A 72,089-nucleotide genomic window follows, 5' to 3' on the forward strand; every position below is an offset into this window, starting at 1 on the left:
AGTCAGAACATGTTACAAAAAATATCATAGCCAAAGTTCAAAAATATTCTTATTCAAAATTTCCTTGGCACAGCATAACTGAAACATCATATTAGAACATAATTTCATGTTTAACCCCAGTGGTAGGGTTGTGCAAACCCCTGCGGCCAACCGAGCAGAAACAGAATGTGAATCTTCCCCTTATCATTCTTGAAGACTCGAGTGTGCATATAGGAAAGACCACGCAGAAAACCACTTTTTTTCCAAAGTGGTGCACCAAAAACATAAAAGTTGATACTAACCCAAACAGAGGCCACCGTTTTACACTCATGGTAAGGTCAGAACAGAACAGAAACATAATGCCAAGCCAGAGGTTTCAGAAATTGTATCATATTAAATCAGGGTATAGAACATTTTTAGAACAAAATAGAACATAATCAGATTACAAAAATTTGATTTATGCACAATTGATCATATTCGCTCTCTTTTACATATTTAAGAAACAGGATGCCAAAACTTTGCTTATTTCTACACCAGTCATGACTGAAAGTACTTTATTCTTATACATAATTTCATGAGTCATGCAGAACAAATAACTGAGGTCGTTTCAAATTTCTCTTCATAACAAAACATGCATATTTTTCCAACTAATCAACCTCAGCCCATTTTATTTACTTTTATACAAAGTTTAGCATAGGAACCCCGCTTACCTAGACTTCTTAGCTTTTCAAAATTTTTTTAAAAAATATTGAGTCGACTATCAATCGTCCCCTATAAAAATAATCACGTAATTTCCATAAGTTTCCAATCAATCACATATTTCAATATTTAAGCCTAACTTTCTACAATAACCTATTTTAATTCCTCAAAACTTAAAACCCTCATAATCCCAAAATATCATTACTTTCTAAAATCATCAATATCCACCATAACCAACGTCAAACTCAACACACCAATATTTAAACCCAAAACAGCCAACAAATCTCACAGCATAAACCAATCACACAAACAACTCCATCATCCAATCCAACCGACCCCTTTACTCCTCGGACTCAATTCTGGACAACCAACCAATTCACAATAAATAAAAATTAGCGCAAAAAAAATACATTTAAATCTCAAACTTCTTTGGAAAAATACTTATAACGCTATAATATAATTTTTGAATTATCACGGAGGTGCTAGAAGTGGCGACACAACAATGTAACAGTGAAAAATGGACAAAGGTTGTGGGTCTCAAAACTCAACTTTTGAATGGGGACAAACGAAGACTTGAGATTACTAGGGAACGGCTTAGGGATGTTGGTGAAGCTAATGGTGGTGGTGGTTGGCTGTGGGTGGCGGTTGAAGTCCAAAATGCTCAAATCGGAAAATGAGTTAGAGGGGCTTAAAGGGTGGTGGATCGGGGCTGAGGAAGGGTGGGTTAGGTAGTTGGGAGGTCGCTGGTGATGTGGTGAAGAGGTAGTGGCGCAACGGCGGCGCGCGAGCTCAATGGGTGTCGCAGCTTAGGAGACGTTTGGATTCGAAGATGACTTGAGATGACTTGAGATGAGCTGAGATGAGTTGAGATGGATTGTGAATAGTAATGAGATAAGTTGTGAATAGTAGTGAGATTTGTGAGTTAAAGTTGTTGAATAGTAATGAATAATAGTGAGATAAATTGAGATGACTTGAGATGACTTGCGAATCCAAACGTACTCTTAGAGCTACGCGTGGGGGCTGACAGCGGCGCGAGAGGAGCTGAAAACGGAGGGGTGAGGTCGCCGGCCAATGGGGAAGCAGTTGGGAGGGGCGGTGACTGCCATGGCGGCACTCGACTGCGTGCTAGGTGGGAAGAAAAAATGAACGGGGAAGGGGAAGGAAGACATCATGCGCAATAGGGAGAAGCAGGGGAAAAAGAAGAAGAAAAAGAAAGAGAAGAAGGAAAAGAAAAGAGGCAAAAAGAAAAAAAAAATTTGAGGGAAAGAAATGAGATCCAATCCTCACATCTCGGGTCACAAAATTGATCCAACAAAAAGAATTTCAAAACAATAAGTTGAATAAAATAATTTAAATGCAGAGACTAGTTATAATAAAAAATTCAACAATACATTAATTTTAAAGTCCAACATTAAACTAATTTAAAGTAAAGAGCAATTTAAATGCAAAACAATAATTAATACCAAGAAAGCACATCAAAGTAATTTTCACAACTTAAAAATTATAAAATAAATCCAACGAGAAATAAGATAAATTTAAAACAGGAGAACCAATATTTAAAATAGATAAAAAAATAATCATTCAATTAAAAAAAAATACACTAAAATACAGGATATCACACGGTTACCTCGAATCGATGACCTACAAGACCAACTGCAAGGATAATCAGTATTTTTAAGGATATATTTTCAACCAAGATACCATCAGCTGAAGCTGGGATGTACCAAAGACTGCCTTTAGGAAAAGGTACGATCACTACGAGTTTTTGATGATACCCTTTGGGTTAACCAATGCTCTAGCGGCATTGATGGATATGATGAATAGAATATTCATACATTATCTGGATAGTTTTGTTATCATGTTCATTAACAACATCCCCATCTACTCAAAGAGCAAAGAAGAACATCAAAGTCACCTTAGTATGGCTTTGACCATACTCAAAGATCAAGAGTTTTATGTCAAACTTAGTAAGTGTGAGTTCTGGCTTCGTGGGAGTTGCCTATTATTACAGGAGGTTCGTAGAGGGATTTCCCATATTGTTCGGACCAGTTACCGCCCTAATCAAGAAAAATGCAAAGTTCGTTTGGAGCGATAAGTGTGAGACTAGTTTTCTCATGCTGAAAAATAGATAGACAATGACACCAATAATAACACTCTCAGAGCCCCATAAGTCTTATGTGGTATATAGTGATGCATCCCAAGTAGAATTCGAATGTGTACTGATGCAGGAAGGATCATCAATTCGCATAATTTAAACTCATCATCTCAAAATCACAGCGTAAAGATAAATAATAAACATAATGAAGAAGATACAAAATTTTTTATTTATTTATTAATATTAAAAAGGCTAAATATTATAACACATTCATTTTTTATTGCAAATCACGAGAAAATGGAGATCAATATATAAAATCTAGGCCCCGTTTGGATGTTGAGATGGTCTCAACTCATCTTATCTTATCTCAACATTCAAATACAAATAAAAAATAAACATTTTTCAATTTCAAATTTTCAACTTTTTTTTCATTTAATCATTACAACTTTCTTAAACTTCCAAACAAAATACAAAAAATAATTTAACCTTTTCAAATCCCAAAACAAAAAATAATATAAAACTATTATATTCTAACATTAATATTTTAACTTAATAATTTTTCTATTTAATCTTTTATCTCTTCTTTTACAAAACCTCACAAACATCTTAACTCAAACAATTTCACTACTAATATTCTTAAATTTCTCATCACATCTCATCTTACCATGCCTAAGACTAAGTCAACGAATAATGTTTTACATAAATAAATTGATATTTGACTCCCAATATGTGAAGCAATCTAGTGATAAGAGATCAAAACTACCACAGACAACAAGTGATGCATAGTTTTTTTCGGCGACAGGAATTCGCCAAAAAAACTCTATATTTGCCTCAAATAGATGTTTCTAGCCATTTTTCCACCACTAGTGCGTCGTCGCTAACGTTAAGTCTAGAATATGAATTTCCAACGTTTTACAGTGCAGTTAGAAAATATTGAGTTTTTCTGGCAATATTATGTCACAAAAGCACATTATACCATGGTTAATCTTTGTGGGGAAAACCTTCTCTGGTGAATATTGTAACACCCGAGCCTAGCGCCAAGCCCTTTTCTTTTCTCTTTTTCGGGTTAAGTATATGAAAAGGCCAGTTGAAACTTTTCGAATATTATTTTATGGGAGGAGATAATTTTTTTAAAACAAGTTGGTTTTTTTTATTTGAGTCAGGGTTCAAAATTTAGGAAAGAGCGTTTTATAGGTTTCCTTCACTATTAAACCGTGGGCCAAATTTTTTTAAAAAAAATGTGACCTAGCCGATCACCCAAGGCCCAAACCTTGCACCAAAACCCATTTCCATGTGAATCAATTTCCAGACTCCCCACTTTGCACTTCTTCACCCCTGTCACCGTGCCATGCACGTCTCTCATGCACATCCCCCGTCCTTTTTGGTTCTCATCTAGGGTTTTTCCAATCAACTCTTTATATGCATGTATTTATCTCCTGACAAAGAAGTAGCCGTAGCCAATTGTTTTCAGTGAATCACCTCATTCATGTAACTGCTATTGTCTTCCTATTTCACGCCTCTTTCCACCGTAGAAATAAATCGCACCTGTACCTCCACAAGCCATCAGTCCACCCACGTCGAACCAATCTCTGCTACAGCAACCCACGCATAACTCCCTCTCGTTCACTTTCGTAAGCACATTCACATCCAATCGCCAGCCTTCAGCTGCCTAGCGTTGACCACCAAGCTGCCGCTCAACTCTAGGCTGCATCCTCCCACCACAGAAGCCCATCACGAGTCACCCCCTACCACTCGAAGTCATAGCCAGCAACTCCCCCTTGCAAACAGCGCACCACCCTCCAGCGCGTCCTCACTACCACGAAAAGCCAACCACTGTCGCCCAGCCGTTGAAGGAAAAACACCCACGAAACACTCTGTTTTTGACCCCCGAAATAGAGGAAGTAGTTGTCCCCATCATGTGCAACCAACCTGCCACCCAACGGCCACCAACCTCCTCCACGACATCACCGCACGAGAGCTTCGCCGGGCACTGCCCTCCATCTAGGTCCGTTACTCTCCTCTCGGTAAGCTTCCTCCGAACTCACCCACTCTCCTCTCCGTCTCTTTCCATCTCTCTCTTTTTCTACGTGAGGTTCCTCTCTCTCTCTCACCACGATCTCTCTCTTCCAGTGCACCACCGTAGTAACCACCGCTGCCCACCGCACCCAACTCCGTCGCAGCTCCACTCTTCACGGTGAACCTCCATCGCGTACATAGTTACTGCGTTATTAAAAGAATTTGGTTTTACATAAGTGTATTTCATGCTTCTAAGCTATACTTTACACTAAAATTATTAATTATTTTTTTACCCTTTGAACTGCAAGTTATGCTAAGGCATTTTAAAATTTTTATTATGTGTCAAGAAACTCTTATTTAATTATGATTAAACTCTTATTTAATTATGATTACAGAAAATCACTTAAGTATTTTAACATGTTATTAAGTAAAAGATTTATTTTAAGAGTAGACAATATTGGTGTAATGTTATTTTTACATTTTAGATATGTTTTAGTCTTTTAAAAAATAGTTATGGTTTATTTTAAAATATTTTGGGATAATTATATTATCTAGTATTAAACTTTATAGTTTGTTTTCAATAATAAATAGGTCAAACTTTTACATGTTTTAGTCAAAGTTATTAAATCAACATTGATGGTTTTAGAAAGTGATGATTTGTAATTTTAGGTTTTGAGGAATTAAATAGATTATTTTAAAAGCTTAGGCTTAAATATCAAAATACGTTATTAATTGGAAATTTACGAGGATTACGTGATTATTTTATAGGTGACGATTAATTATTTTTCAACATTTTTTAGGAAAATTCAGAAAAAGCTAAGAAGTCCAGGTTAGCGGAGTTCCTATGTTAGACTTTGCATAAAAAAAAATGAGCTGAGGTTGATTTTTGGAAAATATACATGCTTGGAAAATATACCTCAGTTATTTGTTCTGCATTACTCATGAGATTCTGTTTAAGAAGAAAATATTTTCTGTCATGACTGGTGTAGACATGAGTTTATTTTTAACATTTTGATTTCTAAACTTTGCAAAAGAGAGCGAATATGAAATTTTGTACATAAAATTATGTTTTGTGATCTGATTCTGTTCTATTATGAAGATGTTCAGTATTCTGATATGATATTATGTGTTTTCGGTTTCGAAAAACCTCTTGTGTAACCTTATGTTTCTATTTATGTTCCTTTCTAACCTTACCATGGGTGTAAAACTGTGGCCTCTGTTCGGGTTGGTACCTATTTTTCTGTTTCTGGTGCACCCACTTTGGAAACAAAGTGGTTTTCTACATGGTCTTTCCTATGCGCACACTCGGAGCTCTGAGAATGAATATGAGGAAGATTCACATTCTATTTCTACTCGGTTAGCTACCAGGGTTTGCACAACCCTACCACATGGGTTAAACATGGTATCGGTTCTGATATGATAAGATAAGATGTGATGTTTCAGTTTATGCTATGCTAAAGGAATTTTGATTATGAATATTTTCGAACTTTCACTCTGATATTTTTGATAACATGTTCTGACGCTGCATTTTGAAAACAAATATTCTGATTCTGCATTCTGAAAGAAAATATTTTGTTTTGCATTCTAAACTCTGTAAATACTCATGTTTACACACTAGTATATGTCATCAGCTTATTGAGTTGTTGATAACTCACCCCTTATTTCTAAATATTTTTCAGATGATTTGAATATTTAAGCTGAGGATCAAGTATATGGAGCATGAGTGAGATGAGTTAAGAATGATGGATTAAGCATTTTCATAAATTGTAAAGTGTATAACCCATTCATGTAAAATAGCGCAACAGATTTGAAGACCTCAGTCACTGGCTTACATCCAACTTGAGTTGCAGGAAGAAGTATATATTATTCATATATTTCTCATCACATCTCATCTCATCTTACCATTCCAAGGAGGCCTAAGACTAAGTGAACGAATAATGTTTGACGTAAATAAATTGATGTTTGACTCCCAATATGTGAAGCAATCTAGTGATAAGAGATCAAAACTGCAACAGATAATGTTCCGTAACCAAAACGTGAGAGTCTGAGATCAGAAATTTATTTCATGATTTCCTCAACAGCAACAATAGTAGGATATGGCTGTTGTCACATAATCCAAAAGAAATGGGGAAATAATATTAGTTCTTTCTTCTCCATTATTCATACACGTCAGGAATTATATTTTCCAAATCTTGCATAATAACTAAACATTATTATAAATGTAGTAAAGGCATTGTACGTTTAGTTTGGAGCCCCATCAATGCAGACCCATTGACCAACGAAGAGTGCATCACAGTTGAGGTTAGGGTTGATCAAAGTAAAGGTCTCAGCATTCAACTTGAACTTCTCAACAACCCCAGAGCATGTCTCCCCACTTTCTACACCATGCACAAGATCACAAAGAATGCCCGCTGCCTCCTCTTTCACCATCCCAACTGCATGCACTTACATATTCAATACCATTATCAAAGAAATTACATGCATGTATTCAATTCAGAGACCACGCATAAACTAACCGAACTGGTGGATTATGATCTATATAAATGCTTTCTTGCATGCAATAGATTTTCATGGGGTACTTGTACTTAGCCATATGTATAGGCCAGAACTTACCGCCAAGAAATCGACTTTCAGCAACACAGGAGATGGAGATAAGGAGAAGAGAGAGCATCAAGACTACTTTAAGAATCACTGCTATCGCCTTGCTAGAATTGGCCGCCATTGTTTTCTCTTAAATATATATTTTCTAGCTTCGATTTAATGTACTTAATTACCTTTATAAAAATTCCTCCGGTGGGTTTTAGTCTCCATACAAGCCTCCTATTTATAAGAGTAAGGAATTAGCTAGTGAGAAGGCAAGAGTTGCCATAAGAGAGGAGCTGGCCGGCCTTTCTTGTAGCCGAACTTCAAGAAATATAGGGCGGATTACTCAAGATAAGGGACTTAAATATTTCCTTGTTGGAAAAAAAAAGTTGTGCCAAGTGTGGTCCCCGGGTTTTTATTTTTATTTAATTTTTTCAGATTTTCTTAACAAAAAATAATTCTTTTATTTATAATTAATTTTAAGGAATGTAGTTTTAATGATCTACTATATATTTCTAGATCAATACTTTTATAATGGCTCATTACGACAAGAACAATGCTTTTCTAATGTGCTAAGTAACAAGATCTTCCTCGAAAACCTATCACGTTTATCGCACTCAATCCATTCCGGCCAACAATAAAACATTGTTGTCCATGGTCACTCTGCTGTGCATGCAACTGATCTGATGCAGGCCAAGTACTGTCATCTTTCCCCAATTTCTTGGTAATTTCACCGATTGTGTATTATAAATAGGAGGGGTCGATGGAGAACAAAACCAACTTGAAGAACGCCTATTACAAAAGTGAAAGAGAAGCATATAGCTAGAGATATATATCAACATGGCCAAGTCTAGCAACTCAACAGCAACGAGTCTTAACATGGTTTTGATGCTCTCTCTTCTCCTTATCTTCTCTGTTGCTGAAAGTCAATTTCTTGGTGGTAAATTTTGTTCCGAGACTATCATCTATTTTTGTGTTTTAACATGTCCAATGGAAAGTTTACATCTTTTTGCTTTCGATGTTGGCTTAATACGCTGCAGGGTTGCTGAAGCCAAATCCCACCCTGGTTTGTAATTCCATCTACGGTGTTCAAACCGGAGACATTTGCTTTAACATCAAGCAGAAATTCAACTTAACTGACGAGTTCTTTAATTCAGTCAACCCCAACCTCAACTGTACCGCAATCTTCACTGGTCAATGGCTTTGTACTAACGGGGCTTTACAGTAAATATCCGGCCGAACTGCATGCATATTCTTTCAATTGTTTCCATGGGAATAAATCACATAACGTGATAAAATTCAATTACGTTTTCTGTCAGTTTTTCTTCCAATTACTGGCTATTTGGATTGTCTGTCAAATACAGCCGGCATTTGAATTTTTTTTCTAGTATTGAAGATATGGAATAAAACACCATGTGGATTGATGCAAGTAGACATTTGATATCATAGTTAATTCATTATCTGCCAAAGAACCCGCGCTATGCATGTGATCAATTCTGTAAAGACAGAGAAAAACGAATTAACTCAGATCAAGCTGCAACTCAGACAACATTCATGTAATGCCCCAAACCTGGTTGGCCTGGAGAATTACTACCTGTCACTTAAGAACATGTTTCCCAACACAACTAAAATAAAACTCCAAAACTTTATTAGCAAAACTCAATCTCTTGTATTCTAAATAACCACATTGAAAACTCCACGAAATCATTACTGCAGCAAAATAAACTAAGGAGTCCACAATCTCCTGGTAGTCATAACAAACCAAATTAATAATTTCAAAAGTCTTACTAAACCCAAGCCCAAGATATAATTAAATCTAAAAGACATTAAAACTAAAGGACATCAGAATTCATTCTTCTAACATCCTCTCCTCAGCTTAATCATGCTCACCAATCTAATCCAGGTCCTCACTTGGACTCTCCACATCATCTGAAAAATATTATGAAAATAGGGAGTGAGTTATCAACAACTCAGTAAGCAGAGAACATATGCTAGCATGCAAACATGAGCATTTACAAAGTATAGCATGCAGAACAAAATATTTTCCAGAGTTATCATGCAGAAAAGAACATATTTTCAAAAGTAACAGAGCGATGGTTTTAAGACAAGTAAAACCTGTAATACTTTGGCATAACATAAACTGAGTATCATCATGAGATCAAACAGAGCATCACACAGAGTAGAAACCATGTTTCACCCCCGTGGTAGGGTTATATAGACCATAAGGCACTGGTTGGTAGGCACAACCATTGATAAGGGACACAACTGTTTCACTAAATCAAACGATTGTCTTTTGACACTTCTTCAACCGACACTCATATATGAGAACCATCACTAAATTCTTACGAATACTAGGTATGTATAATACATCACTAACTAAAATAATGGAACTATATATTTCTTTAAATTTACATGTACCTTGCCTGAAGACGTCGCAGTATGTGTTGTTACTCATATACACTTTGTGCTCATCTGTTTGTTTCTCTTAAAGATTGACAAACAACTCTCTATTCCTGCATATATGTCTTTTTGCTGCAGAGTCAACCCACTATGAATCTGACATTGGTTTCACAAGCATTACTTTTGAAATCATTATCACAATTTCCTTGATTTCTTTGATTTTTCCTTATTAGGAAATTGTGATTTGTAACTCTTATTCTTCCCTCATTTGAAATAGTTTCCGGTAAATAGTTTACTTTGCCTCTTTTTCGACCATTTATATATCTTAAACTGTTTTGACTTCATTTTTTTTGTGTAGAACATTTGTCCTAAGACACTAGCGAATTGGATGATTCACTCTCTCTATTCCTCCTCTTCATCTTTTCTCCTTCAAGTATTAAAAGTATTAGAAGCGATGTCATTGTTATTTCATTTCTATTATATTTCATTTGTACTATGTGTTAAAGAAGTAAGAATATAATACCAAGATGAAGGAAAACAATTCAGTATAGTTGTAACTTGCATTTTATCAATGAGAGGATGATCGGCATCATATAATTCTTTTGCATTCAATTGCATTTGGAGCACATGATTGCCAATGTCATTATTCTCTTTCATGCATATTTGGTTATACTTATCCAATAATAATTATATATAAATATCCGACCTTAAATCATAATTTACCTCAACTGCATCAATAATCTCTTTGGTAGTTTCATAGTCTTCAAAAAGAAAAACGATATCATCATTGATGCAATGAAAAATCAAAGTTTTTGCCCATGCATTGTGTTCTTCTCATTTTTCAAGAGTTCTTACGCCACTTTCATTTTCATTCTAGTCATTTTCTACATTATCATATGACTTTTGTATTTTTTATGTATATAAGGTATTTTCATGAATTAGAAGAAAAATTATATATATTTTCCACACTCATAAATCCTTTTATTTAATTTTTCAATCCTTGAGGAATCAATGTTTTCTTCGGTGCCATAAATAATAAACATTAAGATTAACAACAAAAAAATATAGAAATTATATGTGTACTCAATTGAGTGTTCCCACAAACTTTCCATGAAGTTTTTCTTCTTTCAATAATTTTTTGATGATTTTCTCTAATAATAAATGCTCTATAAAGTTGCACAAAATTAGGAGTGTAATCAATTTGAACGGACAAAATCGGACTTAAAATGATTCAGAACGGCAAAAAATTTCAAAATTGGTCCGAACCGGTTCAGGCACTACAAATCGAGTCAATCGGTTTTGGCACAATTAACTGGTTTTTGCCTCGGTCAATGGCTCGGTCAACAACTCAACGTGTGACTCCTAACTCAGCAAATCGACTTGCTTATTGGATAGATGTCGTTCAGCACCTTGGCTGAAACAGTGTGCTACGACAGTTGCAGAATTAGACGCGGCCAAAATGACATCGTTTTGGTCGGTTTCCTTCCCAATCATTGATGAGACCCATTACTTTTTCAACTTCTCATAAGTAGTTAAACATATCTCAACGTACTTTATATATTCAAACACATATCTCAACTTATTTCATATATTCAAATACATCTCAATGAGACAAACAAAACACTACTATTAACTTATCAACTCAGATCATTTGAAATCACCTCAATACCCAAATGCAACCATGGGCCAAGGTGGACGGGTGGACATCCATGGTTTTTTTCCTTTTAATATTTTTTATTTCTATATTATAAATTAAAGAAAAGTGATTTTTAATAATTTTATAATTGCTCATTAAAATGAGAACAATACTTTTTTAATGTGAAAACTAAAGAATATCTTCCTAGACAACCTATCATATCTAATATCATACTCAATCCGTTCTCAACAAGAAATTAAACATTGTTGTCCATGGTCACTCTTATGTCCAATTCTGACGCCAACTCTGATGCCAACTGTGATGTTCTCTACTTTCTTGGTATTTTCACTGATTTTGTATTATAAATAGGAGGGGTCGATGGAGACCAAAACCAACTAGAATAACGCCTATTACATATGCAAAAGAGAAGCAAATTATAGAGAAATCAACATGGCCAAGTCTAGCAACCCCACAGCAACGAGTCATAACTTGGTTTTGATGCTCTCTCTTCTCCTTATCTTCTCCGTTGCGGAAAGTTCTCAATTTCTTGGTGGTAAGTTTTTGTCTGAGAGTATCATGATCTATTTTTCTGACTTAACTCATATGTTTTCACAATTGTTATCTTCTCGTCTCATCTTATCTCATTTAATCATTACAAATTTTTCAAAATTTTCACACAAAATAAAATAAATAATTCAACTTTTTCAAATTTTAAAACAAAAATATTATTAAAAAAATATTTTATAATAATATTTTATTTAATTTTTAACTTTTATCTCAATTCATCTCATCTCATATGCGAAAATAAAAATGGACACATCCCATGGAAAGTTGACATCTTTTTGCTTTTGATCATGTTGAAATAAGCAGCAGGGATCCTGAAGCCAGATCCCACCGTTGTTTGTAATTCTATTTGCTTCTACTTCAAGCGGAAACTCAACTTAACTGACGAGTTCTTTAATTCAGCCAACCCCGACCGGCTCAACTGTACTTCACTCTTCACTGGTCAATCGCTTTGTACTAACGGGGCTAGCTCTACAGTAAATGGCTAAACTGCATATTTTTAAATGAATGACATTTTTGTAAAATAATTTATAAAAATAACATGGCTTTACAGAAATATCATCAATTTAAAATATGATTGAATAAAATTTATAAAAATAATTGTATGTGTATTATTATTATATTATTTGAGTTGTTTGTGAATAAATCAAGTATGGTGATAAGTTCAATTATGTTTTCCATTCGGTATTTCTTCCAAATACTGGCTATTTGGATTATCTGTCAATTTCCGTTTGAAGTTTTTTTTCGAGTGTTGAAGAAATGGAATAAAATCATAGGTCCCAAACACAGAGGATAAATTAAATATGCTAAGATAGTTGTTCTCTTCGGGTGAGAAGGTACCACAATTTGACTCAACAATATTCCACGATTCATTAATAATTCTCTTCTACTTAAATAGCAGAATTACACCGAAATAAAAGGAAACAATAAGGAAAACTTGCGGACTGACTTGCGGACTAAGAACCGAAACTACTGCTCATGAAACAGAGCCTAAAACAGAATAAAACAGAGCTTAAAAATAGAATGAAACTGACGGAAATCATCCGCTTCGTGCGCTCGTGCGTACTTCATGCGCGCTTCATGCGTGGAAGCTCACTGACCAGTTATGCGTGCTACGCTCGTGCGCACTTCATGCGCGCCTCATGCGTATATGCTCACTGACCCAGTCATGCTCACTGACCCAGTCACGCTGCATGCCTTCTTCACGTATCAGATCATCCCAAATATTTGGGATTTGGTTTACGGAGTCTTGTGGAACGACGTGGTCTATCATTACTTCCCCCAACAAGCGGATCCTTGTCCTCAAGGTCCAGACACGGAAACATTTCCTTGAGCTTGGCTATTGATTCCCACGTTGCCTCCTCGGTTGGAAGGTGTTTCCATTGCACCAAGCCTTCTTCAACCAACTGAGTCCCTTGCTTGAGCCAGCGGTAATCTAAAATAGTTTGAGGTTCTAAGATGACTACCCCATCGTCAGAGAAAGGTGGTAGCTCAACTCGTTTAGTTTCAGCCATCTCCTTGTTGACGTCCTCATTAAACTGGTAGCGTTTAAGTAGCGATACATGAAACACCGGGTGAATGCGTGCTTCCTTCGGCAGCTGTAATTTGTATGCGACTGGCCCAATTTTCTCGAGAATCTGATAGGGTCCGAAAAAACGGCTAGCAAGTTTTTGGTGGACCCGTTTAAAGACCGTTTGCTGGCGATATGGATGTAGCTTCAAAAGCACCCAGTCACCGATATTGAACGTAATGTCCCTCCTTTTTTGATCTACCAACTGCTTCATTCGATTCTGCGATCTCTCTAAATTAACCTTCAATTGCCGTAGCAGTTCATCTCGGCGCATGAGTTGTTGGTCAACTTCGTGTACTGGAGAGAGGCCAGCGTTGTACGTCGGAATAGAGGGTGGCAACCGCCCATACAGCGCCTGGAAAGGAGTCATTCCAGTCGAAATGTGGTATGTTGTATTGTACCAATATTCAACCCAAGGTAAGAAGGAACACCATTTCCGTGGCCACTGATGAACAAAACACCGTAGATACTGTTTGACGCAACGGTTGACGACTTCTGTTTGGCCATCCGTTTGTGGATGGTATGAGGAACTGAGCTTCAGTTTGGTGCCCGACATCTTGAAGAATTCTTGCAAAAAATTGCTGATGAAAATCGGATCCCGATCGCTAACAATTGACTTGGGCATCCCGTGAAGCTTGATAATGCCTTCGACAAATTTTTCTGCCACATTTTTTGCAGTGAAAGGATGACTTAAGGTGAGGAAATGTGCAGACGTACTGAATCTGTCGACAACTACCATTATGGTGTCTCTTCCTTGTGAGGTCTGTAACCCTTCAATAAAATCTAGGGAGATGTCGTCCCATACTTGGCACGGAATGGGTAGTGGCTGAAGGAGTCCGGCTGGAGCCAAGGTTTCTGTTTTAATTTTCTGGCAAACTTCACATCCTTTTACGTAATTCTGCACTGCTCCATGCATCCCCGGCCAGTAAAATTGTTGTCCCAGCTTCTTAAATGTACGTAAGACACCCGAATGACCCCCCCCACCTTGGTGTCATGCATCTCGTGCAGTAATTTAGCCCGAAAGGTTGTGTCGTTCGGAACAATAATCCTGCCTTTGTAACGTAAGAGTCCCTTGCACCATGTATACGACAGGTTGTTCCGTGGCCATACGGCTTTTTGCCTGGATGTAGGGGTCCTTTTCTGCAGCTTTTTTAATTTCTTCCCACAAGCTAACTTGCGGAAAAATTTTTTTTTGAAGGACGGGACTGCCCTGTTTTCGAGAGAGAGCATCAGCTGCAGAGTTTTCTCGGCCCGGTTTGTATGTAAGTTCATAATCGTAACCCAACAGCTTAGCGACCCATTTGTGCTGCTCCGGAGTTGCTATTCGCTGTTCTAAAAAATATTTGAGGCTACATTGATCGGTCTGAATATAGAATTTCTGGCCTAGAAGGTAAGGCCGCCATGTACGTATGGCTTCGATGATAGCCAACATTTCCTTAGCGTACGTCGACCATGATTTCTTAGCCACTCCGAGAGCTCGGCTCATGTATGCCACTGGCTTGCCACGTTGAGATAGAACTGCTCCGATGCCTTCTCCTGACGCATCCGTTTCAATAGTAAAAGATTCATTGAAGTTTGGCATGGCCAATATAGGACCAATATAGGAGTGGTCGTCATGGCCTGTTTGAGAGCAAGAAAGGCACGTTCAGCTTCCTCGTGCCATTCGAATTGCCCCTTTTTGAAAAGATTGGTGAGAGGTCTAGCTATGATGCCGTAGTTTTTGACGAACTTCCGGTAATAACCTGTCAAGCCTAAAAAACCACGTAGTTCCGAAATGTTAGTGGGTTGTGGCCAGGCTATCATAGCAGCAATTTTATTGTCATCCACTTTCACGCCTTGACTAGTGATGATGTGCCCCAAGTACTCCAGTTCTTGCTGCCCAAATGCACATTTGCTAGATTTTACAAAGAATCGATGCTGCCTCAATATTTCAAAGGTTTGCCTTACATGTAATAAATGGTGATCCCAATCCGGACTATAGATTAGAATATCATCAAAGAAAACTAATATAAATTTTCTAAGATGCGGACGAAAGATGGAGTTCATGATAGCTTGAAATGTCGAAGGTGCGTTACATAAACCGAACGGCATTACTAAGTATTCGTAATGACCATTATGTGTCCGAAAAGCAGTTTTATGGACGTCACTTGGTTTAACTCGTACCTGATGGTAGCCCGCTCGCAGATCGAGTTTGGTGAAATATGAAGCACCGTAGAGCTCATTCAACATATCATCTACTGTCGGTATCAGAAATCGGTCTTTAATGGTTGCGGCGTTGAGTGCCCGATAATCTGTGCAAAAGCGCCAATTCCCGTCTTTCTTTTTTACTAGCAATACGGGTGATGAAAATGGGCTAGTGCTGGTTTGAACAAGCCCCGATTGCAGCATATCCTGGACCTGCTTTTCGATCTCATTCTTCTGATAATGTGCGTACCGATAAGGCCGAACGTTTATTGGTTCGGTTCCTTCCTTAAGATTAATGCAGTGGTCGACTTCCCTTGGTGGTGGTAAGCATGAGGGCTCTATGAATAGATCAGAAAATTCCTGCAATAATTTTTGCATGCTTGGATGAATATTCATCGGTGGTTCCGCTTGAGCGATCTGGAAGCATAACACAAATAGCGTTTGACTAGGGCGACATTCCTTGGTTAGCTCCTTGAGTGACGCGGCTTGGATGTCTTGCCCGTCGACGCCGATTAATCTCCTGGGTTGGTTTTCCCATAAAAATTCCATGGTCAACTGTTTCCAGTCGCACACCACGGCACCAAGTAATTCAAGCCATTGAATCCCCAGTACTACGTCCAAGCCTGTGAGAGGTAGGGAATAAAGAGTTAAGGAAAACACAGTGCCCTGCAAATTGATTTGTACCCCCTCGAACCTTCCTTGACATTTAAGAGATTCTCCATTGGCAACCCGAACGGGAAAGGTCTCTGTTGGTATCACCGGTAATCGCAGCAAGTTAGCTAAACGCTCACTCAGGAAATTGTGAGTCGATCCGCTGTCAATTAATATAATGACGTCGTGGGCACCGATTCTAGCGCTACTCGCATGGTCTTGGGCGCTGACCAGCCCGTTAATGCATGCAACGTAATCTCTGGTTCTAGATTCTCCTCCTGGTGTCTTCCCATATTTCTTTCTTCATTGACTTCATCACAGATAACGTTGTTATCGTCCTCGTAGCCCTCCAACATTAGTATCCAGGGCCGTTGACATCTATGACCTGCAGTAAAACGTTCATTACAATTGAAACATAAACCTTGGAGACGTCGTCGTTGCATTTCCTCCCAACTCAGTCGTCGAACTGGAGCGACATGTGTTGTCCGATTTGCTGGTGGAAGAACTGGGGGAGCTCGTAATGGAGGGGCAGGTCGTAAGAATCTCCTTTGTCTCATTAGTTGATCATCTCTCATCCTTGCGAAACGTATAGCATCTTTCAAAGTTTGTGGTTTAAACATACGGAGTCCATCCGAAATTTCTGTCTTCAAACCACCCATGAAGGTGCCCACCAAAGCCTTCTGTGTCCAACCTTTGACCTGGTTGCCTAATTGTTCGAATTCCCGTTGGTAATCACACAGGGAACCCGTCTGCCAAACACGGGACAGAGCCTCGTCAAAGTCTTCGTAGTCTGATGGCCCAAAACGCGCCCAGAGTTCCTCTTCAAAATCGATCCACGAAATAACTCGACCTTCATCTTGAAAAGTCTTGCGAATCCATTGCCACCATTGGTTGGCTTCTCCTTCCAAATGGTAAGATGCTAAAGAAACCTTTTGGTTGTCGGGAGTATTTTGGAACTCGAAAAACTGGTTTACACGGTTGAACCACTCCGTCGGATCATCTCCTGAAAATCGCTGAAATTCTAATTTTGCCGTTTTGGAGGATACCACAAGTCGTCCCCCATTGTGACCTTCACGGTTTTGATTACCTTGGTTTGGAGGTTCTTGGTTGGCAAGGAGCACATCAGAGAGACGGTTAAGAGTCTCTTCAACGTGTCGCAGTCGATCCGCCATGCCCAGCTCCATCCGGTGTAGCCCCTCTTGAACTTCACCGAGTCCAGCCTCCAGATGTTCAATTCTCTCTTTATTGGTTCCCATAGTAAAATGAACCTGGCTCTGAGGCCAATGATAGGTCCCAAACACAGAGGATAAATTAAATATGCTAAGATAGTTGTTCTCTTCGGGTGAGAAGGTACCACAATTTGACTCAACAATATTCCACGATTCATTAATAATTCTCTTCTGCTTAAATAGCAGAATTACACCGAAATAAAAGGAAACAATATGGAAAACTTGCGGACTGACTTGCGGACTAAGAATGGAAAATGCGGACTGACTTGCGGACTAAGAACCGAAACTACTGCTCATGAAACAGAGCCTAAAACAGAATAAAACAGAGCTTAAAAATAGAATGAAACTGAAGGAAATCATCCGCTTCGTGCGCTCGTGCGTACTTCATGCGTGGAAGCTCACTGACCAGTTATGCGTGCTACGCTCGTGCGCACTTCATGCGCGCCTCATGCGTATATGCTCACTGACCCAGTCATGCTCACTGACCCAGTCACGCTGCATGCCTTCTTCACGTATCAGATCATCCCAAATATTTGAGATTTGGTTTATGGAGTCTTGTGGAACGACGTGGTCTATCATAAAACTCTATGTAGATTGGTGAGAGAAGACATTTGATACCATATGTACGTTAATTCATTATCTGTCTTTAAACCCACGCTATGCCTGTGAACTTGTGTAAAGACAGAGAAACCTACTCGGATCAAGTTGCAACTCAGAAAACCTTTGGGTTTCAAAATAGGGTGCGGCTACTATGCCGCCCCATTTTGACCGCTGGGCTTACCGCCCAGCGTAAATTCCATTTTTTTTTTCACATTTTTTTATATATTTAAATATATTTAAAAAAGAAAAAAAATACATCAATACATTTAAAATCACTTCTCTAATCATTAAGTAAAAAAAAAAAGAAAAGAATTTTGACCGGTTGTCAAATGGAGGTGTCACTTTGGAGAGACAAAGTAGTGTTTCTCTTCAGAATATGCAATATCTAGATGTCAACGCATATGGAATGCAAGTGCAAAGAACATATATATTATGATATTTCACATAATCACAGCATTACATCTGAGCCTTTACTTCTTCAATATTTGGTTGTAATTTGTAACACCCCGCTTCCTAATAAAGACATTTTTAGAATTTTTGGAGAGCGAGTGTTCTACTAAGCTTGACTAAAAAATTTTCATTTCTTAACGAAGCGCCAAATACAAAGAATCTATATAATAAATAATATCATTCTTTCAAAAAAATAATGAGATCTTAAGAGAGAGTGCGCAGAAGCATTTATTAAAATTTCTCAAAACTTGTGCCATAAAAATCATAACTTAAACTCTTTGTACATCATCTAGGCCACTGTCTCGTCTCCCTGGCCAAATCTTATCCTGTAGTCTCATCCTCATAAATGTTATCACTTAGGGTGGTTTAAAAACACGATTATGAACTTATATTTCACTTATCATAGGCTAATACCCACTGTTGAGCCCCGTGAGTTAGAGTTAGTGAATCTAAGTAGATTCTAATTCCGCTTGTGGCCGCGGGTTGTGGAATTCAAACTTAAGGAAGACATACTGGATGCACTATCAGCATCATGTATGACCTGGCAATACAATATGTCCATAACATAGATACCGTCTTCATATCATAATATAGGCCGTTACATATCTTATCATTTATACTTCATCATAATCATACTTGCATACTTGTCATATCATAGATTTCAAATAAAGTCGCATTCTTTCATAAAATGTTGTGATACATGTTTCCTCACACAAAATTATGATTTTTTATAAATATTTTAATGCATAAGTCTTACATAAAATTATGAATTTTCATAAATCTTTTTATGTATAACTCATTTCATAAAATGATGAATTTTCATAAATAATTTAATGCATGATTCTTTGTGTGAAATCATGGATTTTCCTAATTTTATCATGTCTTGGGTACTTAAAGAGGGGCTTCCAATAGAGGGCATACATGCATAATATTTTTATAAACGACATGCCATTTACCGTACATGTGTAAGAGTATGGTCAGCCTACTTACCTCGTATCGCTAAATCCAAAGTCTCACTTCGTAAATCATTACCTATACAAAGTATCATATGTCACCACATCTAGAAGAGCGTGTCATAATATTTTATTTTGTTTAATACCTAATTAGGGAAACCACTTTAATAATTAATCAATTTTTTTCGAGCTTAATAGATACTAAGTCCATAAATAAGCCCTTTGTAATGAAGTATACCAGACCATTTACAATCTGCCATGGTTACAAAATTAAGGGAATAGCGTAATAATACTTAAAAGTCTACCACTAGAATTAGAAAAGAAAGAGCATCAAAAGTTTAGTTGGACTCTGATAATCGACGGATGAGATCAATTAAAGATATATTATACAGTTAAGTAGTTGATTGGGAATGATTGAGACTGTATAGATAATTATAATCAGTAGTAATTTTAAATTGAAATAAATTTATAATAGTTGATCATTAAATTTTAAAATGATTCTAACTCGTTTAATAAAAATAAATGAGATTTAACCTAGTTATTAAGTCTAATTAAAACTCCTAATCAATTTCAATGATGTATCGCTCGTGGACTTATCCAATGTGGCCCATTAAATATAATTTAGGCCCAATAAAAATTATCAATATTCTGACCATAGAATTATTGGGCTGGGTCGTTACATTACCACACTATGCCCATGATACCCTTTTCCTTAGTAAAGAGCCTAGTGAGGATCCATGGTGCCAAGAGTGTCAGCCGGTCGGAAACACCCCTGGTTTAGGCCAGGAATAGGCATGCAATTTTCATAATGGATGCACATGTAAGCAGAACATAAGGGTATATTGCAGGAATAAGGAAAGGCTTTAGTCAAAGACTAAATGTTAATTGTACCAGAGGTCTAAACAGAAAAGTTCCTCCATTAATAACACTAATATCCATATATCACGGTTGTTTCTCAAATAATATTATACATCACAAACTATTCATTACTTATGCTCAGGTACGACAAATTAGACAGGACTGGTCGCTTGACTAAATAATACTTCTAAAAAAATGCAAATAACTACTAGCGGAGACAGGCCTCCATTTCTATCACTTGGGCATGGTCAATCATTTTTCCTCAAGGACCTCTTCTCGTGCTACCTCTTCATCAAAGTCTATAGTTCTGATAAACAAAACCATGTGCAGGTTAAATAGCTATGACAAAATTGCTAATGAAAGACAATGCTAGCAAAGATGTAATGCACAGTTTCATGTAAAAGATCTATGAACACATATATTTATGCGGGGTGAGGTATTGCCCTCTAAGCAAAAACACATTTATCCATCGTTATGGCAAGGAATCATTCTTTGTGTAAACACAAGTACTTAAGGATGACAAGGAGTCACTCTCTGAGGAATCATCCTTTGAGGAATCATCCACAATGCAAATCACCAGTATACATAACTATTACCGAGGCGAGGAATCACCCTCTTATCAAACACGTTAAACTCATCATATCTCATCATTTAAATCCTTCCAAGAATCACTCCACCATTAGACTCGAGGTTTCAAATCATCCAACACGGAGAATCACTCTACTTGGTTACACACCGAAACACATATGTTCAATCTGAGGAATTTCTCTATCAAGTCAACATCTCGAAGACATTACACATGATACACTTGATGAATCTCTCTATTCGTCTATCAAGTGAGGCTAATACAAAAGCTTTACACCCCAATCATCACGAGGACTCTCTCTCTACCCATATGAAACTCGTGGCAACGTGTCATAGAAATGGCATGGGGAATCCTTCTACCCATCTATGATGATTGACTCATGCATCGAGAAATCACAAAAAGCCATTGATCCGCACCATTCAAACTCATCATCTCAAGATCACGATGTAAAGATAACCTATAACCTAATAAAGATGTATATTATTTTCTTGAAGAAGAGAGGAAAAAGCTACAAAATATGAAAGGCCATATTTTTTGTGACATGCCTACAACATTTATCTCACATTCCAAGTACTGTCTTAGAAGCTAACATACCTCACATTATTTAAAATACTATGGAGGCACTGACACTGCTTCCCCCATTGCTCCATTTGAAGCACTTGCTTTCTTTGAAGACTCAAACTCCAAGGATGCTCCAACACTTACAATCTCAAAAGCAGCAGAAATTGAGATGCTGGCGATACTCAGGGGCCTTCAGCTTAGTGTTCAATTGGGAATCAACAACCTCATAATTGAAAGTGACTCTATGATCATGGTTAAGGAGCTGCAACAACCTAAGCCATCCATGTCTATGTCAGGTAATGTCATAAAGAATGCAAAGGAGTTGATGGCAAGGTTCAGCAGCTGTGAAGCTTAACATGTAGGAAGAATGTGTAATGAAGCTGCACATAGGCTTTCAAGACTTGCTTGGAATGTTGATGACATTAGCTTGTGGTAGGGATCTTTCCCTGATATAATTTCTCAAGTCCTTTGAACTAAGAGACAGTTGTAAGGTTGATGTCTGTTAATGAAGTTCGTTTTCTATAAAATAAAATAAAAGGGTGAGATTTTGTCCTTTGTTCAATCCCTTTTTATAGGGCATGACCACTAGGTGTCCTTCTGACGTACTCCCAACTCTTGAAATGTTTAGTAGGAGTCCTTCAATCTCAGTCGTCCCTTTGCATGATGACAAAGACAGACTGATGGGATGATGCACACACATTGATGTGGCTTACCTTTAGTTCAATCCGCAATCTTTTCTCAAATAAGGGTCTCCCACGTGGCACTAGATCGTACCTCTAAACTTAGACGATATGGAATGTAGACATGTAATCTTATTTCCGCTGACTCACTTTAGATGTGACCTTTTAGATGGAGTATGGGCCTCTACATGCGACACTACCACCTTTTGAGTGTTGTTGTGTTATCCCAGAAAGCCCTTACGTCTAGATTGATCTTGTCCTTGATTGTTACTCGACTGTTGCTCATAACTCTCCCTTTGCCCTTTGCTACCAGCCACTTTAGCTCTTCCTTCTCACCTTCATATTGTTAGCACCATTTCTTTATTGACCGGTTTAGGGTGAAAAGTCCTTTGTTTACTTATAAGTGTTATTTTTATGTGATTTTTATCACTTTTTTATTTATGAAAAGTGTCATTTTCTATTCAATACTATTGATTTTATTTTATTTCTTCATATTTTTATTTATTTTCTTGAATTTGAAGGAATGAGAAAATTTAGTGCAAAATGAGAGCATTTTGGTACAAAAGAAGAGACTACAGATCTAGATCGATGAGAGACAGCAAGATCTGAAGAGAGCCAATGAGATTTGGGCGAGGAGCCTTGTCCCGTGGGTAGTAAAGAGATTTCTCTCGCCCAAAGGCAAGAAGACTTACCTCTCAATGGGTAAGGAAACTCGTGACCAGAAGGCGTGACCAGAAGGCACGAAGGTTTGGCAACAAGGCTCTAGGCGGTTAGATTGGGCGAGCAGTCTAAACGACCAACTTAAAAAACCAACCTAAACGACATCGTGGGCAACAACTAGAAAATGCGAGAGGAGTATTTCATCCCAGTTGGGAGTCTTTCCACTCGGTAGGCGAGGAGAGGGCCATGTGGTCATTGTGACCTCCACGCTAGTTATATTCAGCATACATGACATCTACTCAGTGGTATAATTCCTCCTGACCGAGATCAATCTGCTGTTGACCACCAAATCTGAGTTCGCAATGAATCTATTAGCACCAAATCCTCTCGAACCCCACAATTCAAGCCGCATATTACTGAATCTTCCATTTTAGATAATCCCGTTATTCTTTGGATAATTCCTTTTATGTTAACATTTATCTTTAGAAACTAATTTCCAGATCTTTAGGCGAGATTGTAGCTGCAGTTATCTTGTTTCCATATTTGAATTTCGACATCTATTTAATCTCAACTTGTGGGATGAAGAGAGAGGAAGTTCTGAATCGAGGTCGAGAGTTTTTATGTTTTAGAGTCTAAGTTTAGAGTTCCATAGTTTATTCTTTAAGTGTTATTTCGAGAAGGCATAACTCGAGGGTAGAGGCGAGAGCCACATACTTCATCAACCGACTTCAACGAAAAATACCAGTTTTATTCTTTTCAATTCCATTATGAACTAATTCTATTTTCTAAAACTTTGATATAGCTGAGTATTGAACACACAGTTTACATTCCAAGTTATTTTATTTTCAATATTTCCATGATTGAGTGTTTATTCCTTGTTCTTAATGCTTACAATTTTCTAGCTAACTATTGTTCAATCTTTTGGATTGGAATGAGACCGAGATGTGATTTGTGATTAAAGCTCACACCATTAGTTGAGCGAAAGCGAAGATGCTTTATCGCGACTAGTGTGATTTTCAAGAAAAATCCAAAGAACTTAATGAGTCTCCAATTAGTTAAATTCACATAAAGTTATAGAGTTATTAGTTGGAGATATTTTTTATATTATTCGAGAGAAAATATTGAATAGTTAAGAGATTTTTATCATCAGCTCGGGATAATTGGGATTCTATAACAAGGAAGAATAAACTGTGGGATTTGCTAGGTTAAGTCAAAAACTCTAGATCTAATCTTATTATTTCTAAAATCTTAATTTTAATGTTTTTTTCTTTAGTTTAATTTATATAAATCATTATTCAAATTTTAGTTTTCCAAATAGTAATTAATTTAGTCAATTTCAATACTCAATAATATAATTATTCCCTATGGGTTCAATAACTGTTTTCTTTATAACACTTTACTACTTGTTACGATTCTATGCACTTGCATGTATTTTAATGCAAACACCCTATGCAGAGATGTGTCAGCCAGGATCTCCACATTGTGCCTCTCGCCCTATTTGGACTAGCTACACTTTGCAGGCCACTGCTACCTCATCTTCCCCTTGCCCTGGAAAGGCTCTCTTCTTTGCCTTCCCTTTGTTCTTAGAAGGTGGTCTCTCCATTTGAGTTGGCACGATGCTCACAATACTAGACCAACTTAGTTGTAAATACAACTTTATTGTTAGATTTTAAGGCATACAAAAAAAAAAAAAAAATCAACCAAATAATACTTACAAGCACTACAATAGAGTATGGCTTTTTTAAGGAACAAACTTGTTGGTGATTATCACTTTTTGAATGCAACTTATTGATTGCAATGATTATTCTTCGTTGATCAAGTGCAAAAAAGCCACGTGGTAATGGTCTCTCTCTGCAACGATTTTCAATCCGTTGCAAATAGAATATATTGCCATCGTTAATGTTTCTCTAATAATATGGAATCCCATTGGTAAGAATCTTGACCATTTACATTCACTCCTTTGTCATTGCTAGTTGTTTTTTTCCCAACAAATTATGATTGTTGCAAGCCCTTGTGTTTTCAATGACTCCCATGTCGTTGGTATGCTTTCCCATCGATTTATGATCATTACAAGACCTACCAATCATTGTTATAATGCTAGGTTTGACTACATTGCACAAACCAATTGGGCTTATAGTTCTATTATCATATAGCCAATTTCTCATAATCCAATTACGCTCCAAAATGTAACTACAACTTTAGGTGGAACAAATTAATTCTTCACACTCAATTTGCATATTATAAAATGGCATGCCACAATACAATACCCCCATTTATGATAGTTAAAGATACAATACACCTAGTATTCATATAATGGTATGCAGTATTTGTAGCAAATAATTTATTTTTTCAATACACAAGTACCAGAAGGCTATATCCCAAAACATAATCATGACTTCATAAATAATTACATAGCCAAAGTTATACAATAAGTCTGAATCCAAATAAGTATCGAAGACTACACTCCATAAGCATAGACAAAAAATAAGACTACAGCACTAGACACCAAGCCGCTCATGTAGCGCGGCTATAAGCACAAAATGGAAGCCAAAAGTTGGAGCACTGACTCCATCAACTCCTCAAGCAACCTACTTAACCTCATCAAACTGGTCGAATCCTAATCCTAGCTCCACTGACACATCTTCTACCATTTCAAGGGGAAGAGTAGTTTGGACTACCAAGTGAGATTTTACAAATCTCAACAAGTAAACTCCTAAACTTCCAATAGTATACTTAGGCATGACTTGACATGAACATGACCTAACTTGAAATGATCATGACCTTGTTACATATAAATGCTTGTTTATGTGAACTACGAATGCTCCACGACTCCCCAATGAGAGTGTGCACCTGCCAATACCACATGACATCATAGGCATCTATACTAGCTATGAGTACGTCATGATAATTGAATTGATAAAACTGTTAAGCATGTAGCTGGCATCACCATCGTTAAGTGCTAAACTTTGCTTCGATAACCAGTTACTCAGGTCCCATTCGAAGCCAGTTAACTGTACTTCGTCAACCCAGGAGATTCCACGTTTAATTTAAACATTCTAGCGTGGACAAATGAGTTTCACTTGGATAATTCTCCATCATACTACTTGGGGTCATGATAAAATAAAAGACTCATGTATGACTTAGACATAATTCATGAAATACAGATGTAACATATGACAAGACATTCGTGGCATGTGACAATGACATGGCATTCAGGTAATAGATAAGCGTGTAATAGATGATCGTGTAGGAGTAATAGATGACATGGCATTTGTGTAACAGATAATTGATGACATGGCATGGTATATTATAACAATTACAATAAGCATAGGCCAGTGACATGCATATAAAAAATATAACTTTTACTACTAACATACATAGCGTAACGTAAAGCGAGCATAAAAAGAGCATGAACTAAAATGAGATGTTTTCTAAGGATAGAATATCTCACTAAAATCTTATAAAAATAAAACTTACTAACTTAGGGATAAGTTCACAAAGTCAACCCTCTACTTGTGGGAATTACAAAATTGTCTCTGAAATAAAGATTTTGCAAACGAGCTCCAAAACTTACCAAAGTTTATATTCTTCATGTACATTTCATCCTAAATCCAAACATGAACTCAAAAAAAAAATTAAAACTAACCACAACTATACCAACTCTCTCTTGGCCGATTTACCCTTAGGCAAAAACCATGATTTTGTTGCTTCTTGACCATTCAACATACTAACATGCTTAAACTAAATTTAGCAACTCTAAAAAATCAAATCCTTAGTTATATAATCATGCTAAGACACCAATTTAAATGTTTTGTAAAAGCTTAAACTCACCACATCATAAAAAATGCCAAAACATCAAGACAAGGTCAAATAGAACCAACTCTTGATGTTTGTGGTCTAATACTTTTCAATCAACTCCAAGGACTCCCAACATCCATAAATACTTTCCTAACAGGTTCATCATTCAAAACTAAGTGATATCATGCTTGACTAAACAACCAAAAATCACAAAGTATGATTTAGAACAACTAGTTTGCATAAAAACCATGAAACTGAGTATAGCATGCTTTGGACTTGAAACAAAGTGATTAGATCCTTGGTTTTTAAGAAATAAATCTTCAAATCACATAACCATATACCTCAAATTCAAGTTCTAACATGATCTAAGCATTAAACCTTACATGTCATGGCAACACTTTCATCAAAACATATGCTCAAACTCACAAGCCTCTAGATCGAGCTAAAAGCAAACTCTTGCATGTTTACCATCATTCCAACAAAGTTCTAAGCCATAACATTTCAAAAGTAAACTCTTAATCCATATATTAAAGCCTTAAGAATAATATAGATGAAAATTAAAGCCATAAGTCAAGTTCCTAGAACCAAAATTGCAAACTAAGCCAAAACAGAATTGCTTTTGAGCCAATCGGTTTCTAACACTTTGGACATCATGCAAAACTATTTTATAAAGACCTAATATTCTTGAACCATTCCATAAACTTGCATATAAACATGTTTACACTTCATCCTATTAAGATCTACCCAACATTTCACAAAAAACATGACCAAACATGCAAAGTTCATCACAAGACACAAAAATGCCAACACCGACCAGTTCAACCAAAAACACTAACTTTCTAATGTAGGGGAATTTGAGTCCAATGAGGCTCAACTGACAGATACGACGTTAAAAGCTCTGGACTACCTTGAGAAGGTAGACCGGCTCAAAATCGACTGGAAGAGATAAGTATTCCTAGGATTTGGGAGAGAAGCAATAGATTTGGGAAGGAAGCGGTATTTGTCGGGTTTGCGCGAGGAACAACTTATTCCTCGGTTGGGTGAGGAGAAGTGGCGATATTAGTATTTTACCCATAACTTTGACTACAGGTGTCCAAATCATGCATATGACCCCAATCTGGAAAGCTTTATTTGGCGTGCACATCGTGGTCACCACCCTCTCTTTGGTGGGCCCCTTGTCGACCCGAAAATCAGCTATTTTCCTTTCAAATCATCACTTTTAGTTAATTCTTTCATTTTTTGCTGAATTTTTGTTTATGGTAATGTTTATTTTAGTAACGAATTTTATTCCGAATTCTTGGGCTAGATTTTGTGAGGCCCCCAACCTCCACTTGAGATTGAACAGAGACAGAAAGTGTGGGGACATGTAACTCAACGTTACACACTCCCGTTCATGATAGTTAATATGCAATATATCCTATAAATGCATCTAGCAGTATGCAATCACCACAACAGAATAAGGATGACTAAATAAAACTTATGTCAGAATAAACTAAGACATCCCAATGTCATTCATAACGATCATAAGTTCAAATCATAATGTAGCATAATCTTAGTACAATTATTCTTGATAATGTCTCCATGGCTAAATCTATTACTTCATGCGTTCTAATGCACAAAGGGTTAGGGCCATTAACATTAAGATAAGGTCCAATCTTTTGTCGAGATCCGTCTGCTCTTCAATCAATCGGATCCACTCGTCCATCTGATCCGTCCTTGTCGGGTCCTAACAAAACTTCTATTATTCCAAGTGGAATGATAGTGGGTCAATAAGAGGTAAGATTTTACTTGAAATTTCAGTAAGTTGGAAAACCAACGTGCACAAAGATAAATTATGCATGATGAATGATAAATATGAAATGCGTGCGATGTAGGAAAAATCAATAAATGTCTCTCATCCAGATTTCTCAACATTTTTCAAAAACATTGAGACACATTTTCTTACAGAGAACATTTTTCACTTCAACTGTAAAAAATATATATTTCAATACAACACTTCATCATTATTAGAAGTTCAGATTTAATGATAACATTAACATCATAATGTATGGTATCGTCACAGTTCCCTATGTGCACTGATAGTACTTGTCAGTGATCATAGTACAATGCATTGGTAACATAATATAATATCATCAGAACATGTACACCCACCAGGCTTTAGTGTCATAACATTTGACTTCGCTCCAGCGTTCTTTAAAAAGAACTCATTTGAAGTCCCTTGATTGTTCTTCGTCAACCTAAGGATTACTATTCCATTTGTACTCACTCCAGAGTGGACAGAGGAGTTCCACTAGGATACTTCCCCATCCTAGCCTTTGGGGTCATGAAAAAAATTATTTTTATGCTAGACTTGAAAAATGTAGTCCATGACATGTGCATATGTAACACGTTTTCATGTGAAAATGGCATTTATATGCAATATGCTAAAAATGGTGAAAATGTCACATGACATGTAGGCAAGTAGTCATGTACTCAATATCACAACATGATGTTTCATGCTCAAAATGACAATTATAATGTTACTATAGCATTTATCAATAAATCATAAATAACTTAATGAGGTATAACTTAGAGGCCAACTTACAAACTACTTGAGTTTGGGAAAATTATAGTGGTTGTAATCAAATGTTTACTAAGTTAGGATTTAATAAAAGGTATTTACAAAAATACCCCTAAACTTTCAAAAATTGCCACTATTGCCCTAATTTTTCACTATTTGCAAATAAGCCCCAAACTTGCCAAACTTCATATAACTCATATTTTCCATATTCCAGAACTATCTATTCCCTTATAATTCCAAAAATCAAAATGGAACTAGTTCAAATACACTCAACCCATGGCATGCACTATAGTTGGTGCCTAAGTGTAATTTCAACTATTGACCTTCATGAATGCATGCATGTTCATTTTCTTTAACTGCAAATAATTACTATAATCCTAAATGACATGTTAAAAGCTTAATCTTGGGTGAAAAAGTTCTTCCCAACACTTAATCATGGCTAAAAACCTTAATCTCTATTAAACTAGTCCTTAAGCATGCATGATATCTCTTAATCTTTTTCATCAAGAAAAGTTTCAAAAATAGGAATTAAATTATGCATTTCCCTTCTTATCCAAATCACAAGGTTTTTTAAATGGTCATATTTCAAGCCTAAGTAAAATAATTCAAAACTTCATAAGTTAAGCATAAATTAATCAAAACCGTGCATGCTTGGATGATCAACACAAGATAGAATTAAAATCTAACTTTTTATTTTTTATTTTTTATTTTTTTAATAAAAGGAGGGTGGCACCTCCATCTTTTATTCAAAACAAACCCTCACTTATGCCAGAAGAAAATCATAAACAAGTAATACTAATCCAAACTCAAGCAACAATAAAGCAAAATACACGCCCAACAATAAACTAAGGCCTAATACTAGGCAAACTAAGATAATCCAATCGAAGCAATCCTGTCACACATAGGGACAATTCGTCAAAACCCACATATGTACAATTTAAACCCTCCTTCCCCTGCCTTGCTAAAAAATCTGTTACTTTATTCCCCTCTCTATATTAATGAGAAACCGTGTAAAGAAACCCATGAATCGCTTGCAAGAGCTCTTCCCAAAAATCCCATAAATACCATACTATACAAGACTTATTTCAATGCCATTGTACCACCAAAGCTGAGTCACATTCAATCTCAACTTTTTGAATACCCTGCTCCCTACAAAGCTGTGGCGCCCCCAGCCCCCGTTTGGGATTGGACGGTGACTAAGACGTCGGGACATGTAACACAAGGCTACACACCCCTCATACATGACAGATAATATGCTATACATCTAAGCACACTAGTAGTATGCAATAGCGTAGTAGCGGAAAGTTAATGAAAGTCGGATAAACTAAGTAACACGATAAGCAATTGCAAATCACATGGCACCATACTAATATTATAACCCCAAACATTGTCCAAACATAAACATGAGCCATGAAGGCGTAATATCCCAAAAGAATAAAGCATAGTTTAAAATTCCCAAAATACGGGATTTCCTAAAAAACAACATAAATCCACAGAAGTTGGCTATAAGTATTGTTGCCTTCCTTTTTTTTTTTCCTTCCTTTCTTTTCAAAATACTTAAATTCTCACACTCATAAAAAAGATTCGGGCTTCACACATTTTTCCAAAGCCTTATCCTTGTCCCGGTTGTTAAGCCTCTTGAACTCTATAATAAATTCAAGTGTACCAGTGATCTCTCGGTCAATGGCCTCGAGTCGCTCTAGGATGGAGGGCTCAGGTCTATTCATAGCCATCTTAGGGCACAATCCTCTCTGGGGGAGGAGGTGCAATTCACTTCAACTTGGTCATGGTCGTCGTTTATTAAACCCGTCACAACTTCTACCATTTCGGTTGGGGAATGGTAGTAGAAATGACCACAATGAGATTTCAAGAAATCTCAGCAAGTAATCACATAACATATCATAGTTAACACAAGCATATAAAAGGTATATCATGAAATGCACGCATGGACATGTACTTGACTTATGTCTTTGACCAGAACTTGACTTATGCTCTTGACCATTATCAAAAGACTTATAACAGAGACTTGAGCTTTCCATAAAAACTTCATAACTTTTTCTTATTTATGTGAACTTATTCAGAACTTGTCTTATCAGAATATATCATAAGATTTTCATCGAGTGATCCTTAGCACTTATGCTCATATTCATATTCAGATAGTAGATACAACACGATTCCCTTTAGCACCGCGTGTTTCTGCTAGTGACCACACCATCAACGGTCCGTGCATCGTGATGAATACATCATAAACAGAGATTCATATTAACTCGACCTTACTTTGTTGGATTACATGCCTTATGCACCCATTAGAGTTAGATGCTTCCTCACTCCGGTATCCTTTGGAAATAATCCATTCGAGGCTTGTTGACAGTACTTTATCAGCCTAGGGGTTACCACTCCATTCTTAAATACTCTATAGTGGAGAGAGGAGTTCCACTAGGACATTCCCCCACCCTAGCACTTGGGGTCGTGATAGAACTTTTAAACCATTTTCTTCAAAAACACTTTTCCCCAAATGCATGTGACAAGAGACTTATAACATGCGTACCTACACTTGACATATGACATGTGAAATATCGTGCATGAGATAACCAAACATAACATATTCATTTCATAGCATGATAAGATAAACCATATGAGATATCAAAACATATACATGAAACCATGAAAACTTGTTTAAGCCGAAACTCATGGGTACAAAAACATGAAGATTCATCTCATAAACAAGTTCCAATCCTCAAGCATATATCATAGAAATCAAAACATAGTAAACTAAGACATGAAATCATAGATTTTTTACTAAGCTCGAAACTTCCAAAGCATGTTCAAACCGAAACATCATGTTGCATAAACCATCAACCGCAATCAAGTAAAAACTGAAGCTCATAGAAATATTTCATGGCAATTTCAACACAAATCCGAAACATACAATTCCTTCCTTAGAGTTACTCAAGTTCATATTAACATATTCAAACAAACAACCAAGAGATAACAAACAAAGCAATCAAAACCATGGAAGGATTTATACAATCATGTGCAAATATTAAACAAAAGTAAGTTGAGTGTATACTTACAAAATCCACGTAAAGAATACTAGGAAGCTGTAAATCCAAACATACTATATTAGAAAGAGCATCTAAAACCCTACCTCAGGTTCTTGAGTGTGTGTGTGGATCTCTAGGTCATCACTTGGTCTTAAATCATTCAGCTTCTAGGGTTTTTAGGTTAAAACCCCTTCATTCATAAAATAAAACAAAACCTAAAATAAGCAAGATACATGTGGTGGTCGAAACATGGAGGATGAACTCCCCCTTCACTAATCGGCCTCAAGGGTTTTTCCTTCAAAACCCTAAGTTATTTCTATCTTTCTCAAAATCTAATGAGATTTGGATCACATTTTCGGATTGAGAATGACTTGTGTGTGTGCAAGACTTAGAGGAAGCCGATTCTTACCTTGCTAATCCTTGGTAGTGCCAAAATCCCTTCTCTTGCAAGGATCCTCCTTGTTTGGTTGGAAAGAAAATACAAGAAAATGAGGGAACTTTCAAATGAACAAGTGAGAATTGTGTAGAGAGAGTGAGAGCTAATGCAAATCCAAAAAAAATGGTAAGGGAAAAGCCCCCCTTGGTGTGAACCCTTCTCTTTTTATATGAGACCCTTCACTTCCCTCATTGGTTGTATCTAAAGTCCTTACATGGATGACAAGTGGCAAGGTTTCTTCTTTCCCTTTTCCCTATTGTCGAAATGCCTCTTGGAGTTCTCCACTTGGATTGCATTGGGAAGAGACACTTTGGGGGTGTGGCGTGTAGGACTCCTCCTCCTTGGCTGAAATTCCTTCTCTCCCCCTTATGCCCTTCATTTCCTTAAACAAGTAAATATCTCTTCAAGGGTAGCACGTCAAAAGGGTGGGAGCTGCTTCTGCTCCTGAGGATGAAAAGGGGCACGTTCTTTTGTCAAAGGCTAGATTCTTAGAGGAGGCAAAGAACAACGACATGGTGTTTGCCTTGGTGCCATGAGACGACCGTGGCAGAGTTGATCGTGAGTTACCGCCAGAAGTTCAGAGGACCTTCCCCCTGGCCTATTACCCATAAGAGACATACAACATTTTATTGACTTGGTGTCAAGAGCTAGTTTACCCAATAGAGCAGCATATCGCCTCAACCCCAAAGAATCAAAAGAATTGTAGCGCTTAGTGTTGGAGTTGTTGGAGAGGGGATACATCTGTAAGAGCACGAGTCCGTGTGCAGTTCATGCCCTCCTGGTACCCAAGAAAGATGGTTCATGGTGTATGTGCATGGACAGTACAGCCATTAACTGAATCACCATGAAGTACATATTCCCAATTCCCTGCATGGATGACATCCTGGATCAGCTGTCAAGCCCTTAGATATTTTCCAAAATTTATCTTAAAAGTGGGTATCACCATATCTGAATATGCTCTAGCAATGAATGGAAGACGACGTTCAAGACACAAGACGGTCTCTACTAGTGGTTGGTCATGCCTTTTGGGCAATCCAATGTACTTAGCGCATTTATAAGATTTATGCATCAGGTACTGCAGTAGTTTATGGGGAAGTTTGTTGTCATCTACTTCAATGACATCCTCATCTACAGTCTGACATAGGAGGCACATATAAAGCATCTCTGAGCTGTCTTCGGTCTATTATGAAATGAGTGTTTGTTCATCACACGTAAAAAGTGCCCATTTTTCACCACTTCTGTAACATTCCTTGGATTTGATGTTTCAATGGATGGTGTCCACGTAGATTAGTCCAAAGTACAAGCCAATTTGGAGTGGCAAACGCCTAAGACCCTACACATTGTGTGGAGCTTCCATGCATTGGCTTCCTTTCATCAACTATTCATCTGAAATTTCAACACTCTAATCACTCGCATCATAGAGTGCCTGAAGGGGTAGGCATTCTAGTGGTCCGAGGAAGCAGAGACCAGTTTTCGGTTGTTCAAGCCAAAGATGACTGAAGCACCAGTTCTTGTGTTCTGGCCCATCCTGATTTATCAAAAATCTTTAAGGTGAGTTGTGATGCTTCCGGGGTGGGTATTGGAGGTTTCCATAGTCAAGAAGGACAACCTGTTGCATTGTTTAGTGAGAAGTTGTCGGGATCGAAGAAAAGCTACTCCATGTACGACTTGCAGTTCTAGACCATTGTACAATCCCTAAAGCACTAGTGACACTATTTGGTACAAAAGGAGTTCATTCTGGTTACTGACCATGAGGCGTTCAAGTACATCAATGGGCAACACAAGCTAAGCAGACAACATGCGAAGTGGGTTGCCTATTTACAAGAGTTCATGTTCTCACCAAAGCATCGATCAGGGAACTTTAACTAGGTTGCAGACGCTTTAAGTCGATGTGTATCACTCCTCACCACTATGAGCACTAGGGTGGTGGGCTTTGACACTTTCAGGAAATTGTACGCTTAAGGTTCGTCCTTTGGAAAGATTTTTAAGGAGGTAAATAAGGGTCAACAGAGTGATTTTCTCTTGCACAATGGTTTTTTGTTCTGCTACCTACAATTGTGTATCCCTGACTACTCTTTGAGGGAACACATTATATAAGAACTACATGGCGAGGGGCACTTTGGGCAAGAAAAGACTTTAGCTTTGATTGCCACAGATTACTACAAGCCTAAATTGACTAGTGACATGGCACATTGTGGGGAGAGATGTTTCGTGTGCCAGATAGCAAAGGGGACCCTCATCAATGCTGGGCTTTACACTCCATTACCTGTACCTGATGGTCCATGGCTTGACATTAGCATGAATAATGTATCGGGTTTACCTGGACCTAATGCGCCATGGATTCAACCTTCGTCATGGTCGATCGATTTGCTAAGATGGCCCATTTTGTAGCTTGCAGGAAGATCATGAATGCTACATAGATTGCCCATCTTTATTTCAAGGAGATTGCTTGCTTGCATGGTGCTTCTCAGTCAATCACCACAGACCCAGATACGTAGTTTATGAGTAATTTCTGGAAGAGTTTGTTGAAAAAACTCAGGACGAAGCTGAACTTTTGTAGTTCCTACAACCCTCAAACGGATGGACAAACCAAGGTGGTGAATCGAAGTGTCGGAAACCTTATGTGGAGTTTGGCGGGTGGTAAGCCAAAACAATGGTACCTTGCCTTATCGCAAGCAAAGTTTGCTTACAACCGATCCAAGAACCGGACTAACCGATTGAGTCCATTTGAGGTTGTGTACAAACAGAATCCACCAAGCCCCCTTGACTTGGGCCCTATCCCACAGATTTGTCACCTAAACGTTAAGGCCAAGGAGATGGCAGCACACCTTCTGGGAGTACATGACCAAGTCAAACAAGCAATCTAGGCGAGCAATGCAAAGTACAAGGTTCAAGCCGAAAATTGTCATCACCGGGTACTTTTTGATGTTGGAGTTTTTGTTTGGGCTGTGATAACTTGTGATCATTTTCCTATTGGTGAGTACAATAAGTTGAAGGATAGGAAGATTGGACCTTGTAAAGTTCTCCAAAAGATCAATGACAATGTGTATGGACTGCGTCTTCCGAGTCATATGAGGACTTCGAATATGTTCAACGTCAGACACCTCAGCCTATGATGATGGCATGAGCTCGAGGGCAAGTTCTTTCAAACCTAGGGAAATTGATGCAGGGCAATCTGAGTCTGATGAGTTGAGGCTGACAAATACGACGTTAAAAGCATTGGACTACCTCAAAAGTAGACCACCGCAAAACCGGCTGGAAGAGATAAATATTCCAAGGATTTCTACGAGAAGCAGTATTGTCGGATTTGGGCAAGGAACGACTTATTTGTCAGTTGGGCAAGGAGAAGTGGCAATATCAGTATTTTACCAGTAACTTTGACTATGGGTGTTAGGATCACGCATATCACCTCAATCAAGAAAGCTTTTTTCAGCATGCACGTCGTGGTCACCACGCTCTGCCTGGTGGGCCCTTTGTCGACCCCAAAATCAGCAGTTTTTCCTTCCAAATCGTCACTTTTAGTTAATTCTTACATTTTTTTTGTTAATTTTCTTTTACAGTAATGTATATTTTACTAATTATTTTTATTTCAGATTCTTAGACTAGATTTTAACCGTAGTTATCTTATTTTGTATTTTATTGTTTGACCTTAATTACAATTTTGCCTTTTTCGTTAGCTTCTTAAGCCCAGCTTGTGGGTTTCAGAAGAATCTTGGAATTTCTTTATATAAAAAAAAAAAGCCCTAGTCCTAGAGTTTCTCTTTGTTTGCGATTTTCTCAATCTCAATCTCTAGGTTCCATTGTTTAACTAACCGTCGGAATAATCACCTATTCTACCCAGGCATCACTTTCATCCATCAAAACTCCAAGATAATTGATCCAATGCACGCTGAAGTAGTCTAGACTCAGTAATAAACTAAATTAAAGAACATTAAGCCATGGAAAATAACTTACAAAAGCTTGGAATGATAAAACACAAAGCTACCTAGTTTTCTCTCAAGAACTCTCTCTCGGTTTGCTCTTGGAAAATGGATGAAATGTGCTAAGCGTGGAGGCAAAAAGAAAGGGGCATGGCATATAAGGAAGGGCTAACATGGTTGGGTGAGTGAATGACCAAATGATGGGAGGTAGCTTGTGAAAATGGAGGAGAAAAAGGTTGAAGTGAGGGTTCTCTTATTGCTGCTACAACAAGCTGAGTGGGTGGGGTTGTGAAGGGTGGCTTTTTGACTTGCCATCAAAGCACTATTTGGGGCTAATCATGAGGTATCATGATATCCACGACATGTCCTTGTCAGGACAAGGAAGCTTTCTCAAGAAGCTTGGGCTAAGTGGTGGTCTCAGTGGGACTAAATAAGGCTTAACTGAAATGCATCTAGTTTAGAGTCTAGTTAGGGTTTTGGTCATGGCTTGGTTCAAATATAACTTTTCATAGTTAAATGTAATTACAAGATATAAGGGAGTGATTAAGAGTGTAAGGGTGTGTAGTTGAGTGGTTGATTGCAGTGAAAGTGATTTAACCAAGTGAGAAATCAATTAAATCAAAATCGGGTGTGTTTAGGGTTTGGAAACCAATTTGGGGTTTCAGTTTCTTCCAAGGATTTAGGGTTTCGGTTGGTTTCCAATGCTTTTGGGTTTCATTAGGGTTGAAACCCTCTTTTGGTAGATCAAATAGTGTTTGGGTTGATGGCATAGTGTTTGGTGTAAGAGGTATGATGATAAGTTTGAATCACACTCCATATCTTCACACTTTGTTCTTGACATGTGTCCTAGGCTTTTCAACTGGATGACTAGGATTGTGCCATGTGCCCAACTAAAAACTTTTCCTAATGACCCTAAGTGGGTTTGGACATCCTACATGGCGATCTGACAATTGTTTGAACTATAAACTTTTTATTGCATCATAAAATCTTAAATATTCTTACGAGTCTAATGGAGCAATTGCTTTCACAAAAATCGCAATCTCGTCTACTATCCATCCGGAAAACTGGAAATGTATTATTGATCGTAAAATTCTGAATATTCATACGAATCTAATAGTGCAATTTGTTTTGTAAACTTACATCCTAAATTCCTTAGTTAAATAGAAAAACAACTTCGTCACCAAAGTGGATCAGGATCCGACTACACTAACGGACAACAACCTAATCGATCGCTTGATTCGTCAGATCCTTTTAGGATTTCTCAACTTTTCTAATATCTAAAGATATTCATCAATCGAATTTCATTTGGGGTCGTAATAGACACCATATTGTTCTAGAAAGGAAATTAAAGTGGATATATACCTCGCTTCCAATCTTAAATTTGGTGATTAAAACAATAAATATGTGACGCCCCCCACCTCCACTTGGGATGTAACTGAGACTTAGAGCGTCGGGACATGTAACACAAGATTACATACCCCCCCGTTCATGACAGTTAATATGCAATGCATCCTATATTGCATATAATAGTATGCAATAACCGTAGAGGAAAATAGGTGACTAAGAAGTACTTATGCCATAATAAACTAAAAACATCTCAATATCATTGATAACGGTCATAAGTTCAAATCAAAAGGTAACATAATCTTAGTACAATTATTCTTGATAATAAGTCTCCATGGCTAAATCAACTGCTTCGTGTGTCCTCATTGGGTCCTTACACAACTTCTATCATTCCAAGTGGAATGATAATGGGTCCACAAGGGGTGAGATTTACTTTAAATCTCAGTAAGTTACACAACCAACATGCACAAAAACAAATTATGCATGATGTATGATAAATAAGAAATGCATGTGATGCAGAAAACAATCAGTATATGTCTCCCGTCTAGATTCCTCAATATTTTCAGAAAAATAAAGACATATTTTCTTATAGAGAACATTTTTCACTTCAACTGCCAAAAACATATCACATTTAATCATAACTTAACATCATAACGTATGGTATCATCACAGTTCTCCATATGCATTGTGAGTACCTGCTTATAACCGTAGAACAACATGTTGAAACTACGTTGTCTGCAAACTCGTTCTCAATGCATTGATAATATAACATAACATCATCATAGCATTATAACATATACACCCACTAGCCTTAGGTGTCATAACATTTGACTTCGCTTCAGCATTCTTTAAAGATAACTCATTCGAAGCCCGTTGACTGTTCTTCGTCAACCAAAGGGTTACCACTGTAATTTTACTCAATCTAGAGTTGACATAGTAGTTTCACTAGGATAATTCCCTATCCTAGCCTTTGGGGTCATGACAAAAATTATTTTCATGCTATGCTTAAAAAAGGTAGTTCATGGCATGTGCATATGTAGCAAGCTTTCATATGAAAATGACTTATATGCAATATGTTAAAAATGGTGAAAATCTCACGTGCCATGTAAGCAAGTAGTCATGTACTCAATGTATCATATAATATGGTGTTTCATTCTCAAAATGACAATTATAACATGAATGTGACATTTATCAATAAATCATAAGTAACTTATCAATGTATAAGTTAGAGGCCAACTTACAAACTTCCCAAGTTTAGAGATTCAAAGTAGCTGTAATCAAAATTGTACTAAGTTAGGATCTGATCTACTATGGAAGATGTTCATAATCAAAAGGGTTTAAGAACTGGTATTTACAAAAATACCCATAAACTTTCAAAAATTATCACTAAAGCCCTAATTTTTCACTATTCGCAAATAAGTCTTAAATTTAACCAAACTTCATAAACCTCATATTTTTCATATTCTAAAACCATCTATGCCCTTAGATTTTTAATAAAATAAGTTCAACTATGCCAATCATACCCAACCCATAACCTTGGGGATAAATTAAAACTTAGGCTTAGGTCATACAAGTTCATTCTAACACTTAAACATGGCTCAAGACCTTAATCACCATTAAACTAACCCTTAAGCATGCATTATATCTCTCAATATTTTTCTTCAAGAAAGTTTCGAAACCTAGAGTCAAATCAGGAATTTTTGTTCTTATCTCAATCACAAGGTTTTCTAAATGTTCATTATTCAACCCAAGGTAAAATAACTTAAAACATCCACTAAAAATATGCTAGTCATCAACACCAAACTTTTTAGAAACAGTATCCAAACTTTTTTAACTAATAAGGCAAACCCTAGAATCATATGGTTTGATCTATTTCAAAGCATCTCCAAGAACAAAAAAATCCAAATCCTACTTCTAACATATTCATAACATCATCCTAAGAACAATCATGCTTTTAATCATTAAACAAAAGTCATAAAAATCACAAAACAATACTTAGAGTTTTCGGTTTTACACTTAGTCCAAATTCAAAAACTTTTCCTTAACTAGCTTTGATCAATCTCTTGTTCCATGGCTTAAAAAAATTTTCTCTTAAACTAAAAGATCACATCATTTAAAAATGTGTCCTAAAGAAGATCCAACCATCAAAATTAAAATCACAAGGCTAAATATCAATAAAACAAGGATCTAACCCAAAAAATCAAATCTTAGGCCTAACCTAAATCCTCTTGCATAGAAATATCCTATCTTTGCAACTAATACTAAATATCTTCAAACCAACATTCTAACATGCATATAAGAGGTTTAGGATTATCAAATAAAAATATCAAAGCCATTGAAGTAAGATTAAACCATGCAATATTCAAACTTTCTCAAAACAAAAATTGTTTTTCCACTTCCAGTTTCTATGTCTTTATATCTAAGTGAATCTTCCAACAAAAGCTTTAGTCATGCAAAAAATCCTCAATTAAAATTCATAAACACATGTTAACAACAGTCCATAAATTATTCGGACCAAGATACATCCATTAACTTGGCCAAAAACTCCAAAATATAACACCCTTTCCAATTTAACTGTAACGCCCCGTTCCCGGAGGTCCGGAAAGTTAACTCTTAATATCTCAAATCAACTTAAATAGTACAACTATAAAATCCAAAAAATCCAATAAAATATTAATCAATTTAATCAATCCAAATATCTAAGTTCCTCCATGGGGACAATAAAGAAAATCTCTATAACATAAATTAAAAACTCTCTAAAACTCGAAATTATCCTTAACTCATCAAATCAAAATATCCGAAACATAAATTCAGTTTACTAACTACGACTCTCAATTAAGCACTTGTACCATCGGGCACTTATTCCACTCTAATCATCACACCTGCTAAAACTTTCTACTTTTGTTCTCCAGCTGAACCATCAAAATTATCTGAAAAGTATATGGAGATAAGGGGTGAGTTATCAACAACTCAGTAAGCAGAGCACATATACTAGTATGTAAACATGAGCAGTTACAGAGTTTAGAATGCGGAACAAAAATATTTTCTTTTAGAATGCAGAATTAGAATAAAGTTTTCAAAATGCAGCGTTAGAACATATTATCAAAAATATCAGAGCGAAAGTTCGAAAATATTCATAATCAAAATCCCTTTGGCATAGCATAAACTGAAACATCACATCTGATCTTATCATATCAGAACAAATACCATCTTTAACCCCCCGTGGTAGGGTTGTGCAAACCCCAGTAGCTAACCGAGCAAAAACAGAATGTGAATTTTCTCCTTATTCATTCTCGGAGCCCCGAGTGTGCACATAGGAAAGACCACACAGAAAACCACTTTGTTTCCAAAGTGGGTGCACTAGAAACAGAAAAGTTGGTACCAACCCGAACAGAGCCACAGTTTTACACCCGTGGTGAAGTTAGAATGGAACAGAAACAGAAACAGAATGTTATGCCAGAGGTTTTCAGAAATCACATCAGATCATATCAGAGTACAAAAAATCTTCAGAATAGAACAAAATCATTACACAACATAATTTATGCACAAAATTTCATATTCGCTCTCTTTTTCAAAGTTCAGAAACAGAATGTCAAAAATAAGCTCATGTCTACACCAGTCATGACAGAAAATAATTTATTCTTAAACAGAATCTCATGAGTAATGCAGAACAAATAACTGAGGCAGTTCAAATTTCTTTTCAACATCAAATATGTATATTTTCCAAAAAATAACCTCAGTTCACTTTATTTTAAATGCAAAGTCTAACATAGGAACCCTGCTTACCTAAACTTCTTAGATTTCTTCGAAATTCCTCAAAAACGTCGGACAATAATTAATCATCACCTATAAAATAATCATGTAATTCTCATAAATTTTCAATTAATCACGTATTTCGATATTTAATCCTAAGCTTATAAAATAACCTATTTAATTCCTCAAAACCTAAATTTACCAATCATCACTTTCTAAAATCGTCAATGCTAATTTAATACTATGACTAAAACATTTAAACGTCAGACCTATTTATTAATGAAAACAACTTATGAAGTTTAATACTAAGTAATATAATTATCCCAAAATATTTTAAAATAAACCATGACTATTTTTAAATAGACTAAAATATATCTAAAATGTAGAAATAACATTACACCAATATTGTTTACTGTTAAAATAAACCTTTACTTAATAACATGTTAAAATACTTAAGCGATTTAAGGTAAGTAAAAGTAAAAATTTCGTTAAATAATAATAAACAAATAGCTTTAATCGTAATTTAAATGTTTAAAAGAAAAATACACAATTACTAAAATAATTTGGTACCAAACGTACAATTGAAAATCCTATTAATTTCTGTAAAATTTTCTTATACCACTCATATAAACCATGAAAAAAAAACAGACTTAATATAACCAAAAATATCAACCTGAACACCTTCAATAATAAGGGTAATGCTGTAATTCCTTATTCAAAAACTACGCAAAATATAAGTTACGAAGGCTGGAAATGCATTGACGCAGTCTCGGTGCAATATCCGTGAGAACAGGGGCACGAGGTACTCACCGCCAAGGGAGGAGCTGCGCATGACGCGACGAAGATGGTCACGGTGGTGAGGCACTGAGAGAGAGAGAGAGAGATGAGCGAGAGACCTCATGCAGAAAGAGAAAGGGACGGAGAGATAGCTCGGCGTGAAAGAGGACGAAAACGCACCGTGGGGCAGCTAGGCTTGCGACGGTCTGGGGGCTGGGTGTCAACCTAGCAGTGTCCGAAGGTGGAGGCTTGTCCTCCCACGTCTTTTGATGGCAGTGGCGTCGAAGTTGAGGGGGTTGACGACATGGTTCACGGTGGGGATGCTTCCCTGTTTCGGCGTGTGAAAACAGAGTCCTTCAAGTCCCAAAGCGTATCAACAGCTTGGTGCGGAGGTGCAGGGTAGAGCGGCGGCAAACATGGTTGTTTCCATTGTGCGGGATGTGATTCGAGTGTTTCAGGCTGGGCTCGGTCATGGCAGTGGCTAGGATGCTGCGCAGTTGTCTTGCCGTTGCACTACGGTGCAGTGAGTGATCTGTGCAGCGGCGCCACGGGTTAAACCGTGTTGCGATACGGGCTTGGCTCGTTTGGGGTAGTGGTTTAGGTGCTGCACAGCTGCGCTATGGGGAAGGGCTCACGGTGAAGGAGGCTGAGGCGTGAAAAAGAAGAAGCGGCACTCTAGGTTTTTATTGAGGATGAAGAACGGGCAGATATATAGATGAAAGGATGACCAAAATAAAAAAAATAAAACCCTAGAGAGCCAAGAGAGAGACGTGCGTGCGGATATGTCGTGTGTGTGCATGGAGTGGACGAGAGGAAATCTACGGGAGTTAAGAAATAAAGACCGAAAGAGAAGAAAATAAAATGAAACATGCTGGAAAAAAATAAACGTGTGCAGAAAGGAAAAAAAATAAAATAGAATAAACTAAAACAAAATAAATAAAATTGAGCTTGATTGGGTCCGGGTGTTACACTCTCCCCCCCTTAAAAAAATTTCGTCCTCGAAATTTGTTACACCTAAAGCAAAGTCTAAATATTTATCCGCTACAACCATTCATGCCTACACCGAAACGTCAATCATATTGTCGGACCTAAATAATATTCCGCATTTGTCGAACTTAATATCTCAAATTCTAACCCTCCCATATTGTCGATCATATTCTCCCATAATTTCTCTAGCCATACACGTTCGCACACAATGCCTTTTAAAGTCTAGAATATAAACCTCAATAATACAATTAAATACCAAAAAATAAATTTTAAATTCTCCACCTAATATAAAGCCTCAATAAATAACGAAAAAAAAAAACTCTCAAACTATCATATCACTCACCAAACCATGCTTCCGCTGCTCACTCTATCAACTTATAGTCCTAAAAACATTGAATCTCATACCTCGGAAAAGAACTAAACCCCGCATTTACAACTAACTAACAGAAAACTCTTAAAACAATATAGTATAATCAAAAGTTCCAAGCTTAAGTCTTGAATAACCTCGATTCACAAATTTCAAATCCTTAGAAAATCTACTCTCAAACAAACTTTAATATTCTAAGCTGTCCTATTAGAACAGTTCCATACAAGCACAACTAATCTCGATTCAAATAAAAAGAGTTCAAGGAGAAAATAGAGTGAGGTACCTGTGATCTCATTGTTGTCATTCTTAGCATCTTCAGATGTTAGTGCGAACACTCGGGCCGGTCCCATTCTACGTTGATTATTAACCTGATTCACTTGTTGGGAACCTGGATGTGGGTTAGGCTTCTTGTTATCTGTCAGCAGCAAAGGGCAATCCCTGATAAGATGTCCGGTCTTACCGCATCGAAAACATGCCCCCATTTCCCTTCTGCACTCTCCAGTATGTGCACGATTACAAAACTTACAGAGGCTGTTCGATTGATTTACTTGCATTTGCTTTTGCCCCAAGCTGCTCCCATCATTTCTATTTTTCCACGGCCCTTGATCCACTGCAGATTGAGATCCCTGTGGCGCAGTCCTCTTCCTCTGTTCCAGTAGTGTTTCGCTTCTTTGAAGGCTCCGCTCAAATACTGTGGCCTTATACACCAACTGTGAAAAGTTCCGAATTTGAAAGCCCACAATTCGTTCATAAATCCTTTCATTCAGCCCTTACTCAAACTTACGAGCCTTCTTCTCCTCATCAGGGATCAAATATGCAGCAAAGCGTGATAACTCGATGAATCTAGCTGCGTACTGGTGTACTGACATAGCTCCCTGTACCAAATTAGCGAACTCCAAAGCCTTGTCATCTCAGACAGAGGTTGGGAAAAAGCGTTCTAGAAAGATCTGCTTGAAGTGCAGCCAACGGACTATTTTTGTCCCTTCCGCTTCTCTGATGGTTCTTTCAGAAATCCACCATCTTTTTGCTTCTCCCGTTAGTTTGAAAGCAGAGTATAGAACCTTCTGTACGTCCGTGCAGTTTATAACGCGGAGTAACTCCTCAATATCTTGAATCCAGTCTTCTGCTAAGGTTGCGTCGCCCCGACCATCGAAGGTGGGAGGATGCATTCGATTAAACTACTCTATGGTACATCCCCATTCATCATTTGTCGCATTCATACCCGATACACTTCTTTCTCGACGACGAGGTAGCATCCTGACAACATGGATTATTAAAAAAATATATATACAAGAATAAGGGGGTTTGTGCAAAATAAGCAAATGGTGATAATGGTAAAGCAAACATAAATACATATAAAAATTGTAGAAGCAACAATAGTAACTCTATATAACTCTAGACTCTAAACCTTCCATCTTGTGAAAAGCCTTATGTGCGGTCTACAAAACCGAACCGAACCTCAAACCACATGAACGTCTTAGAATATCTATAAAAATTCCTACCCTTCAAATTCCATAAATATCTTGTCTAATACCTGAGACTTCTAATACCCTAAATACCCATGAAAATCACATCCTATAGCCCACAAATGTCTACACCACAACTCTGAAAAAATTATTTCCTCAACGTCATGACCCAATGCCTACAAGAATTCTAAAACCTTAACTCTCATTAATCATCTTTTATTCTTTAAAAATTCTAAACCACAAATCTGAAATTTCTTCCTAATCCCACAGATATCTAAACCTCCAAGGTTTATAGTATGCAGAATTCAAACCTGGCTCTAATACCAACTGTAACGCCGCGTTCCCAGAGGTCCGGAGAGTTAACTCTTAATATCTCAAATCAACTTAAATAGTACAACTATGAAATCCAAAAAATCCAATAAAATATTAATCAATTTAATCAATCCAAATATCTAAGTTCCTCCATGGGGACAATAAAGAAAATCTCTATAACATAAATTAAAAACTCTCTAAAACTCAAAATTATCCTTAACTCATCAAATCAAAATATTCAAAACATAAATTCAGTTTACTAACTACGACTCTCAATTAAGCACTTGTACCCTCGGGCACTTATTCCACTCCGATCATCACACCTGCTAAAACTTTCAACTCTTGTTCTCCAGCTGAACCATCAAAATTATCTAAAAAATATATGGAGATAAGAGGTGAGTTATCAACAACTCAGTAAGCAGAGGACATATACTAGTATGTAAACATGAGCATTACAAAGTTCAGAATGCAGAACAAAAATATTTTCTTTTAGAATGCAGAATCAGAATAATGTTTTCAAAATGCAGCGTCAGAACATCTTATCAAAAATATCAGAGCAAAAGTTCGAAAATATTCATAATCAAAATCCCTTTGGCATAGCATAAACTGAAACATCACATCTTATCTTATCATATCAGAACAAATACCATGCTTAACCCTCGTGGTAGGGTTGTGCAAACCCCAGTAGCTAATTGAGCAGAAACAGAATGTGAATCTTCCCCTTATTCATTCTCGAAGCCCTGAGTGTGCGCATAAGAAAGACCACGTAGAAAACCACTTTGTTTCCAAAGTGGGTGCACCAGAAACAAAAAAGTTGGTACCAACCCGAACAGAGGCCACAGTTTTACACCCGTGGTGAGGTCAGAAAGGAACAAAAACAGAAACAGAATTTTATGCCAGAGGTTTTTAGAAATCACATCAGATCATATCAGAGTACAGAAAATCTTCAGAACAGAACAAAATCATTACACAACATAATTTATGCACAAAATTTCATATTCGCTCTCTTTTTTAAAGTTCAGAAACAGAATGTCAAAAATAAACTCATGTCTACACCAGTCATGATAGAAAATAATTTCGTCTTAAACAGAATCTCATGAGTAATGCAGAACAAATAACTAAGGCAGTTCAAATTTCTTTTCAACATCAAATATGTATATTTTCCAAAAACTAACCTCAGCTCATTTTATTTTAAATGCAAAGACTAGCATAGAAACCCCACTTACATGAATTTTTTAGCTTTTTTCAAAATTCCTCAAAAACGTCGGACAATAATTAATCGTCACCTATAAAATAATCACGTAATTCTCATAAATTTTCAATTAATCACGTATTTCGATATTTAATCCTAAGCTTATAGAATAACCTATTTAATTCCTCAAAACCTAAAATTACCAATCATCACTTTCTAAAATCGTCAATGCTAATTTAATACTATGACTAAAATATTTAAACGTCAGACCTATTTATTAATAAAAACAACTTATGAAGTTTAATATTAAGTAATATAATTATCCCAAAATATTTTAAAATAAACCATAACTATTATTAAATCGACTAAAATATATCTAAAATGTAGAAATAACATTATACCAATATTGTTTACTCTTAAAATAAACCTTTACTTAATAACATATTAAAATACTTAAGCGATTTAAGGTAAGTACAAGTAAAACTTTCGTTAAATAATAATAAACAAAAAGCTTTAATCGTAATTTAAATGTTTAAAAAAAAATACACAATTTCTAAAATAATTTGGTACCAAACGTACAATTGAAAATCCTATTAATTTCTGTAAAATTTTCTTATACCACCCGTATAAACCACCAAAAAAAAAAGACTTAATATAACCAAAAATATCAACTGAACACCTTCAATAATAAGGGTAAAGCTATAATTCCTTATTCAAAAACTATGCAAAATATAAGTTACGAAGGCTGGAAACGCATTCACGCAGTCTCGGTGTAATATGCGTGAGAACAGGGGCGCGATGTACTCACCGCCAAGGGAGGAGCTGCGCGCGACGCAGCGAAGAAGGTCATGGTGGTGAGGCACTGAGAGAGAGAGAGAGAGAGAGAGAGAGAGAGAGAGAGAGAGAGAGAGAGAGAGAGATGAGCGAGAGACCTCACGCAGAAAGAGAAAGGGACGGAGAGATAGCTCGGCTTGAAAGAGGACGAAAACGCACTGTGGGGCAACGAGGCTTGCGACGGTCTGGGGGCTGGGCGTCGACCTGGCAGTGTCCGAAGGTGGAGGCTTGTCCTCCGGCGTCTTTTGATGGTAGTGGCGTCAAAGTTGAGGGGGCTCACGACGTGGTTCACGGTGGGGATGCTTCCCCTGTTTCGGCATGTAAAAACAAAGTCCTTCACGTCCCAAAGCGTATCAGCGGCTTGGTGTGGAGGTGCAGGGCAGAGCAGCGGCAAACATGGTGGTTTCCAACGTGCAGGATGTGATTCGAGTGTTTCAGGCTGGGCTCGATCGTGGCAGTGGCTGGGATGCTACGCGGTTGTCTTGCCGTTGCACTACTGTGCAGTGAGTGATCTGTGCAGCAGCGCCACGGGTTAAACCATGTTGCGATATGGGCTTGGCTCGTCTGGGGCAGTGGTTCAAGTGCTGCACAGCTGCGCTATGGGGAAGGGCTCACGGTGAAGGAGGTTGAGGCGTGAAAAAGAAGAAGCGGCACTCTAAGTTTTTATTGAGGATGAAGAACGGGCAGATATATAGCTGAAATGATGACCAAAATAAAAAAAATAAAACCCTAGAGAGCCAAGAGAGAGACGTGCGTGCAGATGTGTCGTGTGTGTGCATGGAGTGGACGAGAGGAAATCTACGGGAGTTAAGAAATAAAGACCGAAAGAGAAGAAAATAAAATGAAACATGCGGGAAAAAAATAAACGTGTGCAAAAAGAAAAAAAAATAAAATAGAATAAACTAAAACGAAATAAATAAAATTGAGCTTGATTGGGTCCGGGTGTTACACTTTAATCCCAGAATGAACATTCCATGCTTAAAACAACTTTTGACAAACTAAATGACCACTAAATGAAATAAATTGGATACCCCTGGAAACTACACGCAAAGAAAAACAAATTTTATGAAGGATTCATTGAGCGACAATGCCTACAAAGGGTTGAAAAGTGTCATACAAAATGACATAGAAAACTGCCAGAGAGATCGCTTTTGGGTTTCTCTCTAAGAACGGGGTAAAGAAGTGATAAAATGAATTGAACTATCTCTGGTACAACTTTAGACTTCTGGAGGGGGGGAGGTTTGGCTTGAGTGACCTTTGATTGGAGGTGCATATGTCACATAAAGTGAAAAATCGTGGGGGGCAAGGACATCCTACTACTGTCATGAGGTCTGGAGGGTGATGAGGTGGGTTTCCCCTCTCACATCAAGGCACTATTTGGTGTAGCCAAGGGCATTGGATGGCCTACCATGTGGGGAGGAAACTTCTTCAAGAAGTTTTGCCAAGGTGACCAAAGTTGTGGGCCTTGGTAGGCCTCAACCAAGTGGACTTTAATTTGAGGTTTAAATGGGGATTGGTTAGGGTTTGGGATGCTATCAAACACAAATCCAATTTTTCTTGGTCCAATCAAATTCCAAGATTTAAAGGGTTCAATAATGATGTCTTAACATGAACTTGAGGAATTAATAGCATGTGGAAGCGATTTAATCAAGTGATTAAACACAATGCTAGAAGTTTGATCAAATAGGGTTTAGAGGCCAACTTTCGAGTTTGGGAAAACCGTGTCAGGTTTCGGTTTTCAATCACGCTTTGGGGTTTCAATTGGATTCCAACCATTTAGGGTTTCACTAGGTTTGAAATCCTATTTGGTTCGGCACAATTGGTTGATCAGATGGAAAACAAGGTTTTCCTTAAGTGGCATGATATCCAACCTTGATTCCTTCACGTTTCCTCTCATTGTTCCTCTTTGTGCCAAGTGTCCAATGTTGTTTACCAAGTGTGGCTAAGATCCTACCAAGTATCCAATTAAAGCTTCTCTAACCTAATTTGGACATTCCACACTGTGATTTTGAAAATACTACACTAGATGCTACTATAGAGGTTACTATTCACTCCAAAAAAGTGAAACATAAACATTGCACTGTAAAATCTTAAATATCCACACAAACCTAACTATGCAATTCGTTTATTGAAATTAAATCCTGAAGTGCCTCAAAATAAGCAAACTGCGTTTTCGAACAAGTGTTTCGTCCGAAAATAGAAAATGAGATTATTGCGCCATAAAACTGTAAATAATCATTCGAGTTTAATGGCGCAGACCATATCTCAATCTGACACTTCTAACTACAACAAATAAATAAATCGCACTTCTGGCGCCATAGTGAGTGATAACTCTAGCTATGCTGACAAACTAAAATCTACGCAATTGGTTGAATCGTGAAAACTTACAGTATTTCTACAAGGTTCCTAAAGCCTATGGAAATTTCACCATTAAGTTTTTAGCGGGCTGTTACACAACGTATATCGAAACGCTTTTTCATTATGCTAGTTAGGACCAGGCTGTACTCCAATGTGTGTAAATTAGTACTGAACAAATGTTATCTAAGAAACGTACTTGAATTATGTAGATACCAATTGGGTCTCATCGTACTCATAGTGATGTTACGTCTAACAATGTGCTATGCCTCTAATAATATAAGTAAGTTAATGCATTTGAGTACAACATTATATATTATTTGCAGGACTGTACATCCGGGTTCTGGGCCCTGAAACCCGGGTATACCTAGACCGAAACCCAGGGTTCAAAATTGGGCCAGAACCTAGACTTGGGTTAGCCCTAGTCAAACCCAGGCTGAAACACAGATGGAAACCGGTTTTTAAAAACCTGGGTTCCAGGTTGCACCCGGTTTTTTTTTTTTTTTTTTTAAATCAAAGCCAACATGTTATGAATATTATTTCATGAAAAAATGTTGATGCAACATTAAAACTCTATTTATTTAATTTGTTTAATATAAATAAATATTACATTGTTTATATGAAGACCACATATTACATAGTTTATATGCAGTTTGAATCTTCAATCAAACGATCATCATCTATTAACATTAGGACCGATCTTTAATTCCTAGGAATCCCAATTAGTAAATAATTCTAACCCAGCTTAATTATGTTGCTTCCATAGCCCATCATCCCCAAGATCAAGTGTAGGTTGTACCCATGCCTCTTCGTTCCATTGCAATGCATGTAACACTTTAAAGAAAATTAGTAAGAAAATAGGCAATGGGCCAAAGTACATGTTCATGTTCTTTGACTACCAATAAAAAGCCACGTGGAGAAAAGAGTAAAAAAAGTCATAAAATGGATTATTCATTGAACATAATATGCATTTTCCTTTTGAGTTTCTGTCTATTTAGTTGCTAGAAAGGAAACAAAAAACATCAAAACATTCAAACTGAAGAAAAAAAAATGGGTACCGAGTTGTATCGAACTGGGTGTACCCTGGTTTTTTTATGCAGGCACAGGCCACGATTTGTTAACCTGAACCGGATAAAAATTTGGCCCGGATGAACAGTTCTAATTATTTGAATTACATAAGGCATAGTACACAATGTTTCTCAATTTACCATCATCAGTGTCTAAGTCACCATCACTATGTAATGCTATCCACCCACTTTTCATCGAAACTTTGTAGTATCATCCTATTGTGGTAACGGGGTAGCGTATGAATCAACCTTCATAGGTGGCACGGCACATCTTCTCTACATAGTGGAACGGAGACTGTGCTAAGGAGTGGTGCCCGTACATAACCTTGGTCAAACTTATTCTTTTGATATTCATCATCTAGTTCTTCCTCATCAATAATGGCAACAAGGAGCATGAATATTACCTATCTTGTTGGCTATGAAATTGACTCTTAAGTCTTTTTTCAATGTGGTAGTATTATTGTGCTGAAAGTCTAACCATATTTATTGAATAAAGTAAGTTTTAGATATATAGTTTATGTTAGTGGAATTCCCATACATAACTAGTGTAAAGAACGTACAATCATAAAAGTTGGTAATTATTGTGCCCAGAACTTTAGCACCTCACTTGTTGGACTGCCCACCTCATAGCTAGGTTACTATTTAAAATGCTGAGCATAACGTAGAAACTTGGTTGTCAAAATGGAAAGTTATCTTAGGAGATTCAGTAATTTTCTTCACAACCATAAAGCAAGGTAAGTGTTTGCAATGAATTGAGGAGCATGTCAGCGAGATAGGGCAAACTGCCATCTAGGAGCAGAAAGAAGAAAAAGAAAAGACCCTTTCCTTGTCGAGTGGAAGGCAAAGATGATCTTCCCTCGACTTGGTGGAAAACAAGGTAGCTATGGTATGCAAAGCAAGTACATGGGTGAGAATAAGCAGCCAAAGAGGCTCATAGTTCTAGAAAAAATGAGCAATGTACAAAGGTGTGTCGCCCCCAGCCCCCGCTTGGGATTTGACAGAGATTGAAGAGTCAGGACATGTAATACAAGGCCATATACCCCTCATACATGACAGTTAAAATGCAATGCACCTAATAATAACTACTAGCATGCAGTATATCACAGCGGAAAGTCTACTTAGGTCAAATAAATAAGACATATATCATCGTATTGAAGCACATAAATCCCAATACGTAAATTTCATAAGAGTCATCCAAGAGTTAATTGCTCCAAAAGAGACTCCCAAAACGCGAGACCAATACATCAAGTATTTCCAAAATAAATCATTTATCAAAAGGGGTCTTGACTTTATCTTTCTTTTTTTTTTTCTTCATAAGGGATCGGGCTTCACTCGTTTCTCTAAGGTCCGATCCTTATCCCGATTGTTGTAGCATTTAAACTCCTTAATATCCTGGATTATCTCAGTGATTGCTTGGTAAATCATCTCAAGGTGTTCCAAGATGGAAGGCTTGGGTGAACTCATGACCATCTTAGGCACGATTCTCTCCGGAGGAGGTACTGTCCTCTTCCGCTTCATCATTGGGGTTTTCTGTACCTATTACAGCTTCTACCATTCCGAGTAGGAGAATGATAGTGGATATTATAAAAATGAGATTTCAAGAAATCTTAGTAAGTAAGCAAATAACATGTAACATATATCGTAAGCATATATAAGCAAACCTAATAACGAATGCATGGACAAGAGACTTTACTTATGCATTTGACTTTTCAAAAAGATATCGTATACATCATAACTTTCATAACCGTTTTCTTTCATAAAACATCTTTTCCCCATTTTCATACTTGTTCGTTTAACAAACTTGTGAGCTCGGTTTCTTGTTCATATATCATAGCATAACTTTGAGCTCAAGGCCTTTCTTTGACTTTTAATAAGTAAATTCATACAACACGTCTCCCCTATGCACCGTGTGTTTCCTACTAGTTACCGCATCAACCATTGGTCACTTTGACCAAGGTGACTACGTCTTACTTTTGCTCATTCAAATCAGGGTAAACCACTCTTTGCCTTCACCGTAGGGCACCCACTAGCTTTAGGTGCAACCCTGCTCCAATATCCTTTTCTTTTAGTAACCATTCGAGGTCCATCGACTTTACTTCATCGACCCAAGAGTTAGCACTCCATTTTAGACACTCCTGAGTGGACAAGGGAGTTCCAATAGGACATTTCCCCATCCTAGCCTTTGGGGTCCTGATAAAACTTTAAAAAGACTCATTTTCTTTTTGAAACATTTTCACAATCCCAATGCATGTGACATGAACTATGAAACTTAGAACTTTCATGAGACACATGCAATGTTGAATGCTTCATCATAACCATATAACATACAAACATGCATATCCATGTACATTTCACGTTACAGTTTGAAAATATTAGAACATGTGACCATGTTCCTTTATATAAATTCTAAGGCATTTGAACAACAAGCATGAAACAAACGTTCAAACTTTACATGTAGTGGTCGAAACATATAAGCCCTAGCATATCCAAGATGTGGTTTTAAAATCATTAAAACTTCAATAAAAAAATGTAATATTTCATCCATGGTCATGGTCGAGACCTTTAAATTTTAAAATATACAATTTGCCAACTTTTAATGAACTTAGAATCTTCTAATGCGTTAAATAAAACTTTATCAATAAAACAAACATGTGTAGCCGAAACATGCTAGTGATCATACTTATAAAAAGACAAATATTTCAATGGGCTTAATCCTATAAAACATTCGTTCATAAAACAAATATCCATGAACATGTCAAGCATGCAATCCGAATCCTAAAGGTGGTTTCTCATTCCATTTTCATAATATGAACCAATCAATAAAAAAACATTTCTACCATATATTGAACAATCATACAAGGAAAAATCATATCACATGTGCAAACATCATTATATCAAATATCAACATGCACCTGAACAAAAAACGAGTTCCCATGGCATATACATAAAATATCCAAATACAAGTTAGAAATTTACTTACAAAAATCCACAATCAATAAGAAGCAAGCTTCTTTGATTCTCTCCTTAAAAGTATCTTCTAGCTTTGCTTGCTCTCAAAATGATGTTTGGGTGAGAAAAGAGTAATGTGAAGAATGTTTGGATGGTGAGAAAATGATGGAAAGTAGAGAGAAAGGTGGTTGAATGCTTCTCAGAAGAAATCCTTCAAGTGACTAAAAGAATGGTGTTTTCAGCACCCTCCCTTTTTATAGAAACAAAAAGTTTCTAGCACAAGCCAAGCTCATTTGCATAGATGCCAAGTGGCATCTCACCCTAAGGTCTCTCCCTCTTTCTCATTGTTTGATTTTTTTGGGAACACAATAGAACTTTTGGACAAGTGGTGCCTCCTACCTCAAAACCGAAACCCTATCCCACTTTTGCCCTTCACACCTCATGTCTTGGATCAATGAACCTCATGGCTAAATGGTCTTTCATCAATCTAAGATCTTCATCAATCTCTTACATGTGTGCATGTGTGCGAAGTGGCATGTGAGGAGTGTGAGTGTGTGCATGGTGGCTGAAATCTCCATCTCTTCCCATGGAGATTTTTCTTCTACAAATTTCTTGGACATTGCGTGATTGGTCATTGGGGGTGGCAATGCACAATTCCCCTTCAACTAGCCGTCCACCTCAAGTGTACCCTTCACAAACTTCTTCTAGAAGCTCCATAGGCATGTGGCTCTCTCTATTTCCCATGTAGATTTTTCCCTTTCCCAAGACAAGACATCCTCTCTCTCTCTCTCTTTTGCATGCATGACTCATGGCAAAAAGCAGAAACACTTTTTTTCTATGGTTGTTGTGCATGGTCTATTGGCCTTCCCAAGACTTCACTTTCCATAACCTCATCATCTTTCTTCTAGAATCTCTCTCTAATAGTGACAACTGTCAAAATGCCTCTTCTTGCAAGCAAGCCTTCTTGCATGCATAACACATGGCAAGAAGGTGGGTGATCTTCTTTGGTAGGCGTGAAAGGCCAAACCCTAGACACTCTCACCTATCTTCCCTCAATTCAGTCCAGACTCGTCAAATCCTAACTATAAGCTCCATTGGATGACATGTGGTGTCCAAGAATTTGGGTTGGGCGTGTGCCCTAGTTCTATTGGGCTTCAAAACCCTAATTCCTTATAGAGGCTGAAACACTAATGGGCTTAGGCCTTTCTCAAGGCCTTGGGTACCTAGTACCAAACCAAATTTCTAATTGGGTCACTCCATCTCTCTCTTGGCCCAAATTAACAATATATACAAAAATGCATAAAAAGGCTAGCAAAAATATTGCTCGTCACATCCTCCCCCCTTAGAAAAAGATTATGTACTCAAAATCGATACCATAGTCACAAAACAAATCTATAAATAGAAGATAACTAATCCTCATTGGTACCTCTTGCACTGGCTGCTGTAGAATCCTCAGATGATGATGGAAATGGCACTTCGCCTTCTTCTTCTGTCACCGAATCTTGTAAAAAATAGAATATCACGTCCAAGTCATAATCATAATACATGTTTACTCCCATCTCATTTAACCTATGCTCAATCTCGAGCTCAGTGTCTTCAATTGGTTGTCCTTCTTCACGATAACGAATATGGTCAATAGATGTATCTGAAGTTTCAAAAGGCTCATATCTTGATGTTCAGGCTTCTGTGGCGCAACTGGATTCTGCCTCAAGCTGAAGTCTGAGTAGATATAACCTATTAGCATCTCTCCATACCAAAGGATCATGTGGGGGTTGACTCTCTTCAGCTTTCCTTAGAAAAAAATTGCCTCGAAAATCCTCGTCCAACACATGAGTGAGATGGTGCTCAAACCTTTCCATCTCCTGCCAATGAGCATTCATCATTCGATCCCTCCTTACTTGTCTGTTTCGGTGGCTGCATTAAGATATAGACATGGGGGTATTCCTATTAAGTTACAATGCCCTGTTCATGGGTATGGTAGGTGCACATATCATCACTAAAATTCACAAATAACACAGAGACAGCCATACACAAGAAATCAAGTTACAATCAAACAATCATTCATAGATGAGATTCAAGAATACACAAGCTCTAATTTACAAGCAAATGAGGATATTTAGTCCTCATCAAATCTTCTCTTTTCCACGTCGCTTCTTGAAAAGTTGGGTTGTTCCAAAGTACTTTTACTAAAGATACTTTTCAGTCCCTTAGCTCTTGGTCTTTGCTATCCACAATCTACACAGGCCATTCTTCATAAGATAGGTTTGGCTGAAGTCATATACTACTGGCATCCATTACCACAAGTTGCCTTTCACCAAACCTCTTATTTAGTGACAATATATGGAAGACATTGTACACTTCTTGCATCTCAGTTGTAGATCCAATCGATAAGCCACTGCCCCAACTCTTTCCATAACTTCGAATGGTCCTACATACCTGGGGCTCAACTTTCCTTTCTTCATTGAATGACTCCTTTCATAGGTGATACCTTAATGTACACCTAGTCTCCCACATTAAACACTAAATTCCTTTGTCGTTTATCGGCATAACTCTTTCATCCTTTCCCGAATTAATTCACCTACTTTTGTACGTCCTGCAAGTACTTTGGTCCTAGCAACTTCATTTCACCAACTTCACCCCAATACAAAGGGGATATGCACTTCCATCCATACAACGCTTCGTAAGATGTCATCTATATTGTGGCCTGAAAGCTATTATTGTAAGCAAATTCTATCAATGGAAAATGCCTTTCCCAATTGCCACTTGACTCCATCACACAAGCATGTAACATATCTTCTAGTGTCTGGATAGTTCACTCTGTCTGCCCGTCCTTCTGTAGGTGATAGGTACTACTAAACCTTAGATTTGTGCCCAACATTTTCTTTAAACAAGTGTACGTGTCTCTGTTAGAAACTATAGACTTAGGCATTCCATGAAGCCTAACTATCTCCTTAACATAAACTCGAAAGAGCTTGTCCAACGAATCTGTATTAGCAATCGATAGGAAATATGCACTTTTGGTCAATCGGTCGACTATGACCCAAATCGAATTCTTCCCTGACGATGTCCTTGGCAAACTTATCACGAAATCCATGGACACATCCTCCCACTTCCATTATGGGATTGGTAATGGTTGTAATTCTCCAGCTGGTCTCTAATGCTCAGCCATTACCAACTGGCAAATCGAACATTTCTCAACAAATTCCGCCGCATTTCTTCTTATTCCATCCAACCAAAATTGTCTCTTCAAATCCCGGTACATCTTTGTGCTACCAGGATGAGCAGTATATGGTGTGCAATGGGCTTCCTTTAGAATCATTTTCTTTAATTTAGGAATATTAGGAATCACTTTCCTCTCCTTCTAATGCAACATTTTGTCTTTACCAATCAAGAAGTGTTGTGGTCCTTTCAATTTTAGAATTTTCTGCCAAAGTTTCTCCAATTTATCATCCTTGATAATTTCCATATCAGTCAATGGCACAATCTCCTGCACCACTATTAACCTGATATCTCTTGGCAGCTTTCCTATTAGTAATTCCCTCATTTCTACCATTTGCGATTGCACATTGGAATGAGTCTTACGACTAAGGGCATCTACTACCACATTGGCTTTTCTAGGGTGATACTTGATCTCACACTGGTAATCATTGATCATCTCCACCCATCTTCTCTGCCTCATGTTCAGGTTCTTTTGACTAAATAGATACTTGAGACTTTTATGGTCAATGTACACCTCAAACTTTTCTCCATAAATGTAACAACCCGCTAGAAATTCATTGGTGGAATTTCTATTGACTTTAGGAATCTCGTGAAAACCTCATAAGTTTTTACGAATCGACCAATCGCACAGGTTATAGTCTGTCAACATAGTCAGTGTTATCACTCACTATGGTGCTAGAAATATGAGTTTAATTATTTGAGGTAGTTAGAAGTGTCAGAATGTGTTATGGTCTCTGCCTTTAGACTCAATGGATTATTTAGGATTTTATGGCGCAATAACCTATTTTCATAATTCTGGACGAAACGTCTGTTGAAAATTGTGAAATTATTTTTAGGGGAACTTCGGGGTTGAATTTCGCTAAACGATTTTCACTATAGGTTAATATGAATATTTAGAATTTTTCAGTACTAAGTTTATTATGATTTTTTTTGAGTGAAGAGTAACCTCGATAAGCGTACCCAGTGCAATGTTTTCAAAATCACAGTGTGAAATATCCAAATTAGGTTGGAGGAGTTTTATTTGGACACTTGGCAAGATCCTAGCCACACATAGTGAATAATATTAGAGACTTGGTACAAAGAGGAACCATTAGATGGATTTGTGAAGGAAGTCAAGGTGTGAGATCATGTCACCTAAGTAAAGATTTGTTTCATCTGATCAACCAAATTGTGCCAAACCAAAAAGGGTTTCAACCCTAGCAAAACTCTAAATGGTTGGAATCCAATTGAAACCCCAAAAGCTTGGTTGAAACCGAAATCCTAAATGGTTTCCCCAAATCCTAAAGTTGGTCTCCAAACCCTTTTTATGACATCATTATCCAACCTTTTAAACCTTGGAAATTTGATTGGGCCAAGAAAAATTAGTTTTAGGCTTGATAGCATCTCAAACCCTAACCAAACCCCCTTTAAACCCCAAATTGAAGCCCACTTGGTGGGGCCCACCAAGGCCCACGCAACTGGCCACCTTGGCAAAGCTTCTTGGAGAAGTTTCCTCCCCCACATGGCAGACCATCCACTGCCATTGGCTGCACCCAATAGTGCCTTGATGTGAAGGAGAAATCCACTCCATCAACCTCCATCTTTCACAGCTGCTGCAGGCAGTCTTTGCCCCTCACTATTCTCCACTTTATGTCACATAGCCACCTCCAATGAAGGGTCATTCCAGCCCACAACTTCCCCCTCCAGGAGTCTATAGCCGTGCAAGGCACTTTTCATTCCATTGTATCACTTCTTTTCCCCCGTTCTTAGAGAGTAACCCAAAAGAGCTCTCTCGGGCAGATTTCTGGGTCTTTTTGCGTGGCCATTTACGACCCTTTGTTGTAAGTATTTTCACATGATGATTCCTTCACATAAGTTGTTCGTCTTTGAGTCTAGTTTCCATGGATATCTTATTAATCTCATTACATACTCATTTGATTGGTCAAAAGTATTTTTAACCATGGAAAGGTCATTCTGGGCGTGAAACTGGAGAGTATGCTATGTTTTGGAAGTTTTGACCAAGCTAATGGACATATCTTGGTCCGAAAATTTTATGGAGTAATCTTATTCCAAGGGCTTTGATATTTTTATATGATAATCCTAAGTCTCTTATATACATGTTAGGATGTTAGTTTAAAGATATTTAGTATTATTTTTAAAGATATGATTTTCTATGCAAGAGGATTTCGGTTAGGCCTAAAATTTGATGTTTTTGAGTTAGATCCATGTTTTATTAAATTTTAGCCATGTGATTTTAAGTTTGATGGTTGGATCTTCTTTAGGACACATTTTTAAACCATGTGATGTGTTAGTTTGAAGATCACATGTCTTTAAGCCATGAATCAAGAGATTGATCAAAGTTAGTTGGGAAAAACAATTTCTGTTTTGGACTAAGTTTAAAACCGAAAACTTCAAGTGTTGTTTTGTGATTTTTGGTGAGTTTGGTTTGATGATTTAAAGCATGTTTGATCTTAGGATGATGTTATGAATATGTTAGAAGTAAGATTTGATTTTTTGGAATTCTTGGAGATATTTTTATTAAGGTCAAAACTTGTGATTTAAGGTTTACTTTTTGTTAAAAAGTTTGGGTCTTTTTACAAAAAGTTTGGTGTTGATGATAGGAAGATCCTTGTTACAAAATTTTGGCTTAATCATGGGTTTTGAATATGGAAGAAATTGCAACCAAAATCAAGAGAAATGGTCTATGAATGTTTCGGTCATTGTGAGTTTCCATAGTTGTGATTGGTTTTAAATTTTTCTGAGTTGTTATTTGTGTCTAGGACAAGATTTACATGAGGAATGTAAATTTTGGTAATTTTTGGAGTTAGGATATGAAATCCTTAAATTAGGGGTAAAATGGTCATTTGCCCACATGTAGAGGGTAAAATGGTAATTTTACTCTAAGTTGTCTCTTTTCACATTTTTAATTGTTAGTAATTAATTTCTAACATTTAGAATACCCTCTTACAGTTCCTCGTGTTTCGCGCTTTATTCTAGTAGAACGCGACGATCGAGGTAAGTTAGCTTTTAACTTACTATCATTTTAATGTGTATGAGTGAAAAATAAGGGAACTAAATTGTATGTATGCATGTTATCATATGTGCTATGCCAAGTCATTACATATTTATCTGTTAAACAGAATTTATTTTGTCATGAATTATTCATCTGTTACACAAGATATTCTGTCACGTATTCATATACAATGCAAGTATGTCATGTTAAGTTAAGTATGTCATCCGTTACATGTATTTCATGTCACGTAATATTCATTGTCACATGTTACACCATGTTAAGAAATGTTGTCTGTTATATGGTATGCCATGTTACGAAATGTTGCATGTTACATGTATGCCATGTTATGAAATGTACTCTGTTATATTTATGTCTTGAAGTATGTCATGTCTGTCATCTTACGTTCATGTCACGTTATGCTACGTCAGGACTTTTGTCTTTTATGTCACGTTCATGTTACGTCACGTTACGAAATGTCATGTATGACAGTTAAGTCATTCATGTTAATCACGACCCTAAGCGCTAGGATAGGGTAATATCCTAATGGAACTCATTTGTTCACGCTGGAGTGTCTAAATAGGTGTGAAATTCCCTGGGTTGACGAAGTACAGTCAACAGGTTACGAATGGGACCTAATTAGCTGGTCACCTGAGCGTGCCAGGCACTAACGCCGATGGTGCAACACATTATGTTACGTGTGTCCACAGCAAGTGTGGCACAAACAAATAAGTCATGGGGCCACAACAACTGTGAAGCATGAAGTATGGGGCCACAACAACTGTGGAGCATACACTATGTGAGACACAGCAATTGTGGCACGCAGAATACGTGAGGCCACAACAACTGTGGAGTACGTATTAACGCACTCACAGCTGGTATAGACACCTGTGATGTGATGCGGTAATCGGCAGGGACACACGGCTCAAGGGGACCTGTGTAGCACCCATATGGTCACTTTAATGATTAAGTCTATTGAATAAGATTTCAAGTTCATGTATTTCACGTTCAAGCCATTTTTCAAGTTCACGTTATGTTATGTTCAAGTTTACGTTCACGCAATCATGGTAATCCCATGAGACAAGCATATGTTTCAAGTTCATGTTATGTTATGTTTACGTTTACGTTATGTTCCAAGTTCACATTTATGTTCTGTCATGCTCAAGTTCATGTTCAAATTATGCATGTTCACGTTCATGTTATGTTTCAAGTCCATGTTATATTTGAAGTTCACGTTCATGCTATGTTTCAAGTCCATGTTATGTTTCAAGTCACGTTCATGCTAAGCTTCAGTTTCAGTTTAAGTTATGCCAATTATGTTATGTTGTATGTCAAGTTATGCTATGATTACTTATGATTTGATTATGCATTTATGCTTTTACTGCCCATACATGCATCATTAACCTGTTTGGAAGTTTTCTGTTAACTTGCTGAGATTTGTAATCAAATCCCACTGTGGTAGTCCCAACTACCATTCCCCCCGAATGGTAGATTTTGTTATAGGATCTGAATGAGAATGGGGAATCGACCAACTGGAAACAGTCGACTAAGCGACGGTGCGACGTAGATGGTAGTACAGTAGTTACCTCAGATTACTACTTGTATTTGTGGAGTTCAATCTCCAGCACTCTTTTGATCACAACCTTATGGACTATTATTGTGATCTTAGTTGTTTAGTATGTCGTTAAGTATGGAGTATGTTTTAAGTATTTGGGATATTTTAGTTTGGTGCATAGTATTGCTAAAGAAAAAAATTATCCGCTACGAATATTGCATAATGCTAGATGCATGTTAGAAATATTGCATCTTATATGTCATGAATGGAGGCAGGTAACCTTGTGTTGTATGTCTCGACGCTTCAAATGTCCGTCTGATCCCAAGCGGAATTTGGGGGCGTCACAATAAAGGTAATGTCTCTAGATCTTCAGCATAAAAACTACTACGGGAAGCTCCAATTCATGAGTAGGATAATTCCGCTCGTGATCCTTGAGTTGTCGAGAGGCATAAGAGACGACTAGCTCTTCTTGAATTAATACGCACCCTAAACTCATTTTAGAGGCATCACTATAAACCACATTTGGCTTATGAGGCTCAGGTAAAGCCAACATAGGTGCCGGGGTTAACCTCCTTTTTAGTTCCTGGAATCTCCTTTCACATTTCTCACTCCAAATGTTCTTGGCATTCTTCTTTTTCAATGCCATTAAGGGACCAAATAGTTTTGAAAATCCTTTGATGGATCTTTGATAATATCCTACCAAGCCAAGAAAACTACATATCTCATGGGCATTGGTTGGTTTCTGCCATTCCATTACTACTTCTCTCTTAGCAGGATCTACTACCACACCTCTAATGGAAATAACATGTCCCAAAAATTTCACCTCTCTGAGCCAAAACTCACCCTTACTGAGCTTAGCATAAAGTTGATGTTTCTGTAAGGTCTTCAATACTATCCTCAAGTGCTCCCTATGTTCTTCATCACTTCGGGAGTAAATCAAAATGTTGTCAATGAAAACCACTATGAAGTTGTCTAAATACTACCTAAATATCTGGTTAATCAAAATCATGAATGCTGCTGGGGCATTTGTTAGTCCGAAAGGCATTACTAAAAGTTCAAGTGTCCATAATGAGTCCGAAAAGCCGTTTTAGGAAATCTTGGTCTTTAATCTTCAACTAATGATATCCTGATCATAGGTCTATCTTAGAAAATACTGACGCTCCTTGCAACTGATCCAACAAGTCGTCGATCTGAGGTAAAGGGTACTCATTCTTAATGGTTACTTTATTCAAATCCTGATAGTCAATGCACATCCTTATAATGCCATCTTTCTTTTTCACAAATAGGATAGGGCACTCGATAGGGACAAACTCGGGCGAATAAATCCCTCTTCGAGGAGTTCCTCGATCTAGACTTTAAGCTCCTTCCTTCAACTTGGTCAGGACCATTCGATAAGGTGCATCGTCTCCAATATCACAAGAATCCCTTCCACTCCTTTAGATTCCTCTATTTCACTAGTCATAACCACTAGATATGCATCGGCTCCTTCCTTCAAGGCTCTCTTTGCCTGTTCTACCACTAAGGTTGAAGGAATCAACTTCACTACTTATGGAGTGATTGCATAGACTTTAGCCTTCACTTGGGTCTTCCCTTTGTTTCCAGGCATTGATGCTCCTCCCATCGTAAGACTCAAGCGCGGTTCACCATATGTTAAGTGAAAGACAAGATAAACAAGTTATTTTTGCATTCACGTTACATGTTTGCCATGATTATGTATGTTTCCGCTCATGATTAAGGATGAATAAATATGTTATGTGAATCTATGATGATATATGTATGTATGAAAAGTCTTTCAAAAATTAAGTCTATGTTAAGCTAAATTTTATTTTACGATATGATGTGCTACTTACCAAGTATTTGACTCATTTTGTTTGTCCTTCTATTTTCTTCTATGTTTAATTCTCACTGATAGTCATTATGATGGCGCAGAGTTGGATGGCCAAGAGTAAATCTAGTACAAAGACACAGGAAGGAATAAGTGTTACTCACACAAGAATTAGACTTCTTTTGTAACGCCCCCGTCCCGCAAGGATCGAAGAGTTACTCCCTATAACTTAAAACTTAAAATTCATCAATATATTTATAGACTCCAAAATATAAAGTCATCAGAATACTACAAAATCTCTTAATAAAATCCGCCACTTCTCATAAATCTTCTATGAGTAATCCACTATGCTTAAGTAATCATCTCATCGATGCTCCATAATCCTGATCCTTAGCTGAACTATTCAAAATCATCTAGAAAATATATGGAGATAAGGGGTGAGTTATCAACAACTTAGTAAGCAGAGGACATATACTAGTGTGTAAACATGAGCATTTACAGAGTTCAGAATGCATAACAAAACTATTTCATTTTCAGAGTGCGGAAGCAAAACATGTTATCAAAATATCAGAGCGAAAGTTCGAAAATATTCATAATCAAACCACCTTTGGCATAGCATAAATTGAAACATCGCATCTTATCTTATCATATCAGAACAAATACCATGTTTAACCCCCGTGGTAGGGTTGTGCAAGCCCCGGTAGCTAACCGAGCAAAAACAGAATGTGAGTCTTCCCCTCATTTATTCTCGGAGCCCTGAGTATGCACATAGGAAAGACCATGCAGAAAACCACTTTGTTTCCAAAGTGGGTGCACCAGAAACATAAAAGTTGGTAACAACCCAAACAGAGGCCACAGTTTTACACACGTGGTAAGGTCAGAATGGAACAGAAACAGAAACAAAATGTTATACCAGAGGTTTTCAGAAATCACATTCGATCGTATCAGAGTATATAAAATCTTCAGAACAGAACAAGATCATATCACAAAACATAATTTATGTACAAAATTTCATATTCGCTATTTATTTTAAACTTCAGAAACAGAATCTCAAAAATAAGCTCATGTCTACACCAGTCATGATAGAAAATACTTTCTTCTTAAACAGAATCTCATTAGTAATGCAGAATAAATAACTCAGGTAGTTAAAATTTATTTTCATAACCAAATATGTATATTTTCCAAAGCATCAACATCAGCTTATTTTATTTTAATGCAAAGTCTAGCATAAGAACCCCGCTTACCTGGACTTCTTAGTCTTGCAGCAATGTCCTCAAAATGCCGAACAATTATTAATTGTCACCTATAACATAATAACGTAATTCTCATAAATTTTCAATTAATCGCGTATTTCGATATTTAATCCTAAACTTCTAAAATAACCTATTTAAATTCTCAAACCCAAAATTCTCATTATTCCTAAAATACCAACATCGCTTTCTAAAACTCATCAATATCCAACATAATAACTCCGAGTCAAACAATAAATTCTAATTTATTTACGATTGAGATCTTACTATAATTTATAAAACTAAAATAACATAACTATATCAAAGTCATTATAAATAGATAATCATAATTTTGTTTAAATCAAAAATATTATTTTAAAAGGATTCAAAATAAGATTTTACACTTACCGATCACTTCAAAAAAATTCATCAGTATTTACAAGATAAATATTCCGTTAAAATATCAGTCTCCTACAAAAACCAACTTATCAAAATCATTTCCGTAAACATGGAAAATTTTAAAGTTTACAAATACTTATTAAAGGTTTAAAACACAATAATGAAACTTGTAACTCAAAGGTAATAATGTAAATTTATTTATTTATTAGATCAACTCTGCAATAGCTTTGAAAATTCTTCATCATTTGAAAACATGATCAGAGGGCATAACAGTTATTACTCCTATTCAATTAGGTTACAGACTTACCCATAAAAATATATATATGTATATATATATATATACAACTCTTAAGTCAGCAACATGAAAAACAAAAGAAAAGCGGTGCAGCGGCATGGAACTTACGTCTAAACCGAGAATATGGGTGGAGGGGCAAGGTGCCACAGGCTGGCTGGAGGAACTGCGGTGGCGCAACTGGAGTGTAGAGGAATAAGACGGAGGTGCCGTCGAGCTGGGCTGAGCAAGAGAGAAAAAGAGAGGGAGAGGTGAGAGCGAGAGAGGGCGGAGAGAAAGGAGGGAGTAACCGAGGGAGGTACTCACCGTGAGGGGGTGCTACGGGCTGAGGTGGCCTAAGGGTGTTCAGCGCCCTTTTCCATGCGGGTGGTGATGGCTTGGAGTAGCTGGTGTGGTGCGGTGCAGTGCAGTGGTTCAGTGGGTGGACCTCGGTTTCAGGTGGCTAAAAATAGGGGAATAAATGACTGGGTTTTCAGTCGGAGGGGTGGCTCGCGGTAGAGTTAACCATGGTGGTTTTCGTAAGGTGGGGTCACAACATGATGGGGCTCTCGGTGGAGGGTGTTGCAGCGGTTTATGGTGGCTGAACGCTGCTCTGTTTTTGGATACTAAAACAGAGGAAACCGAAGCTTGCAGTAGAGGCTACGGGACGTTAGGCAGCAGCTTCATGTGGCTGGGTAGTGGGCATGGTGGTGAGGTCTGAACTGAGGTTCACAATGAAGAGTGGATGAATTGTGCGGCAGCAACAAGTGGGTACAGTGGGTGATGGAGGCTGAGGCGTGAAAATGAAGAAGCAGCAACTCTAGGTTTTTGTTGAGGATGAAGAACGTGCAAATATATAGATGAATGGATGACCAAAAATAAAACCCTAAAGAGACGAGAGAGACGTGTGCGCAGATGAAAGGCTCTGTCGTGTGTGTGCACGGAGTGGACGAGAGGAAGACTTACGGGTGAATTATAGACGGAAAGAATAAAACATGCGGAAGTTAACGTGTGAAAGAAAAATAATAAAATAGAATAGAATAAACTAAAACAAAATAAATAAATTTGAGCTTGATTGGGTCCGGGTGTTACATCTTTTATATCATTCGTAGGATTAGTTTATGTTCTTATTACTTTATGTTCAGTTTCAAAACAATTATGTTCTGTTTAGTTTTAATGTTTTTATGATTTTCAATAAATGTGGTATTTTAGGATATGAATCTCTTTATCGGACATTATGTTATGAATGTTTCGTAATATTCGTACTCTACGGGAAAGGGTGTTACGGGGTTTCGACTTTATCTCTCTTTTTTTTTCCTTCATAAGGGATTGAGCTTCACTCATTTCTCTAAGGTCTGATCCTTATCCCTTGCACCGTTTAAACTCCTCAATATCCTGGAGTATCTTAGTGATTGCTTGGTCAATCGTCTCAAGATGCTCCAAGATGGAAGGCTCGGGCGAGCTCATGACCATCTTCAGCACAATTCTCTCTGTAGGAGGAGTTGTCCTCTTCCACTATGTCATTGGCATTTTCTATACCTATTACAGCTTCTACCATTCCAAGTAGGGAATCGATAGTAGAAATTAAAACAGTGAGATTTCAAGAAATCTCAATAAGTAAACAAATAACATGTAACAGATATCGTAAGCATATGTAAGCAAACTTAACAATGAATGCATGAACATGAGACTTTACCTATGCATTTGAATTTACAAAAAGATACTGTATACATCATAACTTTCATAACCCTTTTCTTGCATAAAATATTTTTTCATCGTTTTCATACTTGTTCGTTTAACATACTTGTGAGCTTGGGTTATTGTTCATATATCATAGCATAACTTTGAGCTCAAGGCCTTTCTTTGACTTTTAACATGTAAATGGATACCTCACAGCTACTTTATGTACCATGTGTTCCCGGCTAATTACCGCATCAACCATTGGCCACTTTGACCAAGGTGACTACGTCTTACTTTTGATCATTCATATTACGGCAGTTTGCTTTTGGCCTTCACTGTAGGGCACCCACTAGTTTAGGTGCAACCCCACTCCAGTATTCTTTTCTTTTAGGAACCATTTGAGATCCATCGACTATACTTCATCAACCCAGCGGCTACCACTCCATTTTAGACACTCCTGAGTGGACAGGGGAGTTCAACTAAGACATTTCCCTCATCCTAGCTTTTGGGATCGTGACAAAACTTTAAAAATACTCATTTTCTTTTTGAAAGATTTTCACAATCCCAATACATGTGACATGAACTATGAAACTTAGAACTTTCATGGGACACATGCAATGCCGAATGCTTCATCCTAACCATATAATATACAAACATGCATATCCATGTACATTTCGCATTACGGCTTGAAAATATTAGAACATGCAACCATGTTCCTTTACATAAATTCTAAGGCATTTGAACAACAAGTAAGAAACACACATTCAAACTTCACATTTAGCGACCGAATAAAACCCTAGCATATCCAAGAACTGGTTTTAAAATCATTAAAACTTCATTCACAAAATGTAACACTTCATCCATGGTCATGGCGAGACTTATAGTTTTTGAAATATACAATACACCAACTTTTCATAAACTTAGAATTTTCTAATGCGTTAAATAAAACTTTATCAATGAAACAAACATGTGTAGCCGAAACATGCCTGTGATCATACTTATAAAAATACAAATATTTCATGGGCTTAATCCTATAAAAGATTCGGTCATATAACAAATATCCATTAACATGCCAAGCATTATGCAATCTGAATCCTAAAGGTGGCTTCGCATTCTATTTTCATAATATGAGCCAATCAACAATAAAACATTTCAACCATATATTGAACAATCATACAAGGAAAATATTATATCACTTGGGCAAACATCATTATGTCAAGTATCAACATCCAACCGAACAACAAACGAGTTCACATGGCATATACATAAAATATCCAAATACAAGTTAGAAATTTACTTACAAAAATCCACAATCGATAACAAGAAAGCTTCTATGATTCTCTCCTTAGAAGTATCGTCTCGCTTTGCTTACTCTCAAAATGATATTTGGTTGATAAAAGAGTAATGTGAAGAGTGTTTGGATGGTGAGAAAATGATGGAAAGTAGAGAAAAAGGTGGTGGCCGAATGCTTCTCAAAAGAAACCCTTCAAGTGACTAAAAGAATGGTGTTTTTGGCACCCTCCCTTTTTGCTTTTTATAGACACAAAAAGCTTCTAGCACAAGCCAAGCTCATTTGCATGGATGCCAAGTGGCGTCTCACCCTAAGGCCTCTTCCACTTTCTCATCATTTGATTGTGTTGGGAACACAATAGAACTTTTGGACAAGTGGTGCGTCCTACCTCAAAACTGAAACCTTATTCCACTTTTGCCCTTCACCTCATGTCTTCGTTAAATGAACCTCATGTCTAAATGGTCTTTCAGCAAGCTAAGATCTTCCTCAATCTCTTACATGTGTGCATGTGTGCCAAGTGGCATGTGAGGAGTGTGAGTGTGTGCATGGTGGCCAAAATCTCCATCTCTTCCCAAGGAGATTTTTCTTCTACAAATTTCTTGGACATTGCATGATTGGTCATTGTGGGTGGCAATGCACAAGTCCCCTTGCCCTAGCCATCCACCTCAAGTGTACCCTTCACAAAATTATTCTAGAAGCTCCATAGGCGTGTGGCTCTCTCTAGTTCCCATGTAGATTTCACCCCTTCCCATGACAAGACATCCCTTCTCTCTCTTTTGCATGAATGACACATGCCAAAAAGCAAAAACACTTTTTCTCTATGGTTGTCGTGGAAGGTCTCTTGGCCTTCTCTAGGCTCCACTTTCCATAACCTCATCATCTTTTTTCTAGAATCTCTCTCTAATAGTGACAAGTGTCAAAATGCCTCTTCTTACAATGCCCTTCTCAATACAAGACATCCTCTCTCTCTCTCTTTTGCATGCATGACACATGCCAAAAAGTAAAAACACTTTTTCTCTATGGTTGTCGTGGAAGGTCTCTTGGCCTTCCCTAGGCTCCACTTTCCATAATCTCATCATCTTTCTTCTAGAATCTCTCTAATAGTGACAAGTGTCAAAATGCCTCTTCTTACAAGCAAGCCTTCTTGCATGCATGACACATGGCAAGAAGGTGGGTGATCCTCTATGGTAGGCGTGCAAGGCCAAACCCTAGATTCTCTCACCTCTCTACCCTCAATTCAGTCCAAATTCATCAAGTCCTAACTATAAGCTCCATTGGATGACATGTGGTGTCCAAGAATTTGGGTTGGGCATGTGCCCTAGTTCTGTTGGGCTTCAAAACCCTAATTCCTTATAGAGGCCAAAACATTCATGAGCCTTCTCAAGGCCTTAGATACCTAGTACCAAACCAAATTTCTAATTGGGTCACTCCATCTCCTTGCACCAAATTAACAATATATATAAAAATGCATAAAAAGCCTAGCAAAAATCTTGGTCGTCACAAAAGGCAAGGAATGAGCTTAAGGCAAGCAATGGTCAAGAACAAGATCCTTGTTGACACATATGAGCTTTCCAGGATTTTAGTGAAGTGCTTAGAAGGTGGCAGTGTCATATGCAGAAGCCCATATTCCATTTGAAGAGTCACGTCCAAAGTGGGTCTGTGAAGGATAACGACTTGGCAGGTCATATCATCTAAACCTAGAGGTATGATCCAATGCAGGCCGTAAGGACATGCGAAGCATACCCTACCAATCTGGCTTTATCATCCTGCAGTGGGACAATTGAGACTAAAGGACTCCTATCCAAGCACCACTTAATTTAGAAGGACACCTGATGAATAAAAGGCTTAATGTAAGAGCCAAAATCTCACTTTTGAGATCGTAAACACCTGATAGCCATTGGATTCAGACTCTTCTTTAAAGCAAGTGACTTCAAATGAGAAAAAAAAAAAAAAAAAAAGGAGCAACGTAGCGCCGCCGTATTTCTAAGACAGCGAGCTAAATTAGCTTCTAAGACAATACATGTAGAGGAATGAGGGTAAATGTTGTGTGAGGATGTTATGGAATTTTAGCATATGCATACTCTGTGATCTCCTCATTTCTAATAATGAAATAATAGATGTTTTTCATTATGTTTATGAGTAGTTTTACTTCGTGATTTCTGAAATTTGAATGCATTTGTTCTTGGTGATTTCTCTGTGTGAGTTTAAATCTTTGTATGTGTAAGTATGGCATGTCAATCATCATGGGACGAGACAGAAAATTCCTTGAACCATTCTTGAGAAACGTCGTCGTGAGCTTCATACGAGTAGAGAGTGTAACGCCCCGATCCCGAAGGTCTGGAGAGTTAGCTCTTAATATTAATATAAACTTCAAAAACACAACTATAAAATCCAGAAAACCCCATAAAATGTTAATCCATCTACTCAAACCAAATCTCTATGTTCCTTGATAAGGACAATACATAAATTCTTAATAAAATAAATTGAAACTCTCCAAAAGACTCGATAACATTCTTAACTCAACAAATCAAAATAGCTGAAAATAACCAAATTACTAACTAAGACTCTCAAATAAAAACTTGTACCCTCGAGTACTTATTCCTCAGCGAACATCAAACATCTATAATACTGCCTACTCTTGCTCTCCAGTAGAACCATCAACATTATCTGAAAAAAAATGATTGGAGATAAAGAGTGAGTTATCAACAACTCAGTAAGCAGAGAACATATACCAGTATGTAAACATGAGCATTTACAGAGATTAGAATGCAAAACAAAACATTTTCATTTTCAGAGTGAACATTTTCATTTTCAGAGTGCTGGAGCAAAACATGTTATCAAAATATCAGAGCGAAGATTTAGAAATAATTTCATTCAAAAATATTATTTGGCATAGCATAAATGATGATCATCATCATCAGAACGTCATATCAGAACAGAAACCATGTATAACCCCCATGGTAGGGTTGTGCATCTGCGGATAGCCAAGCAGAACATAAATCACTTTGTCACCAAGGTGTGCACTCAAAACAAAGACCACTACTATAACCCGTGCCATGGCCATATCCACTATTATTACCCGTGGTTAGGCCGTATCCACTATTGTAACTCGTGGTTGAGCCGTATCCACTATTATCACCCGTGGTAGGGCCGTAACTGAACAAAGCGGAAACATAATCAAATTCAGAATCAAAGAGTCATGCTAAAGGTTTTCAGAAATCACGTATTATTCAAACAGAGTACTGAACAAAATCATATCACAACATAATTTTTGCACATATTTCATATTCACTCTCTTTTTTAAAGTTTAGAAATAGATTGTCAAAAATAAGTTGTCTACACCAGTCATAACAGAAAATACTTTCTTCTTAAACAGAATCTCATGAGTAATGCAGAACAAATAATTGAGGTAGTTCAAATTTATTTTCATAACCAAATATGTATATTTTCCGAAAATCAACCTCAGCTCATTTTATTTTAATCCAAAATCTAGCATAGGAACCCTGCTTACCTGGA

At 37.3% G+C, this 72,089-nt stretch overlaps 2 protein-coding genes across 2 annotated transcripts; both read right to left on the minus strand.

The window, feature by feature from the left end:
• Positions 1–15,024: 15,024 nt before the first annotated feature.
• On the minus strand, positions 15,025–17,633 carry LOC108987273. The gene is made up of 4 exons (XM_018960165.1): positions 16,572–17,633; positions 16,421–16,472; positions 15,706–16,349; positions 15,025–15,417 (listed from the first exon to the last, which is right to left on the minus strand). The coding sequence occupies exons 1-4, from the start codon at positions 17,631–17,633 to the stop codon at positions 15,025–15,027; spliced, it is 2,151 nt and encodes a 716-aa protein (XP_018815710.1).
• A 266-nt stretch (positions 17,634–17,899) lies between these two features.
• Positions 17,900–45,109, minus strand: LOC108987272. The gene is made up of 4 exons (XM_018960164.1): positions 44,912–45,109; positions 44,725–44,815; positions 44,224–44,631; positions 17,900–17,913 (listed from the first exon to the last, which is right to left on the minus strand). The coding sequence occupies exons 1-4, from the start codon at positions 45,107–45,109 to the stop codon at positions 17,900–17,902; spliced, it is 711 nt and encodes a 236-aa protein (XP_018815709.1).
• Positions 45,110–72,089: the final 26,980 nt, after the last annotated feature.

This window comes from Juglans regia, chromosome 4 (genome assembly GCF_001411555.2).
Source record: "Juglans regia cultivar Chandler chromosome 4, Walnut 2.0, whole genome shotgun sequence".
In the NCBI taxonomy this organism is placed as follows: Eukaryota; Viridiplantae; Streptophyta; class Magnoliopsida; order Fagales; family Juglandaceae; genus Juglans; species Juglans regia.

Coding starts and splice junctions, on each gene's coding strand:
- LOC108987273 (XM_018960165.1), bottom strand. CDS start 17,633: ATGGGAACCAATAAAGAGAGAATTGAACATCTGGAGGCTGGACTCGGT. Junction 16,473..16,571: donor TGCGAGTAGCGCTAGAATCG/GTGCCCACGACG, acceptor TGATACCAACAG/AGACCTTTCCCGTTCGGGTT. Junction 15,418..15,705: donor TGCGAGCGGGCTACCATCAG/GTACGAGTTAAA, acceptor GCATTTGGGCAG/CAAGAACTGGAGTACTTGGG.
- LOC108987272 (XM_018960164.1), bottom strand. CDS start 45,109: ATGCATCCTCCCACCTTCGATGGTCGGGGCGACGCAACCTTAGCAGAA. Junction 44,816..44,911: donor AAGCGGAAGGGACAAAAATA/GTCCGTTGGCTG, acceptor AATTTGGTACAG/GGAGCTATGTCAGTACACCA. Junction 44,632..44,724: donor TGATGAGGAGAAGAAGGCTC/GTAAGTTTGAGT, acceptor ATAAGGCCACAG/TATTTGAGCGGAGCCTTCAA.